Source organism: Muntiacus reevesi, chromosome 19 (assembly GCF_963930625.1).
Source record: "Muntiacus reevesi chromosome 19, mMunRee1.1, whole genome shotgun sequence".
Taxonomy (NCBI): domain Eukaryota; kingdom Metazoa; phylum Chordata; class Mammalia; order Artiodactyla; family Cervidae; genus Muntiacus; species Muntiacus reevesi.
The window spans coordinates 52639257-52711345 of record NC_089267.1 but is presented as its reverse complement, the minus strand read 5'-3'; the positions used below and the strand labels follow the sequence as shown (position 1 = coordinate 52711345).

The following is a 72089-nucleotide window of genomic DNA, read 5'->3' as shown; positions in this document are numbered from 1 at the left end:
AGTCCGACAGGACTGAGCAACTTTTGCTGTCAGTCTTCCCAGGAGGCTCAGTGGTAAAGAAACTGCCTGCCAATGCAGGAGATGTGAATTTGATCCCTGGGTTGGAAAGACCTCCTGGAGATGTGTTAGTCGCTAAGTTGTGTCTCATTCTTTGAGACCCCATGGACTATAGCCTGCCAGGGAGTTTTCAGAAGATCCCCTGGAAAAGGGAATGGCAACACACTCCAGTACTCTTACCTGGAAATTCCATGGGCAGACGGGTCCAAGAATCTAGCATCATGGGGTGCAAAGAGTCGGACATGACTTAGCAATCAACAACAAGAAGCTGTACTTGGAAAGATCACTCATGCTTTTACAGTCAGATATGTGAAACTGGGTAATTTTTCTGAACTTGACTGGGTCCTCTTGGATGTCTGAAGCCTCAGCTATGCCTTGGGGCTCATTCTGCTTTGCCTCACATGGTCTGTCATGAGTTCAGACTTGCTTGGACATGCTCATAAGGAGAAGGTGGAAGTCTAACAGAAAGAGAGCGAGTGGAATTCGAAAGACCTCTTGAGACCAACTTAGAATTTACATCCCATCATTTCCCACCATATTTTATTAGTTAAGAAAATTACAAGACAAGACCTAATTCAAGGGATGTTGAAATAGATTCTGCCTCTCTCTTTAGAGAAGCTGCAAAGTCACTTTGCAAAAAGCAGTGATAGAGGGGAAAAAATGAGGATAGAAACCATTTTGCATTTAATCTATCATGCTCTTATTTTCTTTTCATTGCCCTTACTAGTTTAATATTTTCACTTTTTAAAAAAAAATTTAATGTTGATATTTTGTGCTTTTTTTATTTCTTGGTCAACTTTTTATAGGGCTTTTTTTTTTTTTTTTCCAGTTCATACTCTTTTTTAAAAATAAAGCTAAATTTGGCCATGCTGAATGTTTTTCTATTTTTATTTTCTATTTCATCTATTATTTTCTTCTTTCCACTTTTTGGGAAACTTATCTGTTCTAACAATTTACAGAAATTCTTAAATAATTGAATTTTAAATGTTCTATTTTTCTTTATATATGCATTTCAAAATATTTTCTATTTTGTGATGTCATCTCTTATTTGACAAACAAGCTATTTGAGTCCTTGTACTTCTAAATATTTGGAAAATCTCAGTACATTTTTAATACATTTTTATTATTTATTTACATATAAGTCTGTTCTTATCAACAATGATCTCTGCACATTTTCAATCCTTTGAAATTTGTTGGAATTTTTTCCCCAATATATAATCAGTTTTTCCTGTTTTCATGAGCTTTGGAAATTATGGGAAGTCAATCATTGGATTCAGTCTTCTGTGTATAACATTAGGTTAAATTTATTGATCAGTATAATATTCTATACTCATATGAATTTTTTTTCCGGTTTCATTCATCCTGAAACGTGTATGTTGCAATTTTCACCATGTTTGTGAACTTGGTTATTTCTCTTTTTCAGTTCCATCTGTTTTATTTTAAATTTATTAAACAGAGGTCATTTTGAATAAGAACTGTATATTGGGAAGTTATTAATAACTTTGTTAGGGATGATAATGTCATATTTATATAGGAAAACATTCTTATTCTTAGAAGATGCATGGTGAATCAATTAGGGAAAAAGACATTTGATATCTGAAATGTATTATCAAGTGTTTTAGGAAATAAATTCTGTTTTTCAGACATGTGTATAATTTTGCAGTAAAATTAACAATTAATAACCTAGATATTAGGTATATGGGCATTACAGTATAATTCTTTCATTATTTTTATATTTTAAATTCTCATACTTAAAAAATTGGTGAAAAATCCAGGAATTTTCTAAGTTGCTTTCCTAACTTGCTTTTCAGAGGTCTCATCATGCTGACTAGAGAAAAAAATTCTTCCATTAGGAGGAGTGTGAGTTCCTTTTGTGGGTTTATATCAGCACTCCAGTAGTGTTTTACGTTAATCTTTTCTTTAAAATCTTGCCTAATATATTACAGAGTAATCACCTAATCCATGTATCACTGTACTATCAAAGCCTCAGAAAGAGGAAATTTGGGCTGTCATAACTCGTTAATGAGATTGGTTTTAAGCTTCTTTTCTGTTTTAACTTTGTCCTCTTCTTATTTCCTCAGCATCTTCATCTTAGATTTATCAGAAGAGACTATCTGATTGAATCAGTCCAATTGATGAATTGTTCCCATTTGGAGAAAGAGTCTTCCCTATTCAATCAGATGCACTTAGGTTGGAGGGTAGGCGTATGCTCTGTGTTTCAAATGGGAAAGCCACAAATGTTGGTCAGAGGTAGTTTTAGCAGAGATTGTGTGCTGAAATAGTGATCACCATCTTCAGAACATCTTTTCAACACAAGCATTGTCAAATTCATTAGCAAATGGAGCCAGTTTTCAACAGTGCTCCCTTGGAAAAGCAAAAAGTTTATGTCTGCATGTGAATGAATTCAACTACTATTATAATAAATACTAGGCATTTTTTACATTATTTTATTTGTGCCATGATCAGCTTTCTGGAATAAGAGGCTGCCCTGAATAAATTACTTTATTAGTATGATGAAATGATTTAAGATTTTTGTCAAGGTAAAACAAAATGTTTAAATAAAATAGCCAACTTGAATTTAAAATAGTAATACAACCTGTCCTATAATCAGATCCACCAAATTGCCACAGGAAGCTCCTTGAATCTATGTAATGAAAGGGAAAATAGATTTACATTTATGGCTACTCTTCTACAGAAATGTGAGTCAAAGGAATTTTCTGTTTTTGAAGAGAGTTCCTATGGATGCACTCAGGTTAGACACACCTATCTCATAGAGATACTTTATTAAATTTTGTTGAATTCAATTTAGCAAACATATATATATTACATATTAAGAATTCCAAATTTGATGAGATCTTTTTTTCAAAAAGGCAATACTCTCATAAACTATTTTATGATTGTAAAGTGAAAGTGAAAGTCACTCAGTCTTGTCCAACTCTTTGCAACCCCATGGACTGTAAACAGTCCATGGAATTCTCCCGGCCAGAACACTGAAGTAGGTAGCCTTTCCTTTCTTCTCCAGGGGATCTTCCCAACCCAGGAATCTAACCCAGGTCTCCCACATTGCAGGCGGATTCCTTACCAGCTGAGCCACAAGAGAAGCCTAAGAATACGGCAGTGGGTAGCCTATCCCTTCTCCAGAAGATCTCCCCCACCCAGGAATCAAGCTGGGGTCTCCTGCATTGCAGGAGGATTCTTTACCAACTAAGCTATCAGGGGAGCCCCTTTTAACATTACTGTGTGAACAATGCTCTAAATGTATGAAGCGTTGGTGTATGAGATATAAACTATGTGAAAGAGTAGCTCTGAGCAAGGAATTTTCCCAGACATGGCAAATGGATAAGCTTTGGATAAATGGAGGGAAAAAAGGAAGCACAAGCAGGATGGAAAAATTTCATAAATTGTAATTAAAGTTTAGTGTACTAAAGACAATAGTCTAAAACCCTTTTATAATTTTATGACAAATCTTGGCAGAAGGATAAGGAAAACATATCCTCTCCGCAATGATTTTTATAGAGGATATTGTTGTGCTTTGAAGAATCAGGACTGGAAAATTATGCTGAACAAGTCAGATGAATTTGAAAAAGATGTTTCCTTTCTTTGCTAATCTAACTGAATATTTAATGATTCAGGCAAGATGTATGTGTCATTTTTGTGATTCACTATGACCTATTTTCACAAATGCCATCCAAATACTAACACAAACGCAAAGACAAGCAATGAATTGTTTGCTATCTCTTGGCAATAGTACAGTAAATGGCTTTACTAAATTATATGTTCATTGTTTTTCAAATATTGTAATTAAAGTCTAACAAAAACCCTATTAAATAATATTTTTTCATTAAAAAATACCACATTTTGTAGGAGTCTTTAAAGTACTAAGAGTACTTTTGATTATTTTTCCTATGAATCTCTCAGTACCCTGAAAATTCCTTTCTTTGGGAAATTAAAAGTTCATATTAAGTAGTAAAATGTTTAATTTATAGTTATAGCTCATGCATTTAAAATAGTTCTTAATTTTTCTCCTTTTATCTCTTCAGAATGTTCACAGTTCTTAAACCATCCTACACATTTTTAATCTATCAAATGTATCTAGTGGTATCTTTTTTACAGAGTGTCATTTGAATTGAATGAGATAGCTGAACAGATGTAAATGAGTAAAACAGTTAATCCGTTGGAGTTCTTATATTCATCTAAATAAAAATCTAACAACAAAGTACATAGAGAGTACTTTTTAAAAAAACATTATTTATACTATGCCAAAAAGAATACCTCAGAGATATCTATTTTATCTCCAATTAAACTATTATTTATCAACAAATATTCAATATTTAGAATGTGAGCATTTAAATGCCCAGTTTTCTGTGATTCAAAGTATGCGTAAGTTCTGTGTTGTGACTTGACAATGGGAACTGGCCTATAAGAATTCTAGACCAACTGAGAAAGAAATATAGGTTCAGAAATGATTTAGATATTAGCTTCTTTTATGGATTGGAGAATGAGAAGGGTCACTACTGCTACCATAGGGAGGAAGCAGAGCTTAAAAGAGCTAGAGGAAAGGTGGAAATTTTTTATCCATACTCCCTGGGACAACAGAGATTATCAGGAGAAAAATTTTTTTTACATGGACCAAGAAAATAACATAGAAAAGAGAAAGAACATGGCCTCCAACATCATACTACGTATTTCCAGTTGTGAGATAAGATATATACGTATATTTTCAGTGATCAAGAAAATATTTATACTAAAAAGGATGTTAATGAGTGTTCTCTGAGTCTTGAAAATGCATGATTCTTTTACACATCTATGATAATTCTACTGTGATCTTTTGTTTCACACCAATACTAATGTTTTCATCAAATTTCAGTCTCTGTTTTAATAGATTACTGATTCTGAAGCTCTAAAAGTCTATTGTTTAAAATGAATCTAAGCAGAGGGTAAGGAGGAGGGGAGAGATAAATTAGGAGGTTCGGGTTGACACATATATTATATTTATCCTATACATAAAATAGGTAGCTAATAAGGATCTACTGTATAGCACAAGGAACTCACCTCAATACTCTGTAATGGCCTATACAGAAAAGGAATCTAAGAAAGAGTGGATACATCAGTTCAGTTCAGTTCAGTTGCTCAGTCATGTCCAACTCTTTGCGACCACATGAATCGCACCACGCCAGGCCTCCCTGTCCATCACCAACTCCCGGAGTCCACCCAAACCCATGTCCATTGAGTCGTTGATGCCATCCAACCATCTCATCCTCTCTCATTCCCTTCTCCTCCTGCCCTCAATCTTTCCAAGCATCAGGGTCTTTTCAAATGAGTCAGCTTTTCGCATCAAGTGGCCAAAGTACTGGAGTTTCAGCTTCAGCATCAGTCCTTCCAATGAACACCCAGGACAGATCTCCTTTAGGATGGACTGCTTGGATCTCCTTGCAGTCCGAGGGACTCTCAAGAGTCTTCTCCAACACCACAGTTCAAAAGCATCAATTCTTCTGTGCTCAACTTTCTTTATAGTCCAACTCTCACATCCATACATGACCACTGGAAAAACCATAGCCTTGACCAGATGGACCTTTGTTGGCAAAGTAATTGTCTCTGCTTTTAATATGAGTGGATACACGTATATGCATAATTGATTAACTTTGCTGTACACTGAAACTTGCACATTGTAAATAAACTATACCCCAATAAAAAATTTTTTTTTAAATACAGGGAATCTATGAATTTCTTCTTTTATTCTAAGGCCAGACAAACTTTCTTCGAGAATAGCCTAAGGAGTCCTATTAAGGAAACCCTGCTCTGAATGTCCTTAGAGCTTGTAAACAGTATTTCAATTAGAAGGCCTTTATAATCAGTTAAACAACATTGTTATTTTTATTTAAATTTTGGGACCTTTCCTGGAGATTTAGCATAGAGATTTTATTAAGAAATAGGTCTATATTATTTGGAACCTCTGTGAATACATTAACAAGATTAAAATTTTACAAAATAAATTCCCTCTGTACCCTATCCACGTTCCTACCTGACTTTCTAATTAATGGGACTTAACTCTTTTTGTTCTTCATTTGTTTTAATATTGTTTAGATAGCAATAATTCATCATTCATTTAGGTTTTATTTTTTTTTTTATATATATTGAAGATAAAGCTACTGACAACATAATATACTTAATTTATTTTCAAATGAAATGATTAACAAAGGCTTAATTTCCAAAATATATGAAAAGGTCATACAATGCAATAACAAAAAAAAAATCAATCCAATCAAAAATCGGGCAGAAGACCTAAACAGACACTTCTCCCAGGAAGAGATACAGATGCCCAATAGGCCCAAGAAGAAATACTCATCCATAATTATAAAAGAAATGCAAATCAAAACTACAATGAGGTACCACCTCACACTGGTCAGAATGGTAATCATCAAAAGATCTACAAATAACAAATGCTGGTGAGGGTGTGGAGGAAAGGGAACTCTCCTACACTGGCAGTGAGAATGTCAATTGGTGCAGCCGCTACAGAACACAGGATGGACATCACTCGGAAAATTAAAAACAGTTTCCATATGATCCAGCAATCTCATTCCTGGGCATATATTCAGACAAAGCTATAATTCAAAAAGATACACGCACCTGTATATCTTTAGCAGCACTCCTTACTATAGCCAAGACATGGAAAGAACCTAAGGTGTACTGACAAATGTATGGATAAAGAAAATGCAGTGTATATACAGATACATATACACACATACACACATATATGTACACACACATGCACACACAATGGAATACTACTCAGTCATCAAAAATGAAATAATGCCATTTGCAGCAACACTGGTAGATCCATAGCTTATCATACTAATTGAAATGTCAGAAAAGATGAATACCATATGATGTCAATTATATGTGGAATCTAAAATATGACACAAATGAACAAACAGAAATGACTCACAGACACAGAAAACAGACTTGTGGTTGTCAAGGAAGATGGGCAACAGTGGAAGGTTTGGTGTTAGCAGTTGCAAATTATTATATATATAGGATTGATAAACAACAAGACTTTATTGTCTAGTACAGAGAAGTATGTTCAGTATTCTATAGTAAATCATAACAGAAAAAATATGTAAAAGAACACATCAAATTTTCAAGTCTTAGTAACTCAGTCATGTCCAACTCTTGCAACCACATGGCTCCTCTGTCCAGAGAAATCTCCAGGCAAGAATGCTGGAGTAGGTTGCTATTTCCTTCTCTAATATATATGTATATGATTGAATCATTTCACTACATATCAGAAACTAACACAGCTTTGAAAATCAACTATACTTCAATTAAATATATATATATATATATATATTTACTTACTTAATATACTTAATTTACTATTGGTGACTTCAGCTACATGTCATTAGAAAAATCTGACTCATTATGACCCTAACAATCAGGAAATCTTTGGACTCATAAATGGGTTGTCCAGTGATGGGGTTAACTTGAAGGTTAATTTTTTCACCATCTTGGTTCCATTTTTTGTGCATGATATCTTAATTGTACATGTTGACTTAAACTTCAGGCAGCATTCCTTAAGGTGGCTACAGTTTTCATATTAGCATACTCCAGCATACAAAAAAATAAGAAAAAGAGAGAGAGAAGGGAGTGCTTTTATCCTAACTTTACCAGGAAAATGGCACGATTTACTATGATTTGAATGTTTACATCATATCTATCCTGATGCTAGTTCTGGGAGTAAACTGTATCAATTAGGTCAAACATCGCCTATCTTAGGAATTGGAGGTATGGTCAGTTTTACCCAAGGCTTGGTTAAGTGCTAAAACTTGGATATCTTAACCAGATTAGGATTTTTTATTAGTAACAGAAAAGGAGCTGCCCAAGTGATCAATCATAATGATCCTGCCCATCAAAATTAGCCTCTTTCAAAATACATTTTGCCCAGTGTCTTTTCTTCATGGTCAAAAGCAGTTTTATTAGAAAGAGCTGCTGTGTGTTAACATGAACAACTTTTTCCCTTTACAAATCTTACAAGTATATATTTAGTTAGTTATCGTGATCCTTAGCATCCTATTTAAACTCTCAGGCTAATTATTTCAAGAGTGATCCATTTGATGATTAAAGACAACATTTAGGTTGTTAAGATCTATTGACTATTTGCCTAATTTATTCACAGTGATAGTGTTTCTAATGAAATATTTCAATCAAAACATGATATCTTACTTACATTCGCTAAACCTGTGTTTTAATACCTACTTCTCAAATATTCTGATGTTCCTATTCCTGGAAAAATGCAAGTAAGCTGACATGATGAAATCAGATCTGGTGTTCCCATAGAAACTACTTTATAACAGAAAGTTATGTTGCAGACCAAGGGCCTGATGCATTTTAAGTTTTGCTTTGTTTAAGAAGTGGCTACAAAAAATTATTAAATCAAGTTAAAATATACTTGTAAGACAAACATTATGATGTCTTCCAGCATTTTTATTGAATTGAGCAACCCATGTACATAAAATTTTATGAGTTCTGATACAATTTCAGAATAATTTTTTTTGCTTTAAGAAATTAGAGATATAAAGAAAACATTAATCAAGAATATAGAATTTAAATAGATACTTTGAAACAATTTTAGCAAGAAGCTTTAAGGCATTTTTAGGAATCCCAAGGATGCCTATCAGCAGTCATTTTTGTTTGAATCTTTGTTTATTTGGAAGCTGAAACATGGGTTTTTATTTTGATAGTTTCTGTTGATCATTACGATATTTTCTACAGAAGAAATAAGCTTAGATCTTTGCATTTTACATTATATACGTTTCTTCAGTAGTGGCTGGATAAGATAACTGTGCTGTATCTAAGATACTGCTGTTGCCAATGTTTAATGATCTATTATTTTCTTTTTTCCTTTTTTTTTTTTTTTAGTGCATTTAGAAGAGATTGGAGACTTTGTTTGCAGGGATCACTGAGATTGTTCCATTCAATTGTGAATTCCTTCTGTAGTAGGATAGACAACCCTTCAGTGATAGGTATTGGTCAGAAACCCAGTTCATGCTGAAGCTGAAGCCAGCAAAGGGATTTTAATCCGCTCACAGGACTCGGTCATTAATGAAGCTGAGCTGGTACAAGAGTGGACACCAGGAGCACTGTCACTCCATTCAATCTCGAAGGGTTTGTTTCATTCTTGGCTCCTCTTGATATGATTCTTCACTGTGATAGTGAGCCTGGCTAATGTCAGGCTAACGTCAGGTTAGCTTCAGATTCCAGGAAATGAAGTTCTGTCTGTCTCCACTCAGAAAACACCAGGCGGTGGAGCCCAAATAGCCAAGTCATGAGTCTTCAATCTGGACTCATAAAACCTAAGATATAACTGTGATACAGGCCAAAAGCATGCGTAGAATCATGCGTCCAAGGAAAACTTGAAAGTGCTGATTAGACTCCTCCCATCAAATCTATGTGTAATTGGAGAGAAGTATTTTGTGAAGGGGGGGGTGTTTAAACATGAAATCATTAAGAGATGATGAGCCAATGAAAACAGTAGGTACTGGTATAACCACTATGAAGGATAGTATGGAGATTCCTTAAAACACTAAAGCTAGAACTACCATATAACCTGGGCATATATCTGGAGAAATATCTGGAGAAATCCCTCCTGGGCATGTATCTGGAGAAAGCCACAATTTGAAAAGTACATGTACCCCAATGTTCACTGCAGCACTATTTACAGTAGCCAATACACGGAAGCAACCTAAATCTAAATCTATAGAGAAATGTATAAAGAAAATGTGCTCTACTATAGTTAAAAACTACAAAAATGTATAATATACATACTATACCCTACGAAGGAATAATTAGGTTGCCTCTTTTCCCTGTTACAAACAATCATGCAATTAAGATGCTTAAATATTTTGTCTTTTACAGTGTTCCCTATGAACCCATAGATATAAATTGCTAAATAATAAGGGAAATTCCAGTTTACAACTTTATTAGATATTGTCAGATTGCTTTACAAATGAACTGACTTCCAATTGTATCTCATTGCTCTACCTACAGCCATGTAAAAGAGATTCTGGTTTGTCACAGTTTCATCAACTTCAGTCCAGTTCAGTCGCTCAGTCATGTCCGACTCTTTGCGATCCCATGAATTGCAGCACGCCAGACCTCTCTGTCCATCACCAACTCCTGGAGTCTATCCAAACCTATGTCCATCGAGTCGGTGATGCCATCCAGCCATCTCATCCTCTGTCGTCCCCTTCTCCTTCTGGCCCCAATCCCTCCCAGCATCAGGGTCTTTTCCAATGAGTCAAATCTTTGCATCAGGTGGCCAAAGTATTGGAGTTTCAGCTTCAGCATCAGTCCTTCCAATGAACATCCAGGACTGATCTCCTTTAGGATGGATTGTTTGGATCTCCTTGCAGTCCAAGGGATGCTCAAGAGTCTTCTTCATCAACTTAGTGTCTTTAAATTTCTTATTTCTGATTGTATGGTTTTAATGATTCTTATAATTTTAGTTTGAATCTTCTGATTTCTAATGAAATTGAACATAAAATCAATTTGATTTTCCTTTCCCATAAATTTCCTTTTGATAAGTTTCCTCATTTTTTGATAGGCTATGTTGATCTTTTTCACTTGATAGATTTATGGGAGTTTAACATTTTCCAAAGCTTGGACTTTCATTCACTTTATATATTGTAAGAATTTTTTCCCAGACCTTACCTTACTTTTCGCTTGGTTGATGGTTGTTTTTATTTATATGACTGTATATTAGTATAAACATTTAAACATCAATGCTATCAAATTTAATATTGTTATCTGATTTCATAAGATATCATTTATATTTTATTGTAATAATATTCACATTTACATCTTTAGTCCATTGGAATTTAACGCATTTCTGTGAGTTATGAACCAATATACAAATTTTCCATATAGGTTGCCAGATATTCCATTCTTTCTCCAATGTTTATAATTCCATTTCCCATATACTAAAATATTTCTGTTTCTACATTCTCTCATTTGTTACATTACTTCACTTTTCTATGGCATTCTTCAAATTAGTCTTATTTTATTGAGTGTTTTGATATATTGTTGGATAAGTTTTCAAAGTTGCTTGTGTTGTTCTTGGACTTTAACTTTCATGTGCATATTTTAGCATAAGCTTGCAAGCCAATAAAATATGTTGGAGATTTTGAGTGAAATTGCATTACATTTAATTTCTTATTTAACTTGGACAAAATTACATCTTTATAATTTTGAGTATTCTGATCCATGAATATGTTATAATCTCTCCATTTACTTGCCCTCATTTATGCCCTCCAATAAAGTTTTATAATTTTGTTCATAATGAATTTGTATTTTTTTGGTTGTATTAATTCTAAGGAATCTTATAATTGGGTTTGATTTTGTGAATGTTATCTTTATTAAGTTGCATTTCCTAATTACTTTATTGAGGAAAAGTAATGCTCCTGATTTTGGAAATTGTCCTTAGATTCATTGAGCTTGATTAATTGTGTTGTCTTATCGATTCTGAAAAATTACAGTTTTCTTTTTCACTTCACTCTTTCACCTTTTTATTCTTGTGTAGTGCTGAATAGAATCTCTAGGACAATGTGTATAGACACAAAAATCATGAACCTCTTGTCTTCCTTCTGACTTTAAAGATAAAGCCTCCAGAAATTCAATAGTAAGCTTATTTTCCATGTTTTAATTTTAGTTATATATTACCAGATTAAATAAGTTTATTATTTTGCTTTAAGTTTTGGTTGTAAATTGATGGTATACCTTTTCTGTATTTAGTGACATTATTTTATGGTTTTCTACTTTAATAATTTGGTAACTAATAATAGATTAGCTAATATTCACTACCTGAATTCTGGATATAAATCCAAAAATGTGGAAATAAGTATTAAGTTTTTCAAATGCATGGGGACCAGGAGTGTATTTTTTTCTATTTCTGTTCGACTTTTGCATATTATTGCACCATGGACAGTTAGGGTGACCAACCATTTCAGTTTTCCCGGAACTATCTTGTGGGCTTCCTTGGGAGCAAGGAAGAATCCCTGGTTAAGAATCCGCCTGCAATGCCAGAGACCCCGGGTTGATTCCTGGGTCATGAAGGTTCCCTGGAGAAGGGATAGGCTACCCACTCCAGTATTCTTGGGCTTCCCCGGCAGCTCAGATAGTAAAGAACCCACCACAATGTGGGAGACCTGGGTTGGAAATCTGGGTTGGGAAGATCCCCTGGAGGAGGGCATGGCAAGCCACTCCTGGCTTGCCTGGAGAATATCTTGATTTTTAGCACATAAAGTCATACATCTCTGAACTCAAAGAGTCCCATTTTTTGGTGATAGGAGTGGTAGTTTAGCATGAAAGTACAAAAGTCAAACAAGAACTAAAAGATAGGTATGAGAGCAAGATTTCTTCCAGCGTTAAATGGATACAACAGGGATCATTTGACTTCTATCGTCCTTATTGCTAGTACTTCCTGACCACTGATGCTGACAATTATGGTACGAAGCTTCTGGTAATGGATCACCCAATGTTATATCATTTGATTATTTTAAGGAAAATATGCAGCTTAAGTATGTTGTACTTATGATCATTAACAATTTGGTTTGGGAGACTTAGCTGGCAGTTCAGTGGCTTAGACTCTGTGCTTCCACTGCAGGGGACATGGATTTGATTCTTGGCTTGGGAACTAAGATCACACATGCCCTAGGATGGGGCCAAAAAAGACAGTTTGCCTTTGATTTTTCCTCAAGATACTATTAATTTAGTTTTTAATCTTGTGAATATTGTTACCAGCTCTTCTAAGTGTTTATATAATAAAACTGAGAACAAAATAATACCAACATCAACATTACCCATATCTCAATGAAAAAGAAGGCTAAACTGTGCAATTTTAATGTCAGATGGAAGGACACATAAAGGAATATTCAGGAGCTACATAACCAAACAGAGCACACTATAAAATATGGAAAATATAATTTGAAGTTAGGTATTGTGGAGAAAGCACATGTGAAGACTGAATCTTACATGGAAAGACCAGCAAATACTTCTAAATCAATCACAGTATTCTTCATCTCCCAAAGATAACCAACGCTCAGGCAGAAATTGTGACTGCTGAATTAACTCACGCATACCACATGCGTGAATATACATCATCACATCTCAATGAAAATGAGCAAAGTTACTTTTTCTGATAAAGGAATAGCAACTAAAAATGCTCTGTGTTTAAAACAGAAATAATAAAGTATCTGCTGTTTGCTCTTTAGAGTCCCACCTTACTCACGATCATGCTTTCTCATGGTGTCATCAAGAGATATGTGAATCACAAGAAGAAGAACAGAAACTGTTCCACTTAGATCTGAGGTACTCTGATTTGCAAAATGAAGGTTTGAGTAGTCTGCTTAATTTCCATGAAAATTTTGATGAAAATATAGAAACTATAAACAATAGATTGCTGATATCTGGTCCAGATACAAACAAAGCCATACTCATCTATCCGCATTTTCAGCAGTAATTGTAAATATAAATTTTGGCAAATTGCATTCATAAACAAACATCTAACCAAATAAAAAAAAACAGTTCTGACCTGCTAAACATCCTACATACCCTTTATGCATTGCTAAAGAATGGCATAATTTGCTTACCTATCATATATAAGCTTTTATAGGGAAGCATTTTATTTTTATCATTTTTTATTTATTCAAAATGTTCAGAAACACATAATGAAGCTTCTGATTTGTTTGGAGACTATTTAGTCCAGTTATAAATTGACTGACACCAGATACCAAAGGACTGAGACTGGACAAAAACAAAGATGGAAATAAAAATGAATCTTAAGGTTGACTGACCGGGATGGGGAATACGTGTAACTCTATGGCTGATTCATATCAATGTATGACAAAACCCACTGAAAAATAAAAAATTAAAAAAAAAAAAAGAAAAAAAAGGTTGACTGTATTGCCTTATTTATAAATAAAAGGATGATCCCTTAAAGGTTAAAAGCCATTCAGGGTAGAATTACTTAGAAAAGGAGCCAGAAAAGGTACAAATGTCCTACTGCTTTATGGACTAGAAAGAAACATTATTATTATTTAATATGAGGAATATTTGTTTAATTAGTTCTATTATGTTATGGTTTCATTTTCAAAAGTCTTATATTTATTGATTTTAAAGAAATGCAATATATATCTTGTAAAATTTAATGTTCAATAAAAATTTAAAAATAAATTGCTGCATCAGAAGACAGAAACATAAAATTTCAAATAAATCCCAATTTTTCGTAGTTTATGTTAAAAAGAATGTTATATTATAAAGTATTTACTATTATTGTTGCTGTAATTATTATTATTGTCCAGTATGGCTGTATCTCGAGTTTATGCTCTAAAATATTGATTATGTTAGGTAGTGTCTATATAATATGATCTTTGGAATTTGTTGTATAGCAGTTAATTCATGATTAATTTTTGTTTCAAGAGAATATATTAACTGTAAGGGTTAAGATTTCAAGTTACAAGTCGGTGTTTAGAGATGAAGCTTGCTATGTGTTTTGTTTAAATCATTTATAGTCTTACTTTTGTTCTGCTTGCTCTACCAGCTTCTGAAATAGTGATATCATCTCCCACGCTAATTGAAGATATGTCCATTTCCCACACAACAGAGGCGAATTCTGAATTATGTATTTTGAGATCGCTTTAAGCTCATTCTGAATTATAGCATCTTGTCAAATTTTTCCTTTAATCACTGTGTTTAGTGACTTTATAATAATCATTCTCTCTTAAATTCAAAACTGTCTGATTAATATTATATCAACTTTCCTCTCTTTAATATTTGCCTATATCATTTTACACCCTTTCCCATGCAATCTTTCTCTGTCATCTTACATGTGCTACCTTATATAACAGGTTTCTTTTCAAAATTCATTTTGAGAGTTTGTCAACTAGTGAAATTGGCTTCTACTTGTTGTGACGACTCTTTTATTTAAATTAATTCCTGCTGTCACTTTTTGTACTTTATAATTGCCACACACTTATTTCCTTTCTTCTTAACGTTTTTATTGAATAAACTTTATTTTTCAGAGCAGTTCTAAGTTGATACCAAAATTGAGGGGAAAGTACAGAGTTCCCAAACAGTCCCTCTTTCCCCACATGCTCAGCCTCTGCAGCCGTTTAACATGCCTCCCCGGCGGTACATCTCTTACACGGGATGACCCTCCAGGACACCGCCAGAGTCCAAGTTTACATCAGTTGGCTCAGTCCCTTCTGGTTTCTGTAACAGAATGTTATAGACTGCTATAGAAAGTTTATAAACAGCAAACATTTATTTCTCACACTTTCTGGAGGCTGAGAGGAATAAGGCAATGGCACCCACTCCAGTCCTCTTGCCTGGAGAATCCCATGGATGGAGGAGCCTGGTGGGCTGCAGTCCATGGGGTCGCTAAGAGTCGGACACGACTGAAGCGACTTAGCAGCAGCAGCAGTTGGAGGCTGAGAAACACAGGATAAAGTCTTCAGCAGGCTCAGTGTCTAGCGAAACCCAGCTTCAACATATGAATTTTGAGGGGACATAAACATTCAGCACATAACTTTAGGGTTCAGTCTTGGTTTGGCACATTCTATGGGTTTGGATAAATGTATAATAACAGGTGTTCATTAACATATTATCATACAGAAGTTTCATTATTCTAAAAATCCTCTGTGCTCCTATCATCTCTCCATACCCTCTAACCACTGGCAATTTTACTGTCTCCACAGTTTTGCCCTTTCCAGAAAGCCATACAGTTGGATTTATATAATATGCAGCTTTTCCAGATTGAATTATTTTTCTTAGAAATAAACATTTAAGCCCTTCTCCCATATTTTTTTTTACGGCTTGATATTTCAATCACTTTTTAGCAGTGAATTGTCTTACCTGGAGGTACCACAATTTATTTATCACATTCATCTACTGAAAGACATCTTGGTTGCTTTGAATTTTTTCCCATATGAATAAATCTGCAGATTTCTATGTGGGTATAAGTTTTTAATTAATGTGGGTAAATACCATGGAGCATGATTGCTGGATCAAATGATAAGAGTACTTTTAGTTTTGTTAAAGCTGACAGACTGCCTTCCAAACTAGATGTACTATTCTTGCATTCTTACTATTAATAAATAAGAGTTGTTCTTTCTGTTTCCTATTCTCACCAGCATTTGATGTTTCAATGTTTTGAATTTTTTGCAATTTTAATAGGTATTTAGTGATAGCTCTTTTTTGTGTTAATTTGTAATTACCTAATGATATATAATGTTGAGCATCTTTTCATATGGTTATTTGCCATCTGTTTATATTATTTGATGAGATGTCTGTTAAGATCTTTGCTCCATTTTTCAAATCAGGATATTTTCCTATTGTTAAGTTTTAAGAATTCTTTGTGTATTTTAAACAGTTACTTATCAATGGGCTTTTTGTGAATATTTTCTCCCAGTGTGTGGATTCTTCATTCTTTTGAGAGTGTCATGAAGAGAAATTTTAATAATTCTGGCTTATCAATTATTTCTTCCATGGATCATGACTACTTTGGTGCCGAATCTAAAAAGGCATCACAATGTGCAGTCGTCTATATTTTCTCCTATGTTATCTTCTAGGAGTTTTATTTTAGTTTTGCATTTTACCATTAGGTTTATGATTCATTTTGAGTTAAGTTTTGTGAATAATGTAAAGTCTGTGTCTAGATTAATTTTTTGCATACAGACACCCAGTTGTTTTAGTACTGTTTGTTGAAAAGACTATCTCTTCTCCAATGTATTGCCTTTGCTACTTTGTCAAAGATTATTTCACTATATTTGGGTCAATTTCTGGGCTCTCTATTCTGCTCTGTTGATCTACTGTCTATTCTTTCTCCAATACCACAGTGTCTTGACTACCATAGCTTTAAGGTAAGTCTTGAATTGGGTAGTGTTAGTCCTCTGCCTTTGTTCTTTTTCAATACTGATTTAGCTATTCTGCTTGTTTGGTCTCTCCATATATGCTTTAGAATCAGTTTGCCAATATTCACAACTTGCTGGCATTTTGACTGGGGCTGTGCTGAATTTATAGGTCAAATTGGGAATAACTGACCAATTGACAATATTGAGCTTTCCTGTTTATGAAAAAGGAATATCTCTCAACATATTTAGTTCTTTGATTTCACTCATCAGGATCTTATAGATTCCCTCATAAAGATCCTAAACATATTTTGTTAGATTCATACACAAGTATTTTATTTTGGAGTGCAAATATAAATGGCATTGTATTCTTAATTTCAAATTCCACTTTTTATTGCTAGTATATAGAAAATGGTTGATTTTTATGCATTAACCTTTTATGCCTTGTATCATGTGACCCTGCTATAATCATTTGTTAGTTCAAGGAGTTTTTATTTTTTATTTTGGATTTCCCAGAGATGTTTACATCATCAGCAAACAAAAACTATTTTATTTCTTCCTCCCTAATCTGTACATTTAATAATATTTTATTTATGTTGTTAAGAATGAAGATATGTATTCAAATTATATGATTAATTATTTTATTTCAAAGATTTCTAGCCACTGTGGCAAAAGAGTTTTACACTTTGTCCATCTGTCATCTTGATAGAACTAAATGTCCTGTCAAGCATGTTATCCTCAGAATTTGTAGACATCACAATGAAAGGAGGGACTGCATTATCATGCTCAGTCATATCCTGTGGACTGTAGCCCGCCAGACTTCTCTGTCCATGGGGTTCTCCAGGCAAGGATACTAGTGTGGGTTGCCATTTCCACCTCCAGAGGACCTTCCAGGGATCAAACTAGTGTCTCCTGCATTACAGGAAGATTCTTTACCCTGAGACAGGCTCTTTACGCTGAGCCACCTGGGAAGCCCAAAAGAGGAACCTAGGTGACCATCTAAAGCCAAGTCTCCAAACCTCTATTATGACCCATTCAGAAATAATAAATGTACAACTCATTGAGGTAGATTGTAAAAGACCTCTTTAGCTTGTAGCAACCAGCCTAAGCACCTGGCCATACCAGGCTCCATCCACCTCCAAGGATAGTTCAGAAGATCAGAAGCCATTTAGCCTATTTATAAGCATATTGTGTTCTTTGGCACACAGCTTAGAAAACTCTGATAAGTAAGATGAATGTTTCAATATTTCCATTTTTTTATAACTTTAACAATAATATCATAGTATACTTGCTAGAAAACACCATTTTTCAACAATAAATACACTCTTCAAGAGATGGCTTTACTCATGGATATCACCAAACTGTCAATGCCAAAAACAGATTGATAACATTCTTTGCAGCTGAAGATGGAGAAGCTATACATAGTCAGCAAAAACAAGACCTGGAGCTGATTGTGGCTCATATCATCAGCTTCTCATAGCAAAATTCAGGCTTAAACTAAAGAAAGGGGATGGGGACTACTAGGCCAGCCAGGTACGACTTAAATCAAATCCTCTATGAATATACAATGGAGGTGATGAATAGATTCAAGGGATCGGATCTAGTAGGTCCTGAAGAACTATGGACAAAAGTATGTAATATTGTACATAATACTGAAGCAGCGAACAAAACTATCCCAAAGAAAAAGAAAACCAAGAAGACAAAGTGGCTGTCTAAAGAGGCTTTGCAAATAGCTGAAGACAGAAGGGAAGTGAAAAGCAAGACAGAGAAAAGGTACACCCAACTAAACACAGAGTTGCAGAGAATAGCCAGGAGAGATAAGAAAGCCTTCCTCAGTGATCAGTGCAGAGAAATAGAGGAAAACAACAGAAGGGGGAAGCCTAGAGATATTTTCAAAAAAATTAGAGATACCAAGGGAAAATTTCATGCAAAGATGGGCTCAGTAAAGGACAGAAATGGTCTGGACCTAACAGAAGCAGAAGATATTAAGAAGAGGTGGCAAGAATACACAGAAAGAACTGTACAAAAAGATCTTCATGACCCAGATAATCATGATGGTGTGATCACTCACACTCACCTAGAGACAGACATCCTGGAATGTGAAGTCAAGTGGGCCTTAGGAAGCATCACTATGAACAAAGCTAGTGGAGGTATGGAATTCCAGTTGCGCTATTTCAAATCCTAAAAGATGATGCTATGAAAGTGCTGCACTCAATATACCAGCAAATTTGGAAAACTCAGCAGTGGCCACAGGACTGGAAAAGGTCAGTTTTCATTCCAATCCCAAAGAAAGGCAATGCCAAAGAATGCTCGAACTACTGCACAATTGCACTCATCTCACACGCTAGTAAAGTAATGCTCAAAATTCTCCAAGCCAGGCTTCAGCAATACGAGAACCGTGAACTTCCAGATGTTCAAGCTGGTTTTAGAAAAGGCAGAGGAACCAGAGATCAAATTGCCAACATCTCCTGGATCATTGAAAAACCAAGAGAGTTCCAGAAAAACATCTATTTCTGCTTTATTGACTATGCTAAAGCCTTTGACTGTGTGGATCACAATAAACTGTGGAAATAAACTGTGGAAAATTGTTCAAGAGATGGGAATACCAGACCACCTGACCTGCCTCTTGAGAAATCTGTATGCAGGTCAGGAAGCAACAGATAGAACTGGACATGGAACAACAGACTGGTTGCAAATAGGAAAAGGAGTATGTCAAGACTGTCATATTGTCACCCTGCTTATTTAACTTATATGCAGAGTACATGAGAAACGCTGGGCTGGAGGAAGCACAAGCTAGAATCATGATTGTCGGGAGTAATATCAATAACCTCAGATATGCAGATGACACCAAACATATAGCAGAAAGTGAAGAAGAACTAAAGAGTCTCTTGATGAAAGCTAAAGAGGAGAGTGGGAAAAGTTGGCTTAAAGCTCAACATTCAGAAAACTAAGATCATGGCATCTGGTCCCATCACTTCATGGCAAATAGATGGGAAATAGTGGCAACAGTGGCTGACTTTATTTTTTGGGGACTCCAAAATCACTGATGGTGATTGCAGACATAAATTAAAAGACTCTTACCCCTTAGAAGGAAAGTTATGACCAACCTAGACAGCATATTAAGAAGCAGAGATATTACTTTGCCAACAAAGGTCTGTCTAGTCAAGGCTATGGTTTTTCCAGTGGTCATGTATGAATGTGAGAGTTGGACTATAAGAAAACTGAGTGCCACAGAATTGATGCTTTTTAACTTTGGTGTTGGAGAAGACTCTTGAGAGTCCCCTGGACAGCAAGGAGATCAAACTAGTCAGTCATAAAGGAAATCAATCCTGAATACTCATTGAAAGGACTGATGCTGAAGCTGAAGCTCCAAAACTTTGGCCACCTGATGCGAAGAACCAACTCACTGGAAAAGACTCTGATGCTGGAAAAGATTGAAGGCAGAAGGAGAAGAAGGTGACAGGGGGTTGAGATGGTTGGACGGCATCACTGAGGCGATGTACATGAACTTGGGCAAACTCCAGGAGATACTGGGGCACAGGGAGACCTGACCTGCTCCACCCACGGGGTCATGAAGTGTCAGAGACTTGGCGGCTGTACAATAAAACCATACTACAATTCAAACCTTTGTATCTATTTGCTCGCATTGTAACAAAAGCTATATTTCTCCAGTCTATACTTTATATATTACGGACTGTTGCCTGCCAAGCTCCTCTGTCCATTGAATTCTCCAGGTAAGGATGCTGGAGTGGGTTGCCATGACTTCTTCTAGGGTATTTCCCAACAGGGATAGAACCGGGTGTTATGTCTCCTGCATTGACTGGCAGGTTCTTTACCTCTAACACCACCTGAAAAGAGGGTTATTTCCTTATAAACACCAATTTATTTTAAAATACTAAAAAAGAACTTAAATATAATATTAATAAGAATTACAACACCAAGAGACAAAAAAAAAAAACACCTTATAATCCCAGTGCTTAAAAAACATATCTAGTAGAGAGTATGTGTTCAATAATATTTTTAAGTGAATGAGTTCTGTATTTTTATAGATTTTAAAAAATATTTTACTTTGCATATTTCATGTAGTTGCTATCTTTACATATGTAAATACAACTTTATGTCCAACTTTTATTTTTTTACTTAACATTCTAATGGAATTAAATCAAGGCAAATTTGTGTAAAAGTGATAGAAAAGCAAATTAATCTGATATATAAGAAAAGAAGCCATTGCTGGAAAGATATCAAACAACTGAAGGAAAATTTAACCTTCAAATTCTGAAAGTACTAGTGTGTTGCTTAGTTTCAAAGACTGCTAAGCACTCACACCATCCCAAGAATCTTTGCCATTTTTACTGACTTCTTTCTGCATATCAGCTTCTCTCTCTGCCCACTACATTCCCCCAGATGGCAGGAAGTACGCACACCAAAGATCCCAAACCGTGGCTTCTTCCAACAAAAAGCCGATTTATGATCTCTCTGGTGCCACACTTAAAAAATAACACAAGCAAGAATTCTGATGGATCACTTCCCAGAAGATAGACATCCTTTCTAAAAGAAAGGAAAAGTGCCTGAAAGAGACAGCAATATATGTATTTTAGAGCATAAAGAACTTTAACTGCTAATTTAAGCTTTTTGTGAATATGTTCTTTAATGACTATATAATGAGCATTGTAGTGGGTGCCCCAGAATTTGCTCACCCTTTATCCTGTTTCTAGACAGAACATTTTTCTAATTTTCCACTATTAAAATTAACATTGTAACGAATGTCTTTTGCATATTTGTCATTTTTACAGAATTTACTTAGAATATATTTTCTAAAAATATCAGTAGGAAATACATAATAAATAATGCATTAAATTTTATTTACATTTTAGCATTGGGCATTATATTTTAAACTTTTATTTATTTAGATGTGTTCATATTGATTGTTTCTAGTTTTGTTTTCAGGAAAGTGTTTTACCCAGTGTCTCATACTGTGTGTACATTGAACATCAGTAAAATGAACATTGGTTTTATATGAATTGAAAATAAATATTTACCACATGCTGAAATCTATATTTATATGCAGCTGTGTGATAGAATAAGCCTAAAAAAGTATACAAGTTGCCAGATGAAAGTGCTGTTCCATGAACTGTATTTTAAACAGATGAAACAAAATATAGTAGATTGACTATATGAAATCATCATTTATATAAGTGAAAAAATCATGAATTCTTTAGAGTTAAACCTAATCTATCAGAAACTTTTTTAAAAGATCTGCAAATAAGGAATAACTGAGCAATAATAACTTAAGCCAGATAGAAACTTCTTTTTTCCTCACACAGCAAGAATTCTGGAAGTAGTTGCAGATGCTGCTTCCGCAGTACAGTGCCTGAAGAGCTACAAGATACACACTTTTCCCTTCCTTTCTACTCAAATATTTGTCTGTGTGTGTGTGTTGGCTTTCATTTTTATGCTTGCTACCTCATAATCACAAAGTTGTGGCTAAAACGCTAGATATTATGCTTGCAAGAAGAGAAAAAAACAAAAAACCAAAAACGGGAGGCAGGGTAAAGGGATCATGGTTCCAACTCTCTCTTTTTTTTTATCAGAAAAGAAAATATGTTTCAGAAACTTTCAGTAGACTTCTGCCTGCAACTCATTGGCCAAAACAGTATTGTGGTCACCTGTGTTCGCAAAGGAGCAGGGATGGCAAGTATTTTGAGAGGTGGATTGCCATCCTGAACAAAATCAAGATTCTGTTGGTTAAGTATCAGAAAGAAATAGATATTAGGAAGGCAATTCACAGAGTATTTCCTCACTAAATTCAGTACCATGGAAACCCAGAATAACATCATAATCTTTACTCATGTTACATACGAAAAAGGACTTTTAACATGGTATGGATGACTTTATGAATTAAGAAACATAACCACAATCATAACCTTAGATATTAATACAATAAGCTCTGTCATATTGAATCTACTTATTACAGAAAGAGGTTTATAAAATTGTTTCCATGATTAGTACACCTAGTGATATATTTTTCTACTGAAACACTAGCATTACTTCTTCAAAGGTAATCCTACATAGTAAGCATCTAGAATTCACTCAGATGGCAATGGCTATGCTTCGTACATGGCTAAACAAATCTGGAAAAATTCTGAAGCTGATGAACCGCTTCCATCAGGCATTCTGAAGCCTTCTGAAAAGTGTTAAGTCTACATCCTTAAGTAGAAGGAGTCAGTTGTGAGAAGTTTAGCCTTAAAACAAAGCTTTTGTATTGGAAAGGTGTGGTGACTCAGAGCCTAGCACTGTTCTGAAACATGATTTGTTTCTCAATCCGCACTAATCCCTTCTCGCTATTAGAATCTTAGAGTATAGAGGGAAGGCTTTGTAAATAGTTCACAGTCATACCTGCTAAATTAATTTATTAGAATCCTAGTTACTCCCTTTAGAGGCTTCCCTGGTGGCTCAGTGGTTAAGAATCTGCCCGTCAATGCAGGAGATGCAGATTCAATCCTTGGGTCAAGAAGCACCCCTGCAGAAGGAAGTGGCAATTCACTCCAGTATTCTTGACTGGGAAATCCCATGGACAGAAGAGCCTGCTGGGTTATAAGCCATGGAGTCACAAAAATGTCAGACATGGCTTAGCGACTAAATAAGTAACTCCCTTTAGTTAAATATAACATAAAAATGGGAGAAAGGTATTCTCCACTCAGTTACACAATATTTATGAGGATCACAGCGATTCTAGTATAGCAGGTGGCAGCAGTGACTAGAGGATACAGAGATGCTTGAGCGAAGGCACATCCCCTGTCAGGAGTACCTGCACACCAGTGTAGATGGCAATGCCAAGTGTCAGAGGAAGGCCAATGAGCCGTGGCTGCACCCAGCTTAAGTGACATGGATTAAAGTGGAGTCGAGCACAAGGAACTGTGATACTCAGCTGGGGATGGTGGTCAAGGCCGCCTCCAGTAGACGGGGCTACAGTTTGAGAGGCAAGAGATGGAGCATACTGATAAGGAAAGTAATCGTATTTGTTCCTGAGTGAGTACCGTTTCCTAGAAATACTTATGGTTACATTTTCAGTAGCCACCAAGTTTTATTCTTTTCTTGACTTCTTTCAGCCATTTTAAAGAGTGAAAACCATTCGTAAGTGCTTAGGCTGTGCAAAAACAGACACAAAGTTGTAGCTGCTGACCCTTGTTCTAAAAGTATGAATGGACTCATCTTACCTCTGTAAGAATCTAATAGAGTGGCTACAATCTTTATCTAATATATGAGTTAACTGAAGCCCAGAGAGATATATGCTCTTATCAGAGGACACGTGCTACTGCTGCTAAGTCGCTCCAGCTGTGTCCGACTCTGTGGGACCCCATAGACGGCAGCCCACCAGGCTCCACCGTCCCTGGGATTCTCCAGGCAAGAACACTGGAGTGGGCTGCCATTTCCTTCTCCAATGCATGAAATTAAAAAGTGAAAGTGAAGTCGCTCAGTCGTGTCCGATTCTTCGAGACCCCGTGGACTGCAGCCTACCAGACTCCTCCATCCATGGGATTTTCCAGGCAAGAGTACCAGAGTGGGTTGCCATTGCCTCCTCTGATCAGCAGACATAGTGGGTGGTAAAACCAGTATTCACACAAAAGTATATGTCTGACTTTAAATTCCATGTTCTTCCGATAATGGACATTTGTATTAAATGCCAGTAGTTTCCAAGAGCACATTGCTGAGATTACTTTGTGCATAAGGATGTGCTCCAACTCAGCAGGAAGTGGTCCAGCAATGAATTTATGTCTTCCATGAGTATGGGATGCAAGAGTGGAGGCATATGCTCTATGTAGTAATTTCTCTATCATTTTCATTTCTATTGCCATAACTCTTTCCTGCAGCAACAGAAGAATTGGCCTCACACTAAACTAAAAAAGAAGGAGAGTTGACCACAGACTAATAATGGAATATGGTAGATAAAACATGGGCTTCCTGGGCAGCTCAGTGGTAAAGAATCTGCCTAGCAGTGCAGGAGACATGGGCTCGATCCCTGGGTCAGGAAGATCCCCTGGAGAAGGAAAAGGCAACCCACTTCAGTATTCTTGCCTGGGTAATTTCACAGACAGAGGAGCCTGGCGGACTACAGTCCATGGTGTTGCAAAGAGTTGGACATGACTTAGCAACTTAACAACAGCAACAACAGAAGTATGCGTGACCTAATATATCAAAAGGTCAGTTTATCGCATTGTTGATGGCCTTGCCCTGCTCTCTAATGTGGGGAAATCTCCCCTCTTCCTGAGTCACTGCCAGTACAAGAGCTTGAAGTGAACCAAAAGGCTGAAGTTCTTGGTCAACTCATACCCATGTCCATGGGAACAGACTTCAGCATTTTCCAGCTCGTGGTTTCCTTCTACAGTGGAAATGCCTAGAGAGTAGAACATGTGAGGCCACAGGGAATTATGCCTAAAGAGTTGCTAACTACATTGACTTAATCAGTGTCAGCAGGAGAATCCACAGATGATAACATTTGTCCTGTTTTACATGGGAGAAACTGGAGAAGGGAATGGCAACCCACTCCAGTATTCTGCCTGGAAAACTCCTTGGACAGAGGAGCCTGGCACGGGTCACAAAGAGTAGGACACAATTCAGCAACTATCACCCACATGGGAGAAAACTAAACACAGATTTTTGTGTGCAGAACTCATTGATATTATGGCTCTGACAGGCAAGTGTCAGGCTGTATAATTTTCTATTACTGTAGCTACAAATTACCATAAGTTTACTGTCTTAAAGGAATAACTATGTATTATCTTAATAGTTTATATGGGTCAGAAAGCCAGGTGGGCTTAGTTAGGTATTCTGCTGAGAGTCTAACAGGGCTGTGGACTGGCTGGGTTCTTAGCTAAAAAGCTCTGAGGAAGGATCCATTTACAATCTCATTCAGGTTTTTGGAATAATTTGGTGTTTTGAGGTTGTAGGACTGAGGTTCTTGCTTCTTTGACACATTGCCTCCTCCATCTTCAAGCCAGTACTGGTGCTTCACGATATTCTTGTCTCCTGAATTTTTCTCACTTCTGTCACATCTCTCTGATGTGCCCTTGTGCTTTGAAGAGCTTGTGTGATTACACTGAGGCTACCAGATAATCCAAAACAATCCATCTTGACGTCAACAGATCTGTTACTTTAATTATATTGTAAATCCCCCTTTGCCATGTAACATAGTAAATTTGCAAGTGTAACATAAGGGGACAAAGGCCAATGGGGGCCAAAATTCTGCCTAACATACATGTCTATACAACATGAACATCTTTTAAAATGACACAGATTAACATACAGCATAATTATCTTCTAAGTTTTCAATATTCATGAACAATAACTACGCTTTGAACATGTTATCTGGCCACTTAGAGAAACAGAAAGGCTTCTAGTCTTTGGATAATATATGATTTGAGATACATCATTTACTCTTTCAGTGCTTCTGTATTTTTGTTGTAAAATGGGAATAATTCATTTTATCAGAATTAACCTACTGAACTTTTGTAAGCAACAAAAGAAATAATAATGGTAAACACAGTATTTCAATAATTTATTACCTGTCTCTGATTTCTCATCACTGACATTAGATTAGAATCATTGCTCTTCATTGAAAAAAAAAAAAAAGGGAAGAAAAGTCAATGCTTAGAAGAATGCATATTTAGAATTATTTAACTCTAATGATCTTTGAGAATCTTATAGAAAAATCCATATGGTGTGTGCAAGTGCAAATAGATAGAAAAAAGATGAGAAATCTATTTTTTTTCATGTTTTATTATGCCAAGAGATAATGCAGTCCTTGCTCTGAAATCTCATCTGTCACACTGTGCTCTATAAAGTGACAGGACACGATGTGACATGTTGATGAGACCCAATGTGACACAGGGCATGGTTTGTGGTCTGTGTGTAGGCATAGATAATTACAAAAAATCCTGGAAAAGGGCAGTTTGGGAAGGATTTAATGAAGAATTACTGTGATAGATACATAAAAGATAAGAATGAGCCTATCTTTAAAAAATAAAACATACAGAATATTCAGTGATTTCTCCCGACCCCCAAATTGTATAATCATCTGCTTGGCATTTAAACTTCATATATGATTAAGACTGCAGACCTCATACCACAGTCTTCCCTTGTAAGAGGAGAATATGGTGATATGAAGTAATTGAATTTTGTTCTGACCCTCTTTGGCCTCTGTGCAGAAGCAATTTGTGAATTATTTAGGAAAAAAGGAAAAGGATATTTGCCTCAAGAGAGAAATGCTGGGTGCAAAGAAGAATTTAGTTCAGTGGTGCTGTCTCTTAGAATACATCTGCTTTCCCAGCTTGAAATGAAAATCGAAATGGAAATTTCTATTCATCCTTATGCATTAACAAGATCCCTTCCTTTTGCTGCCATGCTTCATATGTCCTCAACAAGACCAACAGCAGATCTAAAACTTTACAAATCACGCTGAGGCCTTTGTTATTAAAATGACAATCTATGACTGAACCAATACAAGAGTAACCCCACTGTAAATAATTTTGGCATGAATATTTGGACTTCTCAAGTCAAAACTAAAGCAAATTAAGATCAGTGTTAATCTAAGCATTTCTGTTGAGTTATATCTCTTTATATTTATAGAACTTCAAAAAAGAACAATAGGTTATAGACAGGAGAATAGTAGTGAAATGAGTAGAACAAATTCCTTTTTTTTTTTCCCTTTTATCTCTTTCTTTGGTTTTAAAGTACTTTTTTACATTTTGATTACATAACTTAATGTCTGAAAGAATAAAAAATGACAATATTATCAATGAACTTTAAAATAAATCTTGAATATGTCTTCAGAACACCATTCTCCAAAGATTACAGATACATTACTTTTTATTGCCATCAACAGTATTGGCATATAAGTGACAGCCGGAGGGTCAGACTGAAAATGATTTAATAAAGAAATTCAAAACTAATGTAAAAAATGAAATTGCAAACCAACTGTCAGAGCTTTAGAAAGTTGAGGGGCTGATTTGAAATGTTTTGTTTTATTTCTAAAGCTTTGATTGGCCTGCCAACATGTATTTGAGCTGTCACTCTGAGGACCCTTCTAGTAAACCACTGAAGTGGCAGGCAGCTCTTGATTGATGAGTGTTTGCATCCATTTTATTATTTGTTGCATATTTCTTCCCTGACATGTTTAACAGGAAAAAATTCACACAAGAAATTTTACAATTATGTGAGCCAACCCACGTCAGAATTCTATTTCAGTGTGTTTAAGAAATGGCAGCAAAAACAAACAGGTACACAAACCCAACAGTTTATGTAGAAATATGAGGAAGATAAAGCCAGTTCCAGACCCTCATTCGTATAGTTTTGTTAAAGAAAGGGGGAACAAAGAATCTACTACCAAAAATAAAAAAAGTTATTAACAAACCAGACTTAGCTAAAAACTTTCTGAAATCATTTCTTTTTATTTGGTATTAAGTTATTTTGTGATTTCCCCATTGCAATTTTCATTTGCAAATGGCAAAGGACCTCAAGACTGAGGCTTTGTAGCGTTCGATTCTCTAAATATTAGTTAGCTATGTCCAGAACCGACAGTGGACTCATGATCAATGATTCGGCATCCTCATTTCATGAAGCATTGCCGGTTTGCACAGCTTAATGCCTTAAGCCTGAGGGTGGCTCAGGGCACAAGTCGGAGCATCCATACCAGCTTCAGCTCAGTCTTTCATTGTGATTCCTGCCTGAATAAAATACGTGAAAAATATATTTGCCCCTTGATTTCTCCCCCCTATTATAATAGTGCAGGCTTTGTGTGTGTTAGAACTCCTGGGTTTCAGTTGAAGGAAAAAAAGCAACAAAAACTGACTTAAATGATACATAAAAAAGAAATGTGCTTTGCTTCTTTGCATTTTGTGTTTGTAATGGCACTATCCAGGGCTGGGCAGGAACCAGGACTGACTTGCTTTCACTGTCGCCCTGCCTGCCTTACGCGGGGTCAGCCACGTCTTCAGACCGCCCTCTCTCAGAGCACCAAAATGAGTGCTTGGATTTATGCTTCACATGCACTCACCCACTGTCAAGAATTAGACACGAAGCTAGCTTTTTCTTCAGAATCTACAAGAAAATTTAGCTGTCTGTAATCGAGTCAGATGTTCTTTCTTGAGCAAATATAAAAAGCATGGTTGACAATCCTCAAATACTAAACAAAATAAATCTGATTCACGGGATTTTTAAGACTTAAGAGTTGATTGGTGTTTTATTAAGCTTGGTGAAGAAATTTTTGTGGGAATTGAATTGATTAGTATTAAAAGTCTTCCTGAATATGTTATGTTCTTAATAGATACCTGAAGTAGAAAAAAAGAAGTGTGATAAATGAGGAGGGGGCAATCGGAGGTGAATGTAAGGTAATCACTCCTTTTTCAATATCTCTGTACATGCATCTGTGATGCACTTAAAAATAGCTACCATATCAAGCACTCATTCTAAACCCTATGCGAGGTTCTTTATATATATTATTTCATATTGTGCAACAGTGTTATTTTGAATGAGGGGGTGCGAGTGGTAAAGAACCCACCGGCCAGTGCAAGAGATGCTAGAGACTGATTCGATCTCTGGGTTGAAAGATCCCTGGAAAAGGAAATGGCAACTCACTCCACTATTCTTGCCTGGAAAATCCCATGTACAGAGGAATCTGGCAGGCTACAGTCTATGGGGTCACAAAGAGTCGGGTACGACTGAGCTCACACACATGCATATTATTATTTTTAATTAGCAGATGAGGAAACTGGGCTTCAGAGAGATTAACTAACTTTTCCAAGATCATTGGTAGAAAGTGATGAAGGATAATTTGAATTTGTATTTTCTAATTTCAAAGTTCATGGTTATAACTACTACATTATTAGTGTGTTCATATACTTTTAGTTTGCAGGTCAGTCTCTTATTATTGTTAATGCCTTACGGGCAAAGATCTTTCTTCTCCATTCACTACCATATCTTCAGTGCCTAGAATAGAGCCAGGCTTATAGTAGATGCTTACTTAATATTTAAACCTTGCTGATTACAGAATTATATCCCTTTGGTCAGAAAAATGACATTTAATGATTAGTTTAGGGCAACCCTGGTACTGATAGCTATATAGGAGGGGAGGAATGGAATTTACCATAGGAAAAAATAACTACAATGTCTACCACAATCCTTGAGAGAAAATTCTGGTTTTGAAATCTGGCATGAACTTTTAATAGCTATGTAACTGAAATATGGTTTTCTGATCCTCTGTTCCCTCATTTAAAAAATTATGGCAATTTATAGTATTATCTCATTATATTACTGTACATTACTGAAATGATTAAATAAAGTAATATATATGTCAGTTATGCTATCATCTGCTGAGAGTAAACATCCACTGAATATTAAATATTATCTTATTGTTATTACCCTCCTTCGACTTCATCACTATCCTTATCATCACCATCATCACCATCATCATCATCACCATCATCATGGCCATCAGCTCAAAGTGGTTCATTTATGTATATCTTGAAGGATTCCATTTTTAATGTATATTTCGAGTGTAAGATGGTCCTTAATAGCATCAGTAATCTGAATCATTTAGATAAGTATGCCCAAGAAGAATATTTAGGCTTATTTGTCCTGAAACAGTTACTCTCTAGAGACTGTTCTCATCACAAGTCATTTAAAATACTATATAATGAGGGCTTTGCAGAAGCAACACAAAGAACTTAAAGGATGCTTTTGATAGCCAAAGAGAATATATTGTATTCTGACTTAGGAGACCCAGGTGGCTGAAACAAATTACCTAATTTTTCAGTTTCTGGAAAGGTAGACTTTAGGAATTCTCTAAAATACATTTCATTAGGAATATTTAATGAAATTTTATTCCTACTCCACATGACTGATCTTAAATACATCTGTACTTGAGAAATTTTTAAAAATCAATCCTTATACTCTGAAATGTTACTGAAGATACCTGAAATTGGTAGCTATTTGTCACATATAATCTGACAGTATTAGCTGCTGTTTAATGGGTATTACATTTGTTTTTCTTAAAGCTTTTGATCACTACATATTCTCATAGTGATAGCATCTTCCAATGTTAAAAACATAAAATGTAATAAATTAATGTGTATATATATACACACCTACAGTACTTAGGAATGCTTTTTAAATGCCCATCTTACATGACAACGTTAGAGCAAGTAGTTTTATTTTACAATGGCAAACAATATAAATTTCAGACCGTTAAGTAATTTATTCAAGGTCACCCATGCAGTATGTGGAAGACCCCAGATTTCAGTTCAGGTAAGTCTTTACACTAAAGTCTGGTATTTTGACTTCTTTTCTAATATAGATATCACTATTGCAAGTGTACATTGTTGCACTAGGTTGGGAGATATACAAAAGCACATTCTTTTCCTTGATTTATTTTTACTTCTCAAAACATTCACTGTATTTCTCAGAATATACATACTGAATATTTCAAAAAAGATTAATTGATAAAATAGAAGCCCCAAAGCAAGTACAGAAGTTGTACATTGGAATGATCTAGTTCTCTTTTCTGTGGATATTTAAAAATATAGGCAAGGCTGAAATTTAGTTTCTTAGCTTATAAAACATGGAAAATGACACACTCAGATGTGGTGTGATTGATTAGGATTTAATAAAGACACAGTGATCCTAAAAGCGTGAGTGCAGTACCCGCGCGCTGTAAAGTATAGTGTGGGAGACGGGATTTTCTTCATCCTTGAGCAGGTAGACCAGCTCTCTGGTGTCTCAGTGGTAGAGAATCTGCCTACCCATGCAGGAGACGTGGGTTTGATGCTTGGGTTGGGAAGATCTCCTAGATAAGGAAGCGGCCAGCACTCCAGTTCTGGCCTGGAGAATTCCGTGGACAGGGGAGCCCGGTGGGCTGCGGTCTATGGGGCCGCCAAGAGTCAGGCACGCAGGCGAAGTCGCTTCGGGCGTGTCCGACTCCGCGCGGCCCCGTGGCCAGCGGGCCGCCAGGCTGGGCGGGAATACTGGAGTGGGCTGCCAGTTCCCTTTCCATAATGGCATGCTAGCAAGTAACGGTAAAAGGTCGCTCAGGCGTGCCCGACTCTCTGTGGCCCCATGGACCGCAGCCTACCAGGCTCCTCGGTCCATGGGATTTCCAGGCAAGAGCCCTGGAGCAGGTTGCCCTTTGCTTCTCCAAAAGTCCGGCAGGACTTAGCAGCTGAACGACAACAAAGTGTAGAACTTGGAAGGAGAACAAGTCTGTAGAGGAGACCCTAGCCAGCTAAAGGAACGTCATAAAAGGGAAATAGGACATATGACCACTCTTCTTTCTTTCTTCTACCGATCTTTCGCCAGGGCAAACACGTTATTCATATGGTCCATAGAGGCCAGTCTACTGCGGCAGAAGAGTAGATCTGAAGGTTCAAGGAGGATACTAAACACATAGCTCTTTGTGTATAGTTGAGTCAAACAATGAGATTACACATGTAAATCTGCCTGGTAATCTATCAACTGAAGCAAATGCAAGCAACTGTTACTTCATATTATTTGAAAGCTTAAAAATGATTGATAACTGATTGAATCAGAGTGCAATGCTTTGTATTAAAAAAAAAAAAAAAAAAGCTTGTCCAGCTAAAGAACAAAATTTTAGTTCTAGCTCTATTATATTTTCCAGAACAATATGGTGGTTCAAAATATCTAATTTAAAAAAATTCCTTACTGAACTAGACCCACGATTAATTTTAAAATATCACACAGAAAACAAAAATTACATTTGGACTGCAAATGCAATCAGCTCGTTCAGTTTTCAAGTCCTCCCCACCTACTTTAACAATTCTTTATCTGGGCTAAAAGGACACAAGCAAACACATTCCTATAAAGTTAAGACAAATAAGAAAACAAAACGAAATGACTCAGAATTTTACACTTAGAAGAAATCAAAGACCATTAAGTCCTCCATCTTTTATCTACAAATGACGAAAGTGAAACTTAGAGAGGTAAAGTGACTTGTCCAAAGTCATGGAACTGCCAGAGGGGACTTAAGGTGAAGGCTCTGACTTCCTGCATGGGGCTCTCTTCATTGGCCCATCTTCATTCAGTTCCATTCACTGAAGAGTGCCAATTTACTTGGGCATCCTCAGATTGTTTTTTTAAAAATTGGAGACTGTTATTACTGATTTCCTTTTAGAATTTTTCAAACTAGACTTTATTATAATATATTCAAATGTAAGAGTGGTGTGTCACTCCACTGACCCCCAGAACTGGTTCTGGTTATATGAGAGTCTAGGTGAGGGTTCTGCTTTCTTCTGTGCTCCACTTCATGCTTTTTAACATTAAATCAAACAAAAATGTTGACCATCCCATAGATAGGAGGATGAAGATTTTACTAAAGCCTCTGAACAACTAAATATTATTGAACCAATTGATTATCAAGCATTCATTCATCCCTTCAGCATTTATTCAATTTCTGTTGAATCAGTGGGGATACAACAAGGAATGAGATATAATTTCTGACCTCAAATGGTTCATAGTATAGTGGATAGTACAATAAAGCAAACTGATAAGACCATGGGGTTATATTTGATCTTTGGGGTAAGCATTGGATATCATGAAAGCACTCACTATGTACCAGTGTCTAAGTAGATCACATGTATTAGCTCAACTAATATTTCCGTGTGTCTGATAGATTGGTATTATTATTCTCCTCATCATGCACATTATACAATTGAAATCCAAAGAGATTAAGTAAATTTCTCAATAGTTATATAGTTACCAAATCAGGGTTTAAAAGTTCTAAGATGTCTGAAAAAAAAAAAAATCCAAGCTCACCCCCATGCAATCAAAGTAACTGTGTTTACTATTACATCTCTCACAAGATTCTGCAATATACTGGTGTACATCTACCATTTTTCTATTAGATTCTTAGCCACTAGAGAAAGGAATCATGTTTCATGTATCTGGGACTTACCTACTCTATCTAGTTTCATGTTTTGGAAAAAACTGCTTTAGAAACAAGTTAAGGAGTAAATGACCATTCTCTTTATAAACTTATAATTAAGAAAATAAATGAATAATATAAATATAAAGAATCAGACAAACACACTGGGCCAAATTTGCAAATTCATTTTGTAATAGAAAAAAGTAGGCTCTTATCATAATGCAAGATGATCTCAATGCTCAAAGAATAATCCTGTTCTATTGTTAAATCAAATAGGGACGTCTAATTAGCTAAGCACAGATTTTTCTTTCTTTTTTCCTCCCCCAGAAACCCATTCAATTTTTAAAATATTCAAAATTCCTAAACGAAACAATTTTAATCATCTATCTGTAAGTTGGTAGCATTATAGGAAATTGACAGCCTGGAATCAGAGTTAAACACCCTTTTAATTCTTCTTGCTCCTAATTTGTATCATTAACATATCTTAGTCTGTCAAAGTAATCAAAGCCATCAGTGGGGGAGAAAAGGTGACTTGTATGTATGACTATCATGTATTTATTAATATGATTATTTAAATCATTTAGTTGACAAGAACGTGTTTGTAATGAGTATAGTTGCTGACCATGTATATATTAGCATCTTTGCATCATGGCCAAGGTCCCATCTGCAAGTAAGCAAGTTGTAACTAGTATCACGGAGTGAGAACACCGCTCTGAGTAGTGTGTGTTCTTGCATTCTGAGGACATACCCATGTGGCCTTTGTGTAAAACATAAGCAAGCTAACAAAATCAAATTAAAGCTTCCAGGATAGCATCTCTTACTTCATTATTTTCTAAATAGAATAATGTGAGACCTTGTAGGCATTTTATTTAGAATGAAAAGCCGTTTCACCCTGAGCGTGCACACATGATGCACCTTAAATGTTGACATGAAATGTACTTAATAAGTGTCTTTCTCAGCTGTTACCTTCCAGGGGCTACAGTGTGGAGCTGAGGACGAGGCTTTCTTTGTATAACACGGAGTGGGGGGCTAGAGACACTTCCCCACCTTACTCTCGCCCCTGCTTCTTGTGGCGTGTGTGTGGCTTTATGCCACCACTGCAAATCTGATATACAGACTGAGTTTGACCAGTGTCGGTTACTAAAGTTATAAGAACAGTTTAAAGAAACTAACATTTTCTTTCGGATCTTTAGCATGGACTACTTTTTCTTGTTTTTCCTGTCCATTGCCTGATTTCCAGCAACAGAAAAATATACATATGCATGCATATGTGTATAAACTATACCTATGAAAATATGAATATATAGTTATATTCATAGATGAGAAACACACACTTACCCACTTAGAATTCCCTAGGAGGAAAAGCCTAACTTAATAGAATGCAGTGTTTTATTTTTAGTTTTGAGAAAGTATTCATTAAGGGTAAAACAGGAAAGACGATCAAAGCACATGAAAGAGAAACTGTATTCTTTGTACTTTGCTTGTTGTCTTGACTGAAATTTAGTCCTCTTCACCTCTTGCCCCACTGGATTCACTAACCTCCAATTTTCTTCTCCCTATTGTGCTAAACTCAGAAATGTGCCCAGAAACTAAAGAATAAGGTTGCTTGTGACTTGTATATGTTTGGAATAGGGAATTACCATAGCTAAGTTTTCTCAGATACTTTTGAATTATTTTTTTCCCTCAAGGAAAGGGAATCTTTCCTTTTCTTGTTTCTTTTCTCCTCCTGCTTTCATTGTCAATTTAGAAACTGCCTGAAACAGTCACTGTGAAAACTCTGGGTGGCAGCCCCTCTCCCTTCCAGCCACCAACACAGGCGTGGACTGTCATCGTGGGGACTTTAGCTGCATCACATCGTATCATTTCCCTGCCTTTGCTTACTGCACTGGAACTCTGAATTCTGCCAACGCCCAGTGGTTCAGTGGGGACAGGGAGGTGCAGAGTGGCAGAAATAACAGGTTTTTCTAAAAGCATGTGTCGCAGAGCAAAACATGAGATTTCCTAGGTCAGCCAAAACATGAAAACTGAAAGTGAAAAACGTCCTGTTCAGTGATTCAGTCAATGGGATCAAATTAAAAAAAAATCCCAACAACTGTTTTCAGTAATCTCACCCTTGATTTTCTGAGTGCAGATATGTATCTTGTGATCCAGTATCTTTTTCTCCTTTCCACATCTAGTTCCGTGTACCGTCATCATTTATTTATACGAGTTTCCTGTCATCAAAGCATCTGTAAGGGCTAGCTAGCATCTGGAGTCTTCTGCCATACTCTTGTTACGTCCCTTTTACTCTCTAAACGCCCCTTCCCCACCCCTTTAAAGACAAGGGTTTGCATTACGCGACTCCGAAAAACACCCAGGATAGCCTGCCCGCTGGGACTCGGCGGTGCCCCAGCACAGGGCTCAGGCATCAGCTCCTTTCTAAAGTCCTGAACACTGCTGCATGGAAAAATAAAGACTTTTTTCTTCTCTCAATTTTTAAAGATTAAAAATGACAATGCAAGACATTCAGAAAGCAATTAAATAGCAACGTCTAACACTATATCTATTAATATATTTTAAGTAAGGAAAAAAGAAAAAAAAAAAGAATTCCCCTAATACAACTTTGTAAATCAACTAAACTTCAATTAAAAAAAATTCCCATATAGTGTATCTGATATGAGATATTTAATTACAATAGCTGAAAACATTTAAAGGTCCAGAGATTCTATTAGGACGAAGTAGGTACTTTAGGTATCATCAAACATTGTACATAAATGGGAGCTAAATATCTTTATATGTACCTCTGTATCCAGTGTTTTTCTTTTTTTTTTTTTCAGTGTTTTTCTTACTGTTGATGTTATGCCACTAATAGCCTAAAAATAAAAGTAAACAAACAGAAAAGCAAATAAATAAATAAATTCAAAAAAGCAAAGTCATGTTTTCTAGCCAAATAAATTCACCACAAAGAGCTCCATGTCTCATAAAATTTATAAATTTAAGCACCAACATCCCTAAAAGAGTTAATAGGAGAAATATTTCTCCAGTGTTAGTTGCTGCAAAATTAAATAAGACAAATGAGTTAAAAAGTTATAGTCTCCAAAATCATGGATAGCAGTCAGAAAAGGAAGGTAAGAATTTATTATCCAAGTAATTATCAAAACAATAAGAATTCATTAATAATTTTTTTTCTTTTAACAAATACTTATTGAGTATCTTCTATGTTTTAGATTTTGGTGCGGGTCCTGGAGATTTCAGCGGTGCACACACCAGAAGGGCTGAGCTCCGGGGACATTCTCCCGACACGTCAAGCCGCAGTCTCTAAGTTAGAAGGTGAGGCAATAATTTCTTACACTTTATTAAATTGCCTAGTACCTTACCTTGTCAGCAGAGGTGCTCACATTCTGGTTTAAAAATAATTGCTAAAGTCTCTGACAAGGAGATGCATGCTTGTAAAAGGCAGCATGCTTGCATGTAAAATGATCAGCCAAAAGATTATTTTTAAATACACAGTTATAAAGAAAAACTGTATTGAAGTCTGTTATTGTAATATTATTTATAGCGTGCAGCATTTTGATGGCAAATTTCTAGAGTCATTAATACTTTGCTTATTCCCCTGACTACAACTGAACTTAAATATTTATAATAATATACACAGAAATTCTAGCATCTTACTTTTACCAGAAATTCAATATTGAAGATTTTGTATATAAAGTGGAAGATCTTGCCCATGTGACTCATGCATTGTGCCTGTGACTTTAATGCCTTTAACAAGACAGCCTAATGGCCCATTATTGTTTTAACATGCCACCTTAAAATAACCTTTATGCGAATTTTCTGACATATTTTATCTTAGCCTCCATTTATTTCATTTATATTGACCCCGGTCCCTTTAAAATAGCTGGTTTTTGAGAAACATTGGAGTAAGCATACCATTTCTGCAAAGACTTTGGATTCTTCCAGTAATTCCACATTGATGCTGGTTAGTTTTATGGGTAGCAATCTGCTCTTCTTTTGGAATCTGTCAAGATCAGAAAAATACACATTAATCATTTACTATAGGAGCCTGTACTGCTCCAAATGTCCCCTATTTCAAGATGACAATTGGACACTTATCAGGAATTACCCATGTCCTCACAAGTGAGGAGCTAGTTATGCAGTGCTAACCGTGAACTGTATCTTCTCATCAAATGCTGTTCTTAGTGACCCCAGGATGGACTTCTACAGGTTCTCATGGCAGTACAGGGCTGTCATATAAAATGTACTTTGTTTATGATATACTATAGGGACTCTTTCACTTCCAGACTAAGTTTAAACCCAGACTAAGTTCCAAAGGAGCAGTGCAGCTTTTCAAGATCCCTTGGGTCATGAGCCGGGCCACCTGCCAAAGACCTCTTCAGACTGAAAGTGAGCCTGGTAGTGGCGGAGGCTGGGAAAATCATGATTCTAAACTGGACAAATAATGTTGTGGGAATTCAGCGACAGACTGATTTGGTTTATCCCTCAAAGATGTGAAAACACCTCTGTGACTGTTTGATATTGTGTGAAGATGCATCCCATGAATCATTAGCAATTATTTCTAGAATAATTTTCACCAACTGAACGTCTTTACATTGCCGCTACCTTTGAGACTCTTATCTTCTGTTCCATCCTAACCTAGGTTCATAGCCATTTAATTTCTCATGCTTTCTCTAGCAGATATCATTATCAGTCAGGGGGTAACCCTTCCACATTGCTCTTGGAAATGCAAAACACAGAGTCAGCTATTTAGAATGCAAATACTGCTTTTCTAAAATATACCATAAGTGAATCACTCTTATCATACAAGCCTAGCAAAACACTCCAAAGAAATACATATATCATTTCTTATTCCTGGATCATTCTGTCTCTTCAAAGTACACAATTTTCTGTTCTTCAAACTGGGCCTCATTTTATCCCCAAGATTACTAGGTTATACATAGTGTGACTTGTATCCACATATCCAGATTTATGTTTCAGTTTGAAAGAGAGAGAAAAGGAACAAAGACTTAACACATCTATTTACTTCACACCTATTTTCAGATTTCATTCAAATCTATTTCATTCTATTCAACATCAAGAGTTTCAAACCGGAAAGTAAAGATTAAACATGTAGTAAAAGATAAATTATAACATGGATAAAAGATAAATTACAAGTGTCAAATGGAAATATTAAATGAAAAAATTCCAAACACATGAACATTTTTGTAATGTGAATTCAAGTTTGTCAAATATGCACATAAATAAAGTGTGAGAGGTAAAAGAAATAAAGGTTATGAAAGACATTAGAACTTTGGGTCTTTGCAAATTCCTTTGGATGTTTGTTGTTCAGTTGCTCAGCTGTGTCCAACTCTTTGCAATCCTATGGACTGCAGCATGCCAGACTTCTCTGTCCTTCACCATTTCCTGGAATTTGCTCAAACTCATGTCCATTGAGTTGGTGATGCCATCCAACCATTTTGTCCTCTGTCATCCCTTTCTCCTCCTGCCTTCAATCTTTCCCAGCATCAGGTTCTTTTCCAATGAGTCGGCTCTTTGTATCAATTGGCCAAAGTATTGGGGCTTCAGCTTAAACATCAGTCCTCCCAGTGATTATTCAGGATTGATTCTCTTTAGGGCTTCCCTTGTGACTCAGCTGGTAAGGAATCTACCTGCCATGAGGAAGATCTGGGTTCCATCACTGGGTTGGGAAGATCCCCTGGAGAAGGGAAAGGCTACCCACTCCAGTATTCTGGCCTGGAGAATTCCATGGACTGTATAGTCCATGGGATCACAAAGAGTTGGACACGACTGAGCGACTTTCACTTCACTCCTTTAGGACTGACTGGTTTGATCTCCTTGCAGTCCAAGAGACTCTCAAGAGTCTTCTCCAACACCACAGTTCAAAAGCATCGATTCTTCAGTGCTCAGCCTTCTTTATGGTCCAACTCTCACATCCATTTATGACTACTGAAAAGTCATCCTTTTATTACTGATAAGGAGAATCAGAGTAGTTGAAATGTTGTTCCCAGTGAATACATGTAATTTCAACACATACTAGGATCTTAAAAATTTTGTTGAATAAATGAAGGAGTGATTAAATAACAAGTAGTGAGAGAGTTCAGGGATTATTGTTTTCTGGATTTTATGAGAAATTATATTAGAACATGAATGAAATAAATTTGAAAAAATAGACAAAAGAGGAGGGTGCTGTATTGACATGTGAAGTTGAGAGTAAAGAAGTCATCTTTAGCAAGGAAAATAGGAGAGCATTTTTTAAAAGATCATGTAAATAATGTATTTAAAGTGATATTCAGGGAAGATTAATTTGTTAAAATAAGAAAATAAATTAGTACAATTTTTCTATTAAATAATTTGATAAGACATATCTAATCCCTTTCATTTGAATGCCAGTATTTGCCTGGCAATCCAAATTTATAAATTTATCTTAAGGAGATGATTGGACATATAAAAGAGTGTATGATTACAGATACTCATTTTAGTATTGTTTTTAATGATTAAAGACAAAAATGGAACAAACTGAATAGCTTCCAACAGGTTAAATAAACTCATCCATAAAATGTGTAACTAGTTTATTAAATTTGGAAAAGTGCTCTTACTATATTTATTGAAGAAAAAACAAATTATGGAAATGAATCATTATATAGTCTAGATAGTAAAACTATAAAAATTTCTAGGTTTTGATTTTTCTGATTTTTTCATAAATGGTACATGTGAATTTTTATGGTATTCAATTATTCCTTGTTTTGAACTGAATCTGCATTTTATCATGTCTCACTTAACTATCTATTGATCCATCTATCTGTCTACCTATCATCTATCTGTTGGCTCCAGTTAAGAAGCACTTGTCTGTAAATACAAATTGCTCTTTCTTTTTTCAACAGGGCTGCTCATTTACCTCCACTCTGATTACTTATCCACTATAAATAATTTAGATAAATCAGTATTATTTATCTATCAAGGTGCTGTTAAAACCATCCATGATCTCTCAGGCCAGAAATGATTTCTTTCTTCTCAAGGACCTTTGATCGTGGGAGAATCTGATGTCTGCATCAGTAACACAGAAGTTACTCTGTTAATCAACCCCAACCTTTATCTCCTCTAGTTCAAAGTAACCGAATTTGGCTTCCTGAATCTCAGCTCTTCATCTTTAAAATGGGGCCACTAAGTGCTAATTTACCGGATTGGTGTATAGATAATATATTTAGAGCACCTAGCATACTAACATGGTTAATGGGCTTCAGGCATGTGAGTACTTCCTTCAGGCTGTGTATTTGATGGATCTCTAACTGTACTGAATAGTGTTTAAGGGTAAATGAATTTGAACCTTTTTGTACCTGGTAGTGTGATGCAGCCATATGTATTTATCAGTTGTTCAGTAAATATCTGTTGACAGTGTGAATATAAATTCACCATAGTGGAATTTTGAAACAATTTTAATATCCTTTTAGGAGACATACATTGAGTGGAGTATTTCCAAAAATGTACATTCTTTCCAGATATCTTTATGTCTCTAAAATGACAGAAAAAAAAATTTGCTAATGCTATGGGAAACATTAGGCAGTAATCTTGGCAAAGTGTCCCTTCGTGATTTTATAGTTGGTCGGTCACCTCCTCAATTGGTCAAGCCAACGCTGAGAACCACAGGAGAGGCAGGAACAAGGATCATTAAAACGTCACAGAAGACAGTGATATTTTAATGACCCTATACATTTTATCCAAATTATGAAAAAGCTTACTTTTTTAAGAAATGAGATTCCTTAAAAGAGAGTTTTTCTTATTGATGAAATGAATGAGTCAGTTTTGCTAATTGGCTAAAAATTGCTTTCTTGGGCAAGCTAAGGTTGTTGGGGAAACTACTGTGGGTTTTTTTTGTTGTTGTTGTTATGTTCAGATATTTCCTTAAGGCAAGAAAGCAGGAAAGAAAGCAAAGAAACAAAAAAATCCCTGAAAAGCAGAAAAATGATATGTCTCCTGACTTTTCTATTAATTACACAACAGAAAGATACATTTCAGATCAAAGCAGATATCTGTAATCTTGTAAATTTATGTTTTTTAAATTGAGATTCAACACAATTTGATATTCTGATCACCACAAGATAAAAAATATTGCTACTGTTTTTAGGCATTTCCTTGGCATAATTACAGACATTTACCTGGATAAAATGGGCTGAATATCAGCTTTAGAGAACAAAACATGCTCTGTTGAAATGAATATATTTGAGGGGGGAAAAAAAAACAAAACTTTGCTCAAATCACTTGAGAAACCAACTACAAACTAAATTGGAAAATAATTGCAAGGCCTGTCTTCCACATTTAATCAGGTGGCAGCTACTGGACTTTCAGTTAACAAACTATAAATAAATTCTGTAAGATTATTAGTAATTGCAACATCACATTTCACAAAACAGGCTAAAAATAATAGTAATGTGTAAATCTCCTTGTCAAGAGGCCCTTGGTGCCGAGACATTTATTTTGCATTGTTTCCTAACCAAAAGAAAAAAAACAATCAAACCCCAAACAGATCAGTAGAACTGTCACCGAGTCATCGGTGGTTTTAAGCCTGCTCCCTCCCGGCAGACGCAGTGCCCACTGTGCTTCTGGTTGTGCACTCCTGCTTGCCTCAGGAGCAGTGGAATGGTATTTGCTGGCAGTTGTAGGAATCCAAGCAGGGTCTGACTCAGTGTCACAGAGGCCAATGTATGGTGCACTCCCTAGGTAAGAAGTGCCAACAAAATGTTCTTGATTCACAATGGACAGATTATCAAACTGAAACAGGACGACAGAAGCTGTGTAGGAGGAGGGGGGAGAGGAAATGAGGAGTAGAAGAAGGAAATAAGTGGCAGATGTAAATTTTTTTGTGATTAGTACTGGGTATGATAAAGCACTAATGATTGGAATGATTTACTCATCTTTTTAAAAAAAGACAATGTTTAAAGACCCATCTCTGGCTAGGTGAAGAAATGCTACGTTGAATTTTGGAGTAAGGAAAATGTCATTATTTTCATCTTTCTTTTTCTCTCCCCCTGCCCTTCCCTCCTCCTCAATGTCTTTCCTTCCTTCCATTCTCTTTTTTCAAAGTATATAGTCACTCAAATCAGTTCCGGCTAAATCTTTTTTAAAGGAAGACGGTGTTTCCTTGTGCGTGTGTGCGTGCGTGTGTGTGTGTGTGTGTGTGTGTGTGTGTGTGTAGGGTTACAATTAAAGTAATATTTTCTAAACTGTGACTTTGCCAATTTTAAATCCACCCTTCTCTTGAAGGTTTTCAATTTTGCCATGAATTTATATAATTCTTTACCTAAGTAAAATAATTTGAATTTTCAAAACTTACAGGTTATAATAGTTTTTCATGTCTTACTAAGATATTAAAATATTTTCATATGCAAGCAAGAAAAAAATGATGACTACATTAACTCTTTCTTGAAATAACTTTGTTCAGTGGAAACGGCACAAATTTAGCCTTTGACAATGGGAGGAAAAAAAATAGTTCACCCTTATTTTATGAAAGCAAAGTCTTGTTACAACAGATCATTTGTAAAAGAGCAAAATTCAAATCTCTAATATAAAGTCTGCAAGAATTGTTTTGTGTTTCTTGGGTCTGGATTACATAAATCTAAATTATAAAATTATTTGATGCATAAAACATTTAGCAAGTTGTTGTGCTTTAGAAAGAAATCACTTAAACTAGTGCTATTTTCAAAGACCCTTCCAGTCTACAACATATCAAGGATGTGAAAATGACTTTATATGTTAGAAAATTGGCCTTTAACGAGAAAAAATATTAGACAATTCTAAGTGCAAAGCTATTAACTGGCTGATTTCTGATCCCTGACACAGGATGTCATCCTCAACCTGGTGCCTGGCTGCTCAACATCCTGTGGGAACCACGGGCTTCGGAAGCTTTCTCTTTACAAATAACAATCAGTTCAGATAGAGGAGACACAAGGAGAGCCAGTTAAATCTTTCACATCATTACCAGCCTCATTGTTTTGCAAATTAGTAGCATAACGCAGAACACGTGCACGTGCATGAATCCTCCACTTAAGGTTTCTGAATGCTAGGGATTTCAAATACGTGAATCCTGTTGATTAGCGGTAAATGAATAAGGCACATGACAAATCATTACCTTTACCAGCTAAGTGGCTAGTTTAAATGAAAGATTACAGGTTACCGTTTGAATTCATCAAGGTTTGTCCATCTAAAATGATCCTTTTCCCCTCTTCATATGTCAGACCATCATTATCATGAAGTCTGTCACATCTGATCACTAGCTCACTTGAACAGCTCAAAATAGCATTTTGAAAATATCCTATTTATAGTAGAGATATGTAGACTAATCCAAAACACTATCTGCTTTAACATGTTAGCCCTCTCTTGGCAAGAACTTCTTCTTGGGAAACTGTTCTGAAATGATCAAGTCCTGAAGCTGAATGCTGGAACAATGGGATAAAAAGTGATTTATCTGTGTTTTAACTAGCTGTTTTTCCCCCTTCATAATTTACTTTTACAAATGTGATTATTCATTTTCTTCAGTAGGCGACTAAATTGGTCATATTTCACTTATAGGTATTTAATATTCATTTTCTTGTAATGATTTTTCAGTACTATTTTCCACAAATGTCAAAATCCTGAGTTGTTTATTTGAATGCTGAGTTATTGCTCTAATAATGAGAAGCTCTAATTATAGAGTGCAGTGAACTAGGCAGTAGAGAGCTTGCATCTCAAATGTTACTATGAATATCAAGACATATGAAGAGTCCTAGTAACTTCTTTAAAACACATTTCCTGCTTTCTGGTTGTATGGATATGGACGGTTGCCTTATTTTTAAAAGGTTGCTGTAAAAAAACAAACAAACAGCAACAACAAAAAGTCTTATCCTGTTTGTACTCTCTTTTCAAAACAGGTTTCATCTCAGTTTAAACGCGAACTCACCTGAAGCTCCCTGCCCCGTAGTGACTGAAGTTACCGAAGCACTTTCTCACTCAACCCCAATAGCAGCAGAGAAAGCAGGCTGGCACTCGCAGGCGCCCTCAGTTGCTCTTGTGGGCACCTCGCTTTCGACACTTTGTTTGTTATGCATATCCGAGCGATATTAGTTACAGGGAGCGCAGAAGGAAAGAGGCCGTTTTCCCCCCCTACGCCCCATCTGCTGTGGAACACTCAGGGTTTCCGCCACAGGTTTAGAACAACCTCATGTCCTTGGAGCGCAGAGTCTGATCGCCCGCAGTAACAGTGCGAACCTTCCTCCCACTCCGCAACCCACAGCCCTATTTTAAGGCTGCCTTCTGAGAACAGCCTTCACCGTGATGCTGTCGGAACACAAGCTACCATGTTCAACGGCAGTGGCGTGAGGCTGCTTAATCCTGGGGAGCCGACCGTGATTAAATAGCTCCATTAAATAGCTCCTCTTCAGAGCAGTATAGAGACAAGAAAGTTTCACATTCATGGCTTGGGATGTCCTCACTATCCTTCCAAAGGTAAACGACCCCAAATTAACTCTTACCAAAGTAAGAACTAATTTTATAAAAATTTTCACTTAAAGTATTTAAAGAAGAAGAAAGAGTCGTGTCCGACTCTTTGCAGCTCCATGGACTGTAGCCTACCAGGCTCCTCTGTCCATGGGATTTTCCAGGCAAGAGCACTGAATTGGGTTGCCATTTCCTTCTCCAGGGGATCTTCCCGACCCAGGGATCAAACCCTGGTCTCCCACACTGCAGGTGGACGCTTTACCATCTGAGCCCCCAGGGAAGCCCAAAGTATTTAAAGTTTTCACTAAATAGTTCTGATTTTTTAAACCAAAATAAATGTAATTTTATATCACTTTTTGACTTACTGACTCATCCATGACCTCAATAGTCAGAAATTACACATAAGGGATAAAAATCACTTGTTGTACATATACCTAAGAAACACTGTTGAGAAAGTAGCTGATTGATGGAGCTGAATTAAAACTCAAGTTGTCCCTCTGTCTCTCTCCCCCTTGAAAAGCACAAAGGATTTAAACATAGTGTGGTATGGAGAAAAATTAAGGCGGCCTCTTAATTTAAGATTAAGAAGTACAAATCCAAAACCTGTAGTGTATTCTTGGCTTAATCAGATAATTTGTTGACACCAAAATTATTTTTAACCCTTTCTCTAGGTTAAAATGGACTTATATTGATTTAAGTATCATTCATTTACTTTAAAAAATACATTTGTTAGCAAGCAACTTTAGGAAAGTTAGGGAAGTTAGCAAGAAAGTTTAGGAAAACAAGATGGATATAGTTTTTAGATCTTAGTATTTGTTTTGTTTTAATACACTATTAGCATCACTCAAGAGTATACACAAATTAAAATGCCTGAAAACACAAGGCATATGACTTCCAATAGCTAATAATGTGCAGTTTATGTTGTTACTAGTAATTCTACTTCAAAATTTAATTAATAATGAAATTTTGAGACAGCAAAATAAGTGAAGTTTCTACATATAACATTGTTCACAAACAATTTTTTAAATATGAAACTTGAAATTAATGATTGAAACATCATAAGCAAGAATTAGTACATGGCACCCCCTACTGATTTCGTTGCAAGACAAAGACTTGAAAAGAATGGGGATGAGGATGCTTCCTTGATTCTGTTGCACATAATATCAGCTTATTTAAGTATTCATGGGAAAGAAAGCACACAATTTTTCCATAAGCTAAACTGATATTAAAATCTTAAGTTTTGAAGACAGAAATAAAATTATAATTATTTTATATTTTGAATGCAACTCTTATTTGAAAATAAACCCTCTTGATAGCTAAATTGTATGCCTCCACTTAAGCTTCTTAAATCTTATTTTTTCATAACAAATTCTTCATAGATAGTCCCCTATAATTAACTTATTATAATTAATGTTGTTAACTGAAGGGTATGCTTATTATCCTTCACTGGATTTGCTTACATCCCTCCACTGTTCAGTACCTTTGAATAGTAGTAACTGGTTGGTACTTTCTTTATGCCACCCTGAAATATGAGTAGAATTCTCTCCTGTAGCTGTGTCTGTAAAGAATATTCAAGTTCTAACCTCAAAGGTTTATTGAAATACTGTTAATTACAAGGGGGTAATGAGAATTCACCAATGGAACCCATCTTAATTAAACAAAAATCAGTTTATGTTAATATAGCAGTTAATTATATATGCCAAAATAACTTGAAAACCTTTCTTTTGTGTTTACAGAGAGCCTAAGTTCATATGAAATAAATGAAAGTCTTAATTGTGGAGAATTAAATGAAGAAATAAATAGGTATCTATATGAACATCAGTGGTGGTCTTATCATAAAACTTAAAAAAAAAATTAGCAGGAAACTAATGACAATTTTCAATGATGAGTCTCCTTTTATCCAAAGTTAGAGTGGGGATAATATGTATTTCAATGTCATCCATCTTTTTTTTTATCATATCAGTGAGGAATATGGACCAATTCTCAGTAACACTTTGGATACTTAGTGGTTTATGTGTAAACTTATAACCCCAAAGAACTTGTAATGCTAATGGCATTTACCAGGTATTGTTCATAAAGGATGTGAATAATAATAGTCCATCTGCTATATTCCCTTTTCAGCAGAGGAGTCATACAAATTAATGTTGGCCTGGATGTAATCCATTTAGGATGACTCATGAGAGTAATACAAATGATATTTTATTTTTTTTATTCTTTAGCGAGTATTTGTCCACTCTTTATTTTTATACCTTTTTTGTAGTCTTTTAACTCTCCCAAATGCCTTGTGACTATCTGTAAAATATCTAGTGACAGGACCAACATCATCAACAATATTAGACTTATAACAAACTAAGCTTATGCTATGGCAATTAGAGGAAAGATAAAATGATTGAAGATATATCAACTATAAGAAAATTGAAAACTAATAGCAGTCACTGAGTGTATGCTAACTACTTTTGAAATACTATGTCCTACTGATTTTCACAGTATCTCTTTGATACAGATATGTAAATTAATCCCATTTTATAATGGAGGAAACAGTCCTAGAAAAGCATGGAAAACCATTCTGAAGTTACACATCTAGGATGTGTAACTTATGCTCTACATTACTGTGAAAATGGTCTTTTTGTATGGGCTGGTAGAAAGCAAATCTAGATAACGAAGTGGTATAAAATGACAGCATAGTGTGATTAAATGGATTTCATCCATTAATTATTAAAATCACCTATGCACAATACTTTTTTAATATCAGTAAAACAGACACACCAGATACAATTTATGTTAGTTCTTATTTTTCCTCCAATTTTTATGGGGAGAATACCAAGCAAACTCTATTTAATTATATTCTTCTATTTTATGATACATGACAAAATGGAAGACTGAATAATAGATTACAAGTAATAAGAAAAATCATACATCAACATTTCATGAGTAAGAACCATTTCTAAGTCCTAGAAAGATTAGAACATATTCAGGTTTGGGAACTAATTCCTTTTATAGACATCTGGTCCTTTCTTCAGTTTTTTTCTTCTTATAAACATTTTTTCATTGTATTCCATCCTCCCTTTTTGAAAATAAATTTAACTTTCTTTTTTCTTGTTTAATCATCATCTCCTTTCTTTAATTTATTTACTACTAATGTTATCATAGTGTAAATAACTGAAGCAGAGGAGCAAAGATTAGAATACATGAAAATTTGATTCCAAAGTATAAGACTTTGTTTAGATTGTCTAGATGACTTCCTTTTGAGCAATTAAAGATTCCGCTCATTTGTCATTACTAGACAGACATATTGTACAGCAGTAAAAGCAAAGACTACGGGTTCACACAGATTGGAATTTAAATTGTAGTTCAAACACCTACTGGGTATAAACATTTAAACAAGTAATTCTTGTGTTCTCAGTTCAAATGTACATTGGATCTAATGATACCTGTGATATCTATGCTTATTCTTATGCATTAAAGATAATTTACATATTTCATTCAACTTAAAAAAATGTACTGATGATAACTATTGTTGTTGCTCAGTTGCTAAGTCATGGCCAACTCCTTGCAACCCTATGGACTGCAGCCTGCCAGACTCCCCTGATCTTCACTATCTACCAGAGTTTGCTCAAATTCATGTCCATTGGGTCAACGGTGCTATGTAACTAGCTCATGCTCTGCCACCCCCTTTTCGTTTGGCTTTCAATCTTTCTCAGCATCAGGGTCTATTCCAATGAGTTGGCTCTTCACATCAGGTGGCCAAAGCATCAGAGCTTCAGCATCAGTCCTTCCAGTGAATATTCAGAACTGATTTCCTTTAGGATGGACTGGTTGGATCTCCTTGCAATCCAAGGGACTCTCAGGAGTCTTCTACAGCACTGCAACTCAAAAGCATCAATTCTTTGGCACTCGGCCTTCTTTATGGTCCACCTCTCACATCCATACATGACTACTGGAAAAACCATAGCTTTGACTATACGGACCTTTGTCGGCAAAGTGATATCTCTGCTTTTCAATCTGCTACCTAGGTTTGTCATAGCTTTTCTTCTAAGGAGCAAGCATCATTTAATCTCAGGTAATATGATCTGGTATTCCCATATCTTTAAGAATTTTCCACAGTTTGTTGTGATCCACATACTCAAAGGCTTTAACATACTCAGTGAAGCCAAAGTAGATGTTTTTCTGGAATTCTCTAGCTTTCTCTATGATCCAACAAATGTTGGCAATTTGATCTTTGATTCCTCTGCCTTTTCTAAATGTAGTTTGTACATCTCCAAGTTTTCTGTTCACATACTGATGAAGCCTAGCTTGAAGGATTTTGAGCATAACTTTGCTAGCATGTGAAATGAGTGCAAATGTATGATAGCTTGAACATTCTTTGGCATTGCCCTTCTTTGGGATTGGAATGAAAATTGACCTTTCCAATACTGTGGCCACTGCTGAGTTTTCCAAATTTGCTGACATATGACTGCAGCACTTCAACAGCCTCATCTTTTAGGATTTTAAATAGCTTAGTTGGAATTCCATCACCTCCACTAGCTTTGTTTGCAGTAGATGTTTACTATACATCAAGTACTTTTCTACTAATGAAATAGAAAATTATCTCACTGCCTGTAGAATTTTATATTTTAAAGAGGAGAAAGAGAAAGTGAATAACTGACATAGCTAATAAATAAGCTATTCTTATATTAGAAAGTTATTTGGGAAAAAAATAAAACAGCTGGATAGAAGACTTAGAAGTGCTGGGTGTGGGACACACTGCAATTGTTAACATGCGGTGTTAGGTAGGGATCATTGAGAAGGTGACAGAATTGAAGAAAGTAAGAAAGATGGCTATGTGGATCTTCCGGAGAAAAGAGTACGGCCAGTGCCTGACTCCATAGAGAAAGTGTCTTGTATTAGAAGAATAGGAAGCAGTGTGGTGTGGGAAAGAGCAGAAGATAACTCCCAGACATTACAGAGGGATATAGCTGATGCAGGGTATTGCCTGCAGACAAACAATCAATAAATGCCACTGCTAACTAGTTAGATAAAAAACTTACCAACAGAAAAAAATGCTGTCCTGTGACAAAAAAAAAAAAAAAAAAAGCATAGCATTGTAAGTATCTGTATAACACTGACTATGCACTGAGCATTGCGCTGATCACTAAAGATTATTCTCTCATGTCTTTGCCATGAAAGCTCTATGTGGACAATGCCATGTCTATAACCACAGTGCAGATGAGAAAGCTAAGGCTCTAATGGGTAAGGTAACTTGTGCAGGACCACACTTGTATTACGTGACAGAACTGTTATCCATTACCATGAGATGACTTCTTTTTGTTTTATGTTAAAGGCATATATCACTTTGCTCCCTCCCAAAACTTTACTTGTCACATTCCTTTGATTTCCATGAGTCCTTTACTTCCTTTTACTTCTCATTTGGGCTCCTTTGAGCTCTGTATCATTATATCCTTTCCATAAAAGGCATTCTGTGTACTGGTTGCAGAAAATTACCTTTTCACCAGCTCTCTCCTGTATTCTTCTCTTTCACTGGATTTAAAGGGACTGGATTTAATTGTCCTCTAGCTATAATTAGCTCATTGTGCAGGGATTTTATTTTAAATGTGGCCAAGCAACAATTTTGTGATTTCATTTCCTAAATCATATATTTTAGGTCTCTTTTTTTATTGCTGGCATTTTATTACTGCTGATGATTCTTACTTGCATTAACAATGGTTTACTCATTCATTGTATTTTGGATAGTTCTTTTTCTCTGAATGATTTTGCTGTTTTAAAAAAATTATTATTAGTCTTTTGTTGAAATTTTTTAATGTTTGCAATATGAAAAAAGCCTTTTAACATGAGAAATAGATATTATTATATTGTGTTCTCAAATGACATAAATACAACATGTATTTTTGTTTTCAAAAATTATCATTATTCCCTATTATCAATTTGATATTTTAAAAATTAATAATCATCCTGTCTGGAGTCACAACTGAACTGGAAGATTTTAAGTCTTAGCACTTACTAGTATGTGTATAGTTAATACAAAAGTCATTAAATTTAAACTTTACCTTCAAAAAATAAATAAATAAACTTACTGTGATAATTAAAAAAAAAAATTCATAATCAAAGGAACACAGGTTCTAATATATTCCTCTAAATGTAGATGGGATTTATTGATCAAAGCATACTATTCCAAAGTTAATGTCTATAAGTCTTAATGTCTCATTATTTTTATATAATTTTCAACATTATGGCTTACTATTTATAGTCCTCTTAATTTCAGTACTCTTGTATCTATATTCTAACAACAACAGAAAACAATTTAAAACTAACTTTAAGAGGATTCAAACTTCAGGAAAATATAAAGATCCAAAACTTTGAAATAATTTACTTATCAGAACTATACAAGTGGTTGTTTGCTTTTGAGGGTATTTAGATAGTTGAATTTTCTACTCTCTATCTGCTTCTTTTAACATGATATGAAATAAGCCCAAGTTTTTATTTCCTTAGGCCAACCCAATATGATTTTTCAGCATACTGAGTGCTATAACCAATGCAGCAGGTTCAGAACCTACAACTTTCAACCCAGGACTTTGTGGTTCCCTCCTTAAGTCAGTATGCAAGACCTCCAAGTGCAAATGAGATTTGCTGCAAACCCTGGTCTCCACTCAATGACTCATGACTCCAGCAGTTAGAATTGGTATCTAGCAATTAAAATAATTGATTAAAACAACTTTCAGGGTTTAAGGAAATTAAGAGTTTACATGATCCAGTCCTTTTATGTTGTAGATCAGAACCTTGGAGTTCTTATAAAAGAAGGAGTTAGTCAAATTTATTTGTGTCCTTAATCTTAAAACAGTTTAAAAATTGCTGTCACATAAATGTGTCAACCAGCAACATTTGTTGAACATTTATCATGTGCAAAGCACTGAAGTATCAATTAAACCATGGAAAATACTCATGATTTAATATTGAAAAATGTGATTTTCAGAAAAATGAATCTCTAAGATGATTTATAGTTCTTAATGACAGAGTACACAAAAAAATCAGAGTACACAAAAGATGTATTCCCTATAATTTTAGGATCTATTAAAACTAAGGGCCATGAGAGTTGAAAAAGCAAAGGCATTATTGAGATGAAACAGTGAAAATTGAAGATCTAAAAATATAACTTAAATGTTCAATCAAATACTTTACCCAAAGGACAGAAATATCTATCATGTTACAAATGAGAAAGAAAAAAAAATGACATGTTGAATAAGGAAGGAAAGAACTTTTCTTAAAAGGACTTCAAATAGTTCATGCTGTTCTAACCTTATAATCCTAATAGAACACTTTACACTTACAGTGTATAGAAACTAAAGCAACCACACAAATAAGCAGCTATGAACAGATTTCTAATTAGTTACATTTTTAAGTGTTAGGAATTTCACCTGACATATTAAAATTATAATTAAATACATCTCATTTAATTTTACTTCCAATATTTCCAAAAACTCAAAAATTATCACCTGTATTTACAGGCTAGAAAGCTGACTCTCATAGGTTAACTGATTATTGAATACTACGGAATTAGTATGTTAGAATGAAAGAAATGTGAACCTTAGCGACCGTGTTTTTCCCACTATGTGAACTTTCTATCTGTCACATCCATAAAAATGTCTGCACAGTAAAAATATGTAGTCAGCTGGTAATGACTTCAACTTAATTTTTAGACAAGTCCTTCAAGAAAGATAGCTAACCTTTTACATTTCCTAAAACAATATCTTGGAAAGAAATGGGTTTGTATTCTTAATTCTCTGACCCACAGTGATTGCAGTCTCCTTTAAAAGCCTTTTGTCTTATAGAAGCAGAAATGTGATCAATGTAGGTTACTGGTCATTCTCCCAAAAGATTAAAAGGGTAGTTCAGAGTTAGGTTACACAATTAACTGCTAAAATAAAACTTTCTTCACTGTGATACAAAATATGTGTCTGGCGTGAAAGCAAAATGGAAAAAAAGAAAAAGACACAATCTGTGTTAGAAATCAAATACATTTTAGATTGTATTTGACTCAAATGATTTTTTTTCTTGTACAACACGGTGCTGTCTTTTTTGGATCTCTTTCAATTTGAGAATATTGTGACTTGTATGTATTATTCTTCATAAAAGTCAAAGGTCCTTATTTCTTAATATCTAAATTAATATTTTTATTTGTTCAATTATTGAGTTTTATATAACAGTTAATGAATATAAGAAATTGTCCTAGGTTCTAGGAACATAACTGTGAAACAGACTGACATTTCTTGTACTTGAGGAACTTCTGTTTTACTGGCAGATACAGACAAGAAAGTGGTTCAGTATAGCATAGGATAAGGATGGTCAATGGAAATATATGGGATCTATAGTTTCTGGCAAGAAGAATCAAATAACCTGGACTTGGCACACTCAGAATGTTTTTTCAATATCAAAAGTAAATCAACAAGTAGAGCAAAGTTTAGTCAAATAATGAGGAAAGGAAAAACATTATACAGAGTGAAGACAATAGAGGAAGTCAAAGAACTTGATGACTAAAGAGATATGGGAGTGGCAGAGGAGGGATTCAAGCAACTGGGAGAATAGTAATGCCTTTCAGTGTAAAAAAGAAGGGAGGGAAAAAACGGATTTCGGAGTAGATTTACTTACCTTGATTTTGGACACCCTGAGTTTTTGGTGAATATGGGATGATTAGTAGAAACATATATTCATATAATAATAAATATACATGCTATATATATATACACATTTATTTTCTTACTTCTACATAGCATGTTTTTTCACATTTTAATGTCTATAAAATCCAACTGAACAGCACAAGTGTCTTAGCCAGGGGACTTGCTTTCTTGCGTGTATGTAAAGTATTGGTGCATATTAGAGTGAATGGTGTCTCAGATTGGATGATATATGATATGTCATAGATTTCAGTCTCTTCCTGCAATATTTAACTCAAGCCTAAATCATTCATGGCCAACTTCCAGCCATTAGATATCATTTGTGATATCTTTAGTGAACTTTAAACTCTGTTCACCCTGAAACCAATTGCAAATCCAGGCTGCAAAGCACATTCTAAGTGATGATTAGAATCCCCAAACAGGTATGCTCCTATCTTGCTGTTTGAAAGAGTGAGAGCTATATGATCATTTTACAGCTCTCTCTCTCTAAATCCCCAGTATGTATCTGGGAAACAAAGGAATATTATTACCTGAGAAACCGTCCAAGTACCTTGCCATGAGTACACTGCGTCTTACAGGCAGAGCCAGGGTAAGAATCAGTGTCTTCCTGACTGCCTCCTGCGGCAATCAGCAATATTCTGAGACCGTGCACACACCGCTGAAATTGAGACTGCTGGGGTTCACAGCGAATGTCCCCTAGATTTTCTTTCTATCTCCTCTTTTCAATTTATTTTTTAAAAAAGAAACGGGCAGTAACTGAAGAATTTTTTTAAATGACTTCCTGCTCCAGCAACTCTATGAGACCTCATGCTAATAAGGGGCTTAGGGGCGATAAACTAACATAAAATATATCTCAGACTGTCTCTCATGAGATTCCAGGGAATGTGGTTAGTTAAAGATTAAAGCTTGGCTGGAATGTTATACTTGAATTTTTATCAGTCTTCTTGTAATCAGAATGAGTAATGTTTTTCTTTCAACAAATAGAAGGTTACTTAATAACTAAGATCAGTCACTCATATTTAACTTATTTTTTAACAACGAGTTAAATAAGCTGTGTGAGTGTACACGTTACTAGGAATGCTAGTAATGAAAAGATGCAAGACACTTCCTTTCACGGTCATGGACACACATATAAACATCCCTTTTAATGAAGGAAAAGCAGAAAAGCAGCAACATTCTTTAAGACTACAGAGGTGCAGCTAACTTAATCTGAAGGTGAATGTGCTTTAAAGAAGGTGTGGCTGAGATACCCTTGAGAGGTAGTTGATTTGGGGAGGACACTGTAGGCTGAGGGGTTAAGTGCAGAGGCCTGGAAGCATATTATGTGTCCAGGTAATGACAGGAGTTCTCTGTGGACAGGAAACACAATTTGCAGAAAGCTGAGGCACCAGTGTTAATGGTAGGTTATGCATCAGAGACAAACCACTGGGCAATGTTAAGTTGTTCTTATTATTATTTTGAGAAGAATGGAGAAGCTACTTAAGGATTCTTAGGAATGGAGAGTCATGACTAGACCCAGGGAAAACTTTAACATTAAATAAGACCTCAGATGTACATACACTTATTCTACAAATGAGGAAATTAAGGTCCAGAGAGAGAGCAGATCTGTGTTAGCCTTGTTAAACATGTTGTCCTACTGCTTGGGAAGTGACAAATTAGGCTGAACAGTATTATTGTCATTGATGAAGACGTGTAGAGATTCTAGATAAATGAGAAATATTTCCTGACCTTAATACTTAACTAGAAATGCAGACAAAAAATTCTTAAGTTAGAGACACAGAAACTTCTGCTCACACTCCACTGAGAAAGTCAACAGAGAGAAAAATATTACAATAGCTGATCCAAGGGGAAAAGAGGTGAATATAGTAACCAAATCTGTATCTAAGAAAAATACTTTAGTGTAAATTTGGGATGAGGGATGGAGAAGTAGAGGAAGAAGAAATGTTGATTTTTATTTCTTTTATGATTGCTTGTTCTAACAATCATTGTATTATCCTCAGTTCTTATTTAAGACATTTTTCTTTATTGAATCAAATCATTGAAAAAATAGTGCAAAAGTATGTAAACTTTTAGCACTACAGTATGAGTGTGCCTGATATCAAACTTATTTTGTACGGTTGTAAAATAAATATAGGGTTGTGTTAGCTTAAGCTGTCATAACAAAATACCATAGACTGTGTAACTTAAACAACAGACATTTATTTTCTCACAGTTACAGAGATTCAAAGTCTAAGATTAAGGTGCCAGCACATCAGGTTTTGGTGAAGGCTCTATTTCTGGCTTGCCAACGCCTATTCTTTGAATGTGTGCGTATATGGACTTTCCTCAGTGCCTCTGCATAGAGAGAGATGTCTCTTCTTCTCCTTATAAGACAATCAATCTTATTGAAATAGGACCATAATCCTATGACCTCATTTAACCTTAATTACCTTCAGGAATCCTATCTCCAATACAGTCAGATTGGGGATTAAGGCTTTAACATATGAATTTTGGGGCGACACAATTCATTATATAGCAGGTCATTATAGAAAACCTGGAATGTGCAGGATAGCAGAAAGAAAACACCATCATTTTTCAACTCTTCTGTCAAAGATAAACACTCAAAGATTTATGAATTAATAACTACTAATATTTAAAAAACATAGTGTTTGTTTTGGCAGCACATATACTAAAATTGGAGTGATACAGAGAAAAATATCTTATATATCTTTTCCCTTAAACTTTCAAATAATTTTAGTGTTCCTTGGTGTAGTTCCTTGAGAGTCCCTTGGACTGCAAGGAGATCCAACCAGTCCATCCTAAAGGAGATCAGTCCTGAATATTCACTGGAAGGACTGATACTAAAGCTGAAACTCCAATACTTTGGCCACCTGATGTGAAAAACTGACTCATTTGAAAAGACCCTGATGTTGGGAAAGATTGAAGGTGGGAGGAGAAGGGGATGACAGAGGATGAGATGGTTGGATGGCATCACCAACTCAATGGGCATGAGTTTGAGTAAACTCCGGGAGTTGGTGATGGACAGGGAGGCCTGGCGTGCTGCAGTCCATGGGGTCACAAAGAGTCAGACAAGACTGAGCGACTGAACTGAACGGAACTGGTGTAATCAAAAAGACAAAACAAAACAAAAAGCTGGAAATAAAACTGAGGATGTCACATCTATTTAGATAAAATGATTTGTGTATATTAATTAATTCACTAATTCATTCATTTACTTAGGATTTGCTATGTATGAGTAGTCATTACTGCCAATTTGGCAAGGAAGTGGAGAGGCAGGAACTAAATTAAAAAAAAACACAGTTTAATACAGCATCAGTAAAGTCAATGAAGGAAAAATACAGGGAGTATATGATAAGTAGACTAAATTTAGTGTGCGTGTGTGGGTAAAGAGGTCAGAAAACCCTCTGAAGAGAAGTGCTGTTAGTAGTGTTGAGGATATCTTCTATGTGATGCATCATTTTACTCTTGCTGCTTTTAAAACTCTCTTTTTCTTTGGCTTTTGAAGTCTAACTATGATATATCTTGTTATGGATTTCCTTGAAATTATTTTACTAGGAGTTTCTGAATTTATAGGCTATGTCGATTAATGTATTGCATCAAATATGGGGAATTTCTAGCATTATTTCTTCAAATGTACTTTATGCCCATTTCTATTTTTCCTCTCCCTCTGGGACTCCCATTTTGCCATGTTGATATACTGTATGGTAAACCACAGTTTGGGTGGGTTTGCTTGTTTGTCTTCACTTATTTTTGTTTCTATTTCTTAGGCTGGATTACCTCTATTAACCTATCTTCAAACTTACTAATTCTTGTATCTGTAAGTTCAAATTTAATATTGAGCCTTAGTGAATATTTCATTTCAGTTATTTTATTTTTCAACTTCAAAATTTCTGTTTGGTTCTTTATTATAATTTCTGGCTCGATTGATATTCTCAATTTGGTGAGACATTATTGTCATATTTTCTCTTGATTTTAAAAAAAATATGGATTGATTTTCTGAATATAATTACAATAGCTGGTTTAGCATCTTTGTCTTGTAGGTACTAAATCTAGTATGGTTTATACTTTCCTGTTTCTTTGAAATCACTTAATTTTTTTCTGAAAATTGGATATTTTAGATAATATAATATATATAGCAACTATGGCAATCATATTCCTCCCTCCAAAAATTTTATTGTTGTGATTAGTTTACTTCATTAGTGACTTTCTTGGTCTAATTTTATAAAGTCTGCATTTCATGTAGCATATGCAAAGGCCCTGAGGCAAGAAAGGACTGAGTGTCTAAGAGAAACATAGAGAAGATAATTATAGCTGAATTACATATTATAATAAAAAATGGAAGGATAAGGTCACAAAAATGAGTCCACATATTACAACAAAATTATATGGGCAACAAATGAAAGGTAATCAGGAAGTGACATAATTAGATGTTACTATAAAAATTATTCAGTCTACTGTGTGAAGAAATACTTGGATGTGGTAAGATGAATATTGAGTATACAGTTAGAAAAGATCTGCCATAAAACAAGCTGGAGATGATACTGGCTTAAATAATAATAATAATAATGATAATAAAATAATAATAATAATAATAGCTAAAAGTAGCAGAAATGTTCTGAATACTATTTCTGTGCTGATTTGTGTTTACTTCCACAATATCTTATAAAGTAGATACTATTATTAGTATACTATTTTGCAGATAAGGAAACAGAGTTAAGCTATTTTTAAATAGTAAAACAGGGTAAACTATTTTTCCAGGGTTGCATAGCTGTTAGATGGAAAATAAGAATTGAAATCCAGGCAGTTTGATGATGAAGTCTATGCTCATAATATATTACCTACAAGTTAGGACTAAATTAATATGAAGAAGCTGGATAATTTTTAAAGCTGAAAAGAGTATTTTGAGGTAGGATTTTTAGGAGTTGGATACTTATTGGATTGGAAGTATAAAGTAGAGGAAACTGTTTTTTTAGATTCCTGGCATAAAGTACTTAGCTAAATAAAGGTGCCATTTACAGAATGGGGAATGCTAAAGATAAATGGTTTTGGGGGAGGAGAAAATTTTGGACTTTACTTCGAGATGAGCAAATATTCATATATAACATGTGTATTCATCTATGTAGAAATATTAAATAGACATCCGGAGTTTGAGTTTAGAGTGCACAGACAGTCTGGATTGGAGACACAAATGTGTGGTGGGATATATTTAGCATTGGGGGTCATGGCAGTAGATAAGGTAGCTTAGCGAAAAAAGAAGTCAGAAACTTGCTGCTGAGGTGTGCCAGTATTTAAGGTTTGGACAAAGGTTTCTGTAACACAAACACAGAACAATTACTTCTACCTAATAAATAGTGATCATTATAAGCGAAGCGAAGTCACTCAGTTGTGTCCGACTTTTTGCGACCCCATGGACTGTGGCTTACCAGGCTCCTCAATCCACGGAATTCTCCAGGCAAGAATACTGGAGTGGGTTGCCATTTCCTTCTCCAGGGAATCTTCCCAACCCAGGGATCTAACCTGGGTCTCCCACACTGCATGCAGACGCTTTACCGTCTGAGCCACCAGGGAAGCCCATACTATTATGATCATTATAATAGTATACATATGATGGACTCATTTTATACATTATTTTATTGTATTGATTATAATCCATTACCATCGTTATTTGTTTTAATGTTCAAATCATTCCAGATTTGGGAGTCTCTTAAAGCTGACTTCTGTTCCTTGTGACAATCTTTGAGCACCTCTTCGTTTCCTGGTTCATCTTGCATATTTCCTGTCCCAGACCTAGAATTATCCATTAAACCAAGGATTTTTGTTTTATTAATGAATTATATTTAGAAGATAACACCTACTATGGTATCACCACCTTCTAGGCTCTCAGGGACTTTATATATGCATAGACACAAACATCTGTTATATGTGTATGTATGTAAATATATATGCATTTATGGACATATAATATGTATACATATGTGTATATATGTGTATAGAGTTTAGAATCTGTTTTTATGCATAGAATCATGTTTATATAATACTTCTATCCCTAATTTAACATTACAGAGTTTATTCTAATTTTCTGCCTTTCCATGTTTGTAACTTAGTTATCTGGCAGTGACAAACCTGAAACTTACTATTTTTAATATATTTAATTTGTTTAATCAACCACTTAATAAGTACATAAGCTCTTGTTACTGCCAACCCTCTTCTTCACCCCTGTCATGTTAGATATTCTCTGCATCCTACTCAAGGTCAAATACCCTACACTGTGCCATCACATCTGTTCCCTTATTTAGACAACTTCTTTTCCTTGCCAAGGTTCCAACTTCTCATTTCTCACGTCTCTTGTAGCTTGCTGTTATGAATTGAACTATATCTCCCCAAATTTCATTACTTGAAGCCATAATACCCAAAGTGACTGTATTTGGAGATAGAGCCCCGAAGGAGTTTGGTTAAGTTAGATGAGGTCAGAAGGGTAAGGCCATAATCCAGTACGACTGGAATGCTTATAAGAAGAGACTCCAAGGATATGCATGCATAGTGAAAAGCCCATGTAGAGACATCATGAGAAGGTGACTTCCACAAATCATGGAAAGAGTCCTCCTCAGTAGAAACCAAACCTCCAAAACCTTGATCTTGACCTTTAGGCCTCCAGAACTATAATGAAATATTAAGAAAGTTCTAGTTTAAGGCACCTGGGAGTCCATGGGATCACAAAGAGTCGGACATGACCAAGTGACTTTCACCTTTCACTTTCTCCACTGTATGTCTTCCCTGTGGAAGGAATCTTTTTACATCATAGTAGATTTTTCCAATCCTTACAGTCTGACAACTCATTTTGCATCTATGGGTGGATGTTGTTCTCACCTAATTGGACTCCCACAAATACAGCCAGTAGGGACATCAGGTCCTCCTTCCACGTGGATATCATTCTCAATATTTTCAGACTTGGACAACTTGTATGCAATACTCATGCCACACACATTTATGGCTTTCATACTAGGCTATGATACCTCATACTGAGAATTCCTTCCACATGGATTTATCTTCATCTTGCTCATGTTATAACTCTTTATATAACTGTGAAACCCCCTTCTCCACTCCACTCCTCTCAATATGTTTATGTATGTTTCATTTTGCTTGGCTACACCTAATGACTTCAATTTTTTTTCCCAGGAAGGGAAAGGAAGAGAAAAGAAAGAAGAGGAAAGAAATGAATAATAGGAAAATTAGAATTATATTCATGTAGATATAGCTGTTTAATTCCATTTTTAAGGGTCATGTGCCTCCAGTTTCCACCTGCATTTTGCTGCTTTCCAGTTATATTCAAATATTTGTGTTTCTGTGCGTGTTTAAAAGTTGTGTTGTATTTAGAGAAGAGCTAATGCCTATCCTTCTAAAATTCTTTCAAAAAATTGCAGAGGAAGGAACACTTCCTAACTCATTCTATGAGGCCACCACCATCCTGATACCAAAACCAGACAAAGACAACACAATAAAAAGAAAGCTACAGGCTAATATCACTGATGAACATAAATGCAAAAACCTCAACAAAATTTTAGCAAATAGAATTCAGCAATACATCAAAAAGCTCATACACCATGATCAATTGGCTTTATTCTAGGAATGCAAGGATTCTTCAAATTATGCAGATCAATCAATGTGATACAACATATTAACAAATTGAAAGATAAAAACCATATGATAATCTCAATAGATGCAGCAAAAGCCTTTGACAAAATTCAGCACCCACTTATGATTCAGTTCAGTTCAGTCGCTTAGTCGTGTCTGACTCTTTGAGACCCCATGAACTGTAGCACGCCTGGCCTCCCTGTCCATCATCAACCTCTGGGTCCATCCAAGCCCATGTCCATTGAGTCGGTGATGCCATGCAACCATCTCATCCTCTGTTGTCCCCTTCTCCTCCTGCCCCCAATCCCTCCCAGCATCAGGGTCTTTCCCAATGAGTCAACTCTTCGCATGAGGTGGCCAAAGTATTGGAATTTCAGCTTCAGCCTCAGTGCTTTCAATCAACACCCAAGACTTATCTCCTTCAGGATGGACTGGTTGGATCTCCTTGCAGTCCAAGGGACTCTCAAGAGTCTTCTCCAACACCATAGTTCAAAAGCATCAAGGTTTTGGCACTCAGCTTTCTTCACAGTCCAACTCTCACATCCATACATGACCACTGGAAAAACCATAGTCTTGACCAGATGAACCTTTGTTGGCAAAGTAATGTCTCTGCTTTTTAATATGCTATCTAGGTTGGTCATAACTTTCTTTCCAAGGAGTAAGCGCCTTGTAATTCCACGGCTGTGATCACCATCTGCAGTGATTTTGGAGCCTAAAAAAATAAAGTCAGTCACTGTTCCCACTGTTTCCCCATTTATTTGCCATGAAGTGATGGGACCGGATGCCATGATCTTAGTTTTCTGAATGTTGAGCTTTAAGCCAACATTTTCACTCTCCTGTTTTACTTTCATCAAGAGGCTCTTTAGTTCTTCTTCACTTTCTACCATAGGGTGGTGTCATCTGCATATCTGAGGTTATTGATATTTCTCCTGGCAATCTTAATTCCAGCTTGTGCTTCATCCACCCCAGCGTTTCTCACGATGTACTCTGCATATAAGTTAAATAGGCAGGGTGACAATATACAGCCTTGATGTACTCCTTTTCCTATTTGGAATCCATCTATTGTCCCATGCCCAGTTCTAACTGTAGCTTCCTGACCTGCATTTATGATTAAAACTCTTCAAAAAATGGATATAGATGGAACCTACCTCAACATAGTAAAAGGCATATATGATAAACTTACAGCAAATATTATTCTCAATGGTGAGACACTGAAACCATCCCCACTAAAATCAGGAATAAGACAAGGGTGCCCATTTGCACCACTATTATTCAACATAGTTCTGTAAGTCTTAGTTACAGCAATCAGAGAAGAAAAAGAAATAGAAGCAATGCAGATTGAAAAAGAAGTAAAGCTCTCACCGTTTGCATATTCCATGATACTGTACATAGAAAACCCTAAAAATAGTATCAGAAAATTGCTAGAACTAATCAGTGAATTTAGTAAAGTTGCAGGATACAAAATCAATACACAGAAATCACTTGCATTTCTATATATTAACAATGAAAATTCAGAAAGAGAAACTAAGGAATGAATCTCATTCACCATTCAACAAAAAGAATTATATATCTAATAAACTAACCTAAGGAGACAAAAGAACTTTACACAGAAAGTTATAAGACACTGGTGAAAGAAATCAAAGTTGGCATCAACATATGGAGAGATATCCCATGTTCCTGAGTAGGAAGAATCAATATTGTGAAAATGACTATACTACCAAATACAATCTACAGATTCAATGAGATCACTATCAAATCACCAATGGCATTTTTCATGTAACTAGAACAAAAAATTTCACGATTTACATGGAAACACAAAAGACCCCAAATAGCCAAAGCAGTCTTGAGAACGAAGAATGGAACTTGAGGAATCAACCTTCCTGACTTCAGAATATATTACAAAGATAAAATCATCAAGACAGTATGGCACTGGGACTAAAACAGAAATATAAACAAATGAAACAAGATAGAAAACCCAGAAATAAACCCATGCACCTATGGGTACCTTATTTTTAACGAAGGAGGCAAAAATGTACAGTGGGTCAAAGACAGCCTCTTCAATAAATGGTGCTGAGAAAACTGGGTAGCAAACGGGAAAAGAATGAAATTAAAACACTTCTTAACACCATACACAAAGATAAACTCGAATTGGATTAACTACCTAAATGTAAGACCAGAAACTACAAAACTCTTAGAGGAAAACATGGGCAGAACCCTAGATGACATAGATCAAAGCAAGATCCTCTATGACCCACCTCCTAGAGTAACGGAAATAAAAGCAAAAGTAAACAAGTGGGACCTGATTAAACTTAAAAGCTTTTGCACAGCAAAGGAAACTATGAGCAAGGTGAAAAGACAACCTTCAGAATGGGAAAAAATAATAGCAAATGAAATGACTGACAAAGGATTCATTTCCAAATTATACAAGCAGCTCATATAACTCAATACCAGGAAAACAAACAACCCAATCAACAAGTTGGAAAAAGACCTAAACAGACATTTCTCCAAAGAAGACATACAGATGACTAACAAACACATGAAAAGAGGTTCAACATCACTCACTATTAGAGAAATGCCAGTCAAAACCACAATGAGATATTGCCTCACACCAGTCAAAATGGCCACCATCAAAAAGTCTACAAACAATAAATGCTGGAAACTGTGTGGAGAAGAGGGAATGCTCTTGAAATGTTGGTGGGAATGTAAATTGATACAGCCACTATGGAAGATGATATGGAGACTCCTTAAAAAAGCTAGGAATGAAACTATCACATGAGCTAGCAATCCCACTACTAGGTGTATACCCTGAGGAAACCAGGGTCGAAAAGACACATGTATCCCATTGTTCATTGCATTACTATTTACAATAGCTAAAACATGGAAGCAACCTAGATGTCCATTAACATATGAATGAATAAAGAAGTTGCAGTACATATAAATGGTGGACTATTACCCAGCCATAAAGGAACATATTTGAATGAGGAGAATGAACCAAGAACCTATTATATAGAGCTAGATTGTTCTGGGTAGTTTAACTTTTTCATTTTTTCTTCTGTCTTTTTTTTTTTTTTCCATTTTTTCTTCTGTCTTAAAGTGTTATATTTTGAAGAATCATTGCAACAGTTAATCTTATAAATAAAGATACAAAAGTAACATGTATATATTTTCATTTGGAAACAAAAACTTCATATATATTTTACAAAATTCCTTGAAACTTAATAATTATGAGTTAAATATTTTTTTAACCTTTCTTTGAGTTGAATAATTACAAAAAGTTTATCTTTAGAAACAGCTATTACCAAGATATGAAATTGCAAAATATATTTTAAAATAGGAAGAATATTTGATTTTAAGAGTATAGGGGTGGTCCTAAGATGGCAGAGCAATATGACAGGGAAACCACTTTCTCCCCCACAAGTTCATCAAAAGATCATTTGAACACTGAGCAAATTCCACAAAACAGCTTCTGAATGCTGGCAGAGGACACCAGGCACCCAGAAAGGCAGCCCATTGTCCACAAAAGGAGGTAGGACAAAATATAAAAGATAAAAAGAGAGACAAAAGAGTTAGGGATGGAGACCTATCCTGGGGAGGGAGTCGTAAAAGAGGAGAAGTTTCCAAACACCAGGAAACCCTCTCACCAGCGGGTCTGGGGGGAGTTTTGGAATCTCAGAGGGCAACATAACTGGGAGGGAAAAATAAAAAAATAAAACCCACAGATTACGTGCCTAACCACAACTCCCAGGGGAGAAGTAACCCAGACGCTCGTGTCCACAGCCAGCAAGGACGGGCTGCATTGCTTAGGGTAAGGACCAGGCCTGAATGCTCTGAGGGAACTAACGTGAGATAGCAACCCAAACTGCGGGATAGCCAGAAAGAGAAAAAGAGAGAGAGAGAGAACTTTCCCACAGAAAGCTCTAACGTAAGGCGCCGCCGGGCCAGCTCACAGAACAAAGGATTGAGCAGATACCAGAGGAGAGCTGGCCGGCTGTGGACCAGCCCATTCCCCACTGGAGGCAGAGAGGCAGGCAGACAACAGCCAGAGCCAGCGAGGGGCAATCTTGGCCCCAGAGATGGCATCCTCTGCCAAACTGCGAGCAGGCTCCCAGCTGCTACCCAAGTCTTCCTGGGATCCTGGACAGTTGACATCCGCCAGGAGGGTCACAGTCAGAGATCAGCTGCCCAGAGGAGACACACGGCACACCTGAGACGGCGCTCCCGCTGCGCACCCAGGAAACCGAGGGGCTGGAACCGGGAGGTGATAAGACGCCCTGCCCCACCTGGGGAGTGTGCACTCGCCAAGCACCTGGTCGCCTGAGCTGCTCGGACCTGGGAAGTGCACACAGCGCAGGCCCAACCGAGTCTGCGCCTTTGTGGAGTACCCAAGAACCTGAACCTGAGCGGCTTAGACCTGGGAAGTGCACGCAACCCAGGGCCTGCTTAGGACAGTTCCCCTGCAGAGCAACCTGGAGCCTGAGCAGTGTACACAGGGAAAGCGCACACGCCGTGAGCGGGGCAAACCCAGTGTGTCCCGGAGACTGCGCGCACTCCCCACACACGCCAGTGATGTTTGTCTGCAGTGTTCCTCCCTCCCCGCAGCGCAATGAACAAATGAGCCTAAACAAGTGACCACCTCCGTCCCCTTGTGTCAGGGCGGAAATTAGACACCAAAGAGACTTGCAAACAAAAGACCAAAATAAACAGGGGAACCGCTTTGGAAGTGACAGGTGCAACAGACTAAAACCCTGTAGTTAGCACCGACTACATTGGAAGGAGCCTATAGACCTCGAGAAGTAAAAGCTGGAACAAGGAACTATCTGAAACTGAGCTGACCCCACACTGGCCTCAACAGCTCCAGAGAAATTCCTACATATATTTTACTATTATTATTTGTTAAATTTTAAAAAAAGGTTTAAGCCCTTTATTACTCCTTTAATTTTCATTTTTATAACCTACTATTACCTTGTCAAAAAAAAAAAGACCCTATTTTTAAAGCAAATTTCATACATTTTAAAAAAATAATTTTTGTGATTTTGTTTTGTTTTTTTCATATTGTATTTTTGAGAGTCTAACCTCTACTCTAGATTTTTACTCTTTGCTTTTTGGTATCTGTTATCAATTTTGCACCTTTAAAAATCCAATCTTTAGTACCCATTTTTACTTAGAACTGTGATTACTGGCTTGATTGCCCTCTCTCCCTTTGACTCTCCTTTTTCTCCCGCAGGTTACCTACATCTCCCTCCTCCCTCTTCTCTTCTCCATGTAACTGTGAACCTCTCTGAGTGTCCCTCACTGTGGAGAATCTTTCCTCCATTAACCTAGATGTTTTATCATCAGTGCTATATGGATGCAGAAGTCTTGAGGCTACTGTAAGAATAATTCTGAAAGCCAGAGGCAGGAGGCTTAAATCACCAGAAAACTCCTGACTCCAGGGAACATTAATTGACAAGCTCATCCAAAAGCCTCCATACCTACACTGACACCAAGCCCCACCCAAGAGCCAGCAAGTTCCAGAGCAAGACGCACCACGCTGATTCTCCAGCAATGCAGGAACACACCCTAAGCATTAATACACAGGCTGCCCCAAGTCACATCAAACCCACAGACACCTCAAAACTCACTACTGGACACTTCATTGCACTCCAGAGAGAAGAGATCCAGCTCAACCCATCAGAACACTGACGCAAGCTCCCCTAACCAGGAAACCTTGACAAGCCACTAGTCCAAGCCCACCCACAGGGAGCAACCTCCACAATAAAGAGGAACCACAAACTTCCAGCATACAGAAAGGCCGCCCCAAACACAGCAATCTAAACAAGATGAAAAGGCAGAGAAATACTCAGCAGGTAAAGGAACACGATAAATGCCCAGCAAACCAAACAAAAGAGGAGAGGATAGGGAGTCTACCTGAAAAAGAATTCAGAATAATGATAGTAAAGATGATCCCAAATCCTGAAAACAAAATGGAGCTACGGATAAATAGTCTGGAGACAAGGATTGAAAAGATGCAAGAAATGTTTAACAAGGACCTATAAGAAATAAAAAAAAAGTCAATCAATAATGAATAATGCAATAACTGAGATCAAAAACACTCTGGAGGGAACCAACAGTAGAATAACTGAGGCAGAAGATAGGATAAGTGAGGTGGAAGATAGAATGGTGGAAATAAATAAAGCAGAGAGGAAAAAAGAAAAAAAAAAAGAGTTAAAAGAAATGAGGACAACTGCAGAGACCTCTGGGAAAATGTCAAATGCTCCAACATTCGAATCACAGGAGTCCCAGAAGAAGAAAACAAAAAAGAAATGCCATGAGAAAATACCTGAGGAGATAGTAGTTGAAAACGTAACTAAAATGGGGAAGGAAATAGCTACCTAAGTCCAAGAAACCCAGAGAGTCCCAAACAGGAAAAACCCAAGGCAAAACACCCCAAGACACATATTAATCAAATTAATGAAGATCAAACACAAAGAGCAAATATTAAAAGCAACAAAGGAAAATAATCAAATAACACACAAGTGGATTACCCATAAGCATAACAGCTGATTATGTCATGAATACAGTATGGTACTGGTACAAAAACAGAAATATAGATCAATGGAACAAAATAGAAAGTCCAAAGATAAATCCACGCATCTATGGACACCTTATCTTTGACAAAGGAGGCAAGAATAAACAACAGAGAAAAGACAATCTCTTTATCAAGTGGTTCTGGCAAAACTGGTCAAGCACCGATAAATGAATGAAACTCAAACACTTTATAAAACCATACACAAAAATAAACTCAAAATGGATTACAGATCTAAATGTAAGACCAGAAACTATAAAACTTCTAGAGGAAAACATAGGCAAAACACTCTCTGACATAAATCACAGCAGGATCTTCTATGACCCACCTTCCAGAGTAATGGAAACAAAAATAAACAAATGGGACCTAATTAAACTTAAAAGCTTTTGCCCAGTGAAGGAAACTATAAGAAAGGTGAAAAGACAGCCTTCAGAATGGGATAAAATAATGGCAAACAAAGTAACTGACAAAGAATTAATCTCCAAAATACACAAGCAGCTCATGCAGCTCAATATCAGAAAAATAAATGACCCAATCAAAAAATGGGCCAAAGAACTAAACACATTTCTCCAAAGAAGACCTACAGATGGCTAACAAACACATGAAAAGATGCTCAACATCACTCATTATCAGAGAAATGCAAATCAAAACCACAATGAGGTACTATCTCATGCCGGTCAGAATGACTGCTATCCAAAAGTCTACAAACAATAAATGCTGGAGAGGGTGTGGAGAAAAAGGAACCCTCTTACACTGTCGATGGGAATGCAAACTAGTACAGCCGCTATGGAGAGCAGTGTGGAGATTCCTTAAAAAACTGGAAATAGAACTGCCATATGACCCAGCAATCCCGCTGCTGGGCATACACACCGAGGAAACTAGAATTGAAAGAAACACGTGCACCCCACTGTTCATCGCAGCACTGTTTACAATAGCCAGGGCATGGAAGCAACCTAGATGCCCATCAGCAGACGAATGGATAAGGAAGCTGTGGTACATATACACCATGGAATATTACTCAGCCATTAAAAAGAATGCATTTGAATCAGTTCTAATGAGGTGGATGAAACTGGAGCCTATTATACAGAGTGAAGTAAGTCAGAAAGAAAAACACCAATACAGTATACTAATGCATATGTGTGAAATTTAGAAAGATGGTAACAATGACCCTATATGAGAGACAGCAAAAGAGACACAGATGTAAAGAACAGTCTTTGGGACTCTGTGGGAGAAGGCTAGGGTGGGATGATTTGGGAGAATAGCATTGAAACGTGTATATTATCATATATGAAGTGAATCGTCAGTCCAGGTTCAATGCATGAGACAGGGTGCTCAGGGCTGGTGCACTGGGATGACCCTGGGGGATGGGATGGAGAGGGAGGTGGGAGGGGTTTCTGGATGGGGAACACATGTGCGTCCGTGGCTGATTCATGTTGATGTATGGCAAAAACCACTTCCATATACCACTACAACCGCAACCCTAAAAATTTATTTATTTTAATTGGAGCTTAATTACTTTCTACAATTAAAATAAATAAATTTTTTAAATGTAATAATAAAATAAAATAAAAGTACATATTTTGTGCAAAAAGTTTCATGCTTATGTATGCTTAAAATTTAGTTAATCTATATTAAAATTTAATTTGACTCAAATATATTAATTAAAAAAAGAACACAATTGAGGTTTCATAATGTCAATGAATTTCTTTTTCTTATACAACTGAAATACCAATATGCAAACCCTAAATATTATCAACTATATCTATCTCTGTCTTTCCAGGCATATATAAAAATATACCTATAAGTATACATATAAGTATGTATACATGTATATACGCATATATGGGCTTCCTGAGTGGTGGGGTTGGTATAGAACCCAGCTGCCAATGCAGGAGACCAAGAGATGCAGGTTTGATTCTTGAGTTGGAAAGATCCCCTGGAGGAGGGCATGGCAACCCATTCTAGTACTTTTCCCTTCCCTGGAGAATCCTGTGGTCAGAGGACCCTGGTGGGCTACAGTCTATAGGGTCACAAAGAGTTGGATATGACTGAAGCAACTTGGAACACATGCAAGTATACACGAAAATAAATATTTACGCACATGCAATTTCTGTGTTCCTTTGACAATTTTTTATGAGCTCTTTTTAACAAAACTGTTACTAAATTTTTGATGACCAAGTGCTAATTCTTATTAGGATTGTGATCTTTTAAAATTATATACCTTCTTTTAATGGCCTTCTAAAATTATTTATAATTTTTGTTATTATGCAATAAATATTTTAATATAATATACACTCATGTGCTTATATTAGTTCTTATAGTGTATATTGTTAGAAAAGGAATTACTATATCAAAGAATTTTCATAAGTTGCATTTTTACTAATACAGTCAAATAAATTTCAAGTCAGGCTAAAATGGTTTTCCTTATATATTTCAAAAATTAAATAATTTAAATTAAATTGTTTCATTGTATTCGGCTTAATTTTGTAAGGTAGTTTAGATATAAACAAAGTGTCAGATTGTTTTTTTAAGTTGCATTTTTCAGATATGTATCTTAAACAGAGAACCCTTTTGCAGTATGAGTAATTAAGCTATTTCTGTTACATTTGTCTTAAATAGTTTTTTCAGTCCATTTCTTGTTTTAAAATTCATTCATGGACAATTTACCATGTAGACATTTTTCAATCTTTTTAAATAAGTCTGTCAGATTTTCTTTTTGTTTTGAGTTTTTGGTACTTTAGAAAGACTTTTCTATCCTAAAATTATGCATATAAAAAGATTTTGCATGTCTTCATAAGTATAATATAGATATTAAATCATTATTCTTTAATTTCAGTCATTTAATTAATCTAAATTTCTTTTATGTAATGTGGATTGTGATAAATATAATATCTTATATCCCTAAATGGTTTACTAGTTGACTCAATAAATTTATGTGTTGTATGTCCTTGTTATTTTCCATTAAATTACTTGTCTACTTTGAAACATTACATTTTTAATTGATATTTTTAATACTCTTCATTGAAATAAATGAAAAAAGATTTCTTTTCTGATCAAAAGTACCTTGTTGCTATTATTGTGTTATTCAGTTGCCAAGTTGTACCCAACTCTTTTGCCCCCCCATGGGCTGTAGCCCACCATGCTCCTCTGTCCCTGAGATTTTCCAGGAAGAATCCTGGAGTGGAGAGGGTTGCTATTTCCTTCTCCAGGGGAATCTACCCAACCCAGGAATCAAACCCGTATCTCCAGCATTGGCGGTGGATTCTTTGCTACTGAGTCACTAGGGAAGCCAAAAAGTATCTCAGTCATGATATAATTTTGATGTAAATATTTAATCAACTTTTTTCATTTATATCTATGTATTTGACATTGTTTCGAAAATATTTTCTTTACAAGTTATCTATCTACATTTTTATGGATTCCTATGTATATATTTATAAGTGTATTTGTACCCTGCCTCATAGAGAGAGAATTTAAAGCAGCTTCAAAGATCATAAAATACAAAGACATAACTATTAATGAGATGAATTTGTGAGATAATAAATAAAAATATTTTAAACATAAATATGGTTATATTAGTGAGCTAATGAACAGTAAGTGAAATAGTTATTTATATATGTGCTGAACCAAGGGCATGGTTTAGTTATGTATTTTTTAGGAACCAATGAAGAAAGAGAAACCTAACCAATAACCACACACACCATAAACTGTGGAAAATTCTGAAAGAGATGGGATGCCAGACCACCTGAGCTGCCTCTTGAGAAACCTGTCTGCAGGTCAGGAAGCAGCAGTTAGAACTGGACATGGAACAGCAGACTGGTTCCAAATAGGAAAAGGAGTACGTCAAGGCTATATATTGTCACCCTGCTTGAACC

General features: G+C 35.9%; 1 protein-coding gene across 1 annotated transcript; it reads right to left on the bottom strand.

The window, feature by feature from the left end:
- Window positions 1-15197: 15197 nt before the first annotated feature.
- Window positions 15198-66963, bottom strand: LOC136150936 (uncharacterized). The gene is made up of 7 exons (XM_065911826.1): window positions 66827-66963; window positions 65854-65978; window positions 63655-63728; window positions 54548-54690; window positions 37798-37885; window positions 36669-36740; window positions 15198-15321 (listed from the first exon to the last, which is right to left on the bottom strand). The coding sequence occupies exons 1-7, from the start codon at window positions 66961-66963 to the stop codon at window positions 15250-15252; spliced, it is 711 nt and encodes a 236-aa protein (XP_065767898.1). The 3' UTR covers window positions 15198-15249.
- Between the last annotated feature and the right edge of the window lie 5126 nt (window positions 66964-72089).

What these genes read in the sequence shown, in the direction of transcription:
- LOC136150936 (XM_065911826.1), bottom strand. Translation starts at nt 66,963, where the DNA reads ATGGAGGAAAGATTCTCCACAGTGAGGGACACTCAGAGAGGTTCACAG. An exon ending in GAGAGAGGGCAATCAAGCCA is followed by an intron (nt 65,979 to 66,826) that starts GTAATCACAGTT and finishes TGCACTTCCCAG; the next exon opens with GTCCGAGCAGCTCAGGCGAC. An exon ending in GTACTTGGACGGTTTCTCAG is followed by an intron (nt 37,886 to 54,547) that starts GTAATAATATTC and finishes TGATCTTGACAG; the next exon opens with ATTCCAAAAGAAGAGCAGAT.